We start from the raw sequence: 61,773 nt of genomic DNA, 5'->3' as shown, positions 1-61,773 counted from the left end.
GGAGATCGCTTTTGTTGATTGGTCGAGATAAAACCATGTCGATTAAATATTAGGGTTAGACAATAAAAGCCACAATCTACAAGGAGCTTTGGGAGAGAAGATCGAGGAGGTGGTGGGATCTTTATCTTCTCCTTGTTGTGATGTGGATTTCCGGGTGAACTAAGAGGGCGCGGATGGTTTATCCTCCGATACCGCGCACTACGGCAGTCAACATTGAGAGAGAGAGAGAGAGAAAGAGCATACCTCTTTTTTATTTTTATCTTTAATTTTGAATTATTGTAGACAAAGAGAATTTATAGTACACATGTCATTATGCATAATATTTTCATATCAAATTTCATTTCATAGATAATAAAAAAAAACATAAAAATTGTTAGGAACCCAAATATAAACAGCACTAATATCATTTGAAAACCAAAATAGAACTAATATTAGGATTTTTATTTTGAATTATATATATATACATATATATATATATGATATTCATTCGATATCTGAAGTCGACAACCGGTATCTCCGCAAAAATTTTATCGGTACGTTCGTAGCAATATTGGAAATATCTATAAAATCTCCGTCAACATCTCCATTGATAACCAATATCTCAATAAAACCAGACCATCGGTATTTGATCGATAACAATATTTGAATCTTTGGTACGAGGAGCTAAAAATTGAGAGAGAGAGAGAGAGAGAGAGAGGTGTGAGATCCATTTGTGCGAGATGAGGTGGCTAGTTGAGTGGTGAGCTCGCCTAGGCCAAGATGGCGGAGAGAATGGCTTTGTCCGGGTGTAGAGGGGACCTTGGCTAGATGGGATAGCATGAGTGCTCACATGGTCGAGCCATGGGCTCGCCCCGGGCGATGTTGGTCGAGCACGACTACTCACTTGGTCGAGGCCGACATAAGTGGTCGAGCAGGATGGCCTGATCGGCCAAGGTTGCCGAGCGAGCTACGTCATGTGGTTTGGCCGAGCAAGGCACGGCGTGTTGGCAAGCCATGGGGTTCAACTAGCGAGCGTTGACCGAGCAAATGGGCTCAACTCGTTCCCGAGGAGATATGGGCTTGGACCGAGCATGTGGATTTTTTTTGGCTTAGTGAGCTCGATGAGTTGGGCTTTTTGATAGTCGTTTTTTTTTTTCCTTGTGAGTGAAATCTTTGAACTAGTACAAAAAATGGGTTTCTTAAGTTCAACTCAATTCATTTAAGAGTCTCAATGGAATTTGAATTTGTCGAGAAAGCTAATTTAATTTATTAGTTAGATATTAATTTTGTAAATATTTGATATTATCTTATTAGTTAGCTGATTAGTTAGTTTCCCTATTTTCTCTCTAGTTAGCTACTGAGTTTTAGCTATTAGTTATTCTTTGTACTTATTTAAACCCGTGAATTGATGAAGTTTATTATTCCGGATTCAATTCTCTCAGCTTTTATGGTATCAGAGCCTTATGGCTAAATCAAACAATGATGCCTCTGGTATCGATTCAACGAGTTCTACTCGTTCATCCTCAATCACCCTAAACACTGAATCCTTCCAAAATATATCCATCACTTCTCACAAGTTGAATGGAAATAATTTTTTACAATGGTCTCAGTCTGTGAAGTTGTTTATCTGCGGACGAGGCAAATTTGGCTATCTATCTAGCTCCATTAGAAAATCAGTAAAGGAGGATGAAGAATCCGAAAGATGGGAGGCAAAGAACTCCATGATCATGTCCTGGTTGATCAATTCAATGGAACCGAGTGTAGGTAGAACCTACCTTTTCCTTCCTACTGCTCATGATATTTGGAATGATGTGGACGAGACCTATTCAGATCTCGAGAATGCAGGACAATGGTTTGAGCTAAAAACTCAATTGTGGAGACTGATGCAAGGAGACAAAACCGTCACTCAATACTACACGGATCTCAAGACCTTGTGGCAAGAGGTAGACATATTCAGGGACTATGAATGGAGATGTTCCAAAGACCGAGCTCTATTCCAGAAGATGGTGGAGAAGGAGCGCGTCTTCAAATTTCTTGTCGGTCTTAACAAGGAATTAGATGAGGTTAGAGAGCGTATTCTTGGTCGTGATCCATTACCGAGCATAAGGGAGGTCTTCTCCGAAATCAGAAGAGAGGAGAGTCGGAGGACAGTCATGGTTGGTGGACGATCATGCGATAATACTACACTAGCCACGATGAACCTTCAGCTTTATACTCCAGTCAGCCACCGCGCCGCAACGATCGTCGTAACGACCGAGATCGACCCATCTGCGAGCACTGCAACAAGCCCGGACACATTAAAGCCAAGTGCTGGAAGTTGCATGGAAAGCCGGCAGACTCCTCACCATCCAATCGGACTCCACGCGACGCAAAGGGATTCCATGTCTCCTCAGAAGAGCCAAGATCTTCTTCTGAAGAGCCGAAATCATCCTCAGAACAGTCTGCCTTCAGCAAAGAACAGCTAGAGCAATTGTATCAACTCATGAGTTCTCATTCAAAATCCTATACTCCTAACCCATCATCTTATGTCACTTCTTCATCACTAGCCTAGAAAGTTACATATCCCACAACTTCCATACCTGGTTCAAATTCAAACCCGTGGATAATATATTCAGGAGCAACCGATCACATGACCGGTAGTTCCTCCATATTCTCAACTTATTTTCCATTATCTGGTAATCTGAAAGTGAAAATTGCTGATGGTTCCCTAACCTCCATAGCTGGAAAAGGCTCTATTGTTATCTCACCATCTCTTACCTTGATAAATGTCCTACACGTCTCAAAACTCTCTTGTAATCTATCTTAGTTAGCCGTATTATTCATGATTGCAAATGCATCGCTACAATAACCTTTGCTGGATTTGAATTTCAGGATCCACGTTCGGGGAAGATGATTGGCAATGCTAAGGAGGTTAATGGACTCTATCACTTGGTCACAGAAAATCTTTCAGATAAACAAGTTCAGAAACCAAGTTTCTTTAATACCTTGTCTTGTGAGAATGAAATAATGTTGTGGCATTATAGGTTAGGTCATCCTAGTTTTAATTACTTGAAATATTTGTTTCCCAGTCTTTTAAAAAATAAATATGTGTATTCTTTTCAGTGTGAAGTTTGTGAACTTGCAAAACATCATAGAACTGTTTATCCATCTTTAAAGTACATGCCATCAAAACCTTTTTCTCTTGTGTATAGTGATATTTGGGGTCCTTCTCGAGTGAAAACAGCCTTAGGGTTTAGATGGTTCATCACATTTATTGATGATCACACTAGAGCCACATGGATCTATCTCATGAAAGAAAAATCCGAGGCATCACATATTTTTAAAAAATTTCAATCATTGATCAATACTCAGTAGTCGTCGTCGTCGTCGCTGCTGTCGTCCTGGTCGAGGATGTCCAGCTCGACGTGCCGGACTTGGATGGTCTCTCCGGCGGGCTTCGCCGGACGCGGCGGCGGCGGCGGCGAAGGAAGAAAAGACGGCATCGACCCCGCCGGCGGCAGCGGCACGGGATCCCCCGGCTTCCACCCGGGCGGCGGCAGCGGAAGCTCCACCGGCATCCCCGGCTTCCACCCCGCCGGCGGCAGCGAGATGTTCGCCGGAAACCGCCCGAACTCCGGCGCCGGAGGAGGCTGATCCACCATCGGCTCGAAGGAGCGGCTTTCAGGCTCGGCGGCCGGGAGGCCCACGTCGAGCCCCGCGCAGGCGTAGAGCTGCGAGGCCCGCATCTGCTCGTCCTGCGGCGCCGACGGGAGCGCTCCCCGGAGCGGGGCTTCTCCGGCGCCGAACTCCGGCGGAGCGAACGTGATGTAGCTTATCCGGTGCGCGTACGAAAGCACGTCCGATAGGCTCAGCCTCGACTTCACCGTCGTCGTGGCGGCCGCGGAATCTCCCTCGTCCTCGTCCTCGTCCTCGTCATCGTTCTCGTCTCGTCTGAGCTCGTCTTCGTCGGCGTCTTTGGGGGTTCTGCGATAGTGAGAGTAGTCGTCGAGGAGGGCGTCGAGGAGGCGCTCGGCGTCCTTGAGCCTCGAGGCGAAGGAGAGCGCGGCGCCGTCTCGGGACCGGAGATCCCGGGCCGCCTTCGCGTTCGAGTCTTGGAGGTCGAGGATCTCCTGGAGCTGAGCCACGGCCTCGAAGAGCTGCTTTTGGAGGGCCGCGAAGTTGGCGAGGACCTCCTTCGCGGTGGACCCCGCCGCCGCCGGCGGCGGCTGCGTGGGGCCCGCCAGGGGGGAGAGGAAGACGGGGAGGGCGGCGCCGCCGCGGAAGGCGGAGCGGTTCGGGGAGACCTCGAAGAGGCGGGCCGCGAGGGAGGCCATTTGGGCCAGCAGCGACTGGGCTCGCCGGAACGGATTTTCGGGTGAACTTAGAGGGCGCGGATGGTTTACGTCCGACGCACACTACGGCACTCAATATTAGTCTGCAGCAAAATTTTAAATATAGCAAGTATCTAGGTTTTTAAAGAATCTCGGCATGATACATGTAATATATCTTATAGTTTAAAATATCCTCCAATGTTTTTACAAAATTCGTGAGTCGAATAGTTAAAATTTGATAAAAATTTCGTTCAGTTATTACGAATCTTACTTTTTTTTAATAAAATAATTAAATTATTGCAAAAAATATCTACTGGTAGAGAGAGAGAGAGAGAGCATATCTCTTTTATTTTTATCTTTAATTTTTTGAATTATTGTAGACAGAGAATTTTTAGTACACATGTTATGCATAATATAAGATCAGATCTCATTTCATAGATAATAAAAAAAAACATAAAAACTGTTAGGAACCCAAATATAAACAACGTTAATATCATTTGAAAACAAAATAGAACTAATATATGCTAGGAATTTTATTTTGAATTATATGTATTTATAGGATATCCTTCGATATCTCAAGTCGACAACCGGTATCTCCGCAAAATTTTATCGATACGTCGATAGCGTTATTGGAAATATCTATAAAATCGTCAACATCTTCATCGGTAACCAATATCTCAGTAAAACTAGACTATCGATATTTGAGAGGAGCTAAATATTGAGAGAGAGAGAGAGAGGTGTGGGGTCCATTTGTGTGAGAGGAGGTGGCTAGTTGAGGGGGAAGCTCGCCTAGGCCGTGATGGCAGGGATTCTAGCTCGCCTAGGCCAAGATGGCAGAGAGAATGGCTTTGCCCAAGTGCAAGGGGGACCTTGGCTAGATGGGTTAGCACGACTGCTCACCTGGTCGAGGCGTGGGCTCGCCCAGGCGCTAGTGGTCGAGCACGACTACTCACTTGGTCGAGGACGGTGCAAGGAGGTCCATGTGGTCAAGGCGCGGCGTGCTGGCAAGCCATGGGGTTCAACTAGCGAGGAGTGGCCACGCCTCGCAATGGGGACCTGTTGGCCGACCAAATGGGCTCAGCTCGATCAGTTGGGCTTTTTGATAGTCGTCGTTTTTCTTGGGAGTGTCGTTTTCGCAAAGTAAAAACGATGCATAACACGTAGAATTCTCTCATCTATGGCAGTTAAAAATCTTTGAACGAGTACAGAATATGGGTTTCTTAAGTTTCTTAAGTTCAACTCAAGTCTCAGTGGAATTTGAATTTTTCCAAAAGACTTCAAAAAATCAAATAAAATTTGTAAGATAAGATAAGATCACTAAAAAGTAAAGAAAAGAAAAAAAAAAACGAAGCACCGACTGGCATATACATGTAAATGATCAACTCTGCAGACAAGGATAAAGAACCCAAATGTCCGCAAAACATTGACCCTAAATTCTTTTCTTGTACCACAAGGTTCTCCCAACTCTCTTTCTAAGTTCTAATGCTATCATTATGTCTTCTTGGCCTGTAATTAAATTAAACAAAACAGACATGAGCCTTACGATGTATTACCCCTGAATTTTAAAATTTCATCTTTATCTCTATTTTTATTTTTATTTTTTGGCTAAAATTATATGATCTTTTCATCTTCGGCCCTAAAAATTTTTTCTTAATTCTGGCTCCGCCACTACTACATACACCTACACACATAGCTCACTCATAAGTAAGAGTAGAATACACCTCATTTAGATTCTTCTTCTGAAGCTCTCACTGAATTAGGGCATGAAAAAAAAAAGCCTCAAAAATCTTTACGGTCGAGCATATCCACCAATGTCATCTTCCTCGGAAACCTCGCCGGAAGTCTGAGGTAAGCGGCGTCCTCGATCTGGATCGGGAGATGCGTGGCGACGATGGCGATCCCGCCGTTCCGTCTGTGCTCGGCGATCACGTACTCGAGAAGCTCGACCCCATCGTCGTCGAGCGCGACCGAGGGCTCGTCGAGGAGCCAGATCGGACGGTCCACGGCGAGCAGCCTCGCGATCTGGAGCCTCTTCCTCTGCCCCATCGAGAGGATCTTCGCCTTCTCTCCGGCGAGCCTCCCGAGACCCATGAGCTGCAACGCGGGCAGGGCTTTTCCCCGTTTTCCCTCGAGGACCTCGAACCACTCGACGTTGTGGCGGACCGTCAGGTTGTTCTTGATCGAGTCCTTCAGGGACAGCCAGTTCAGGCTGAGCTTGTACTGGTGGAACACGCCGGAGTTTGTGACGTCGTGGCCGTTCCAGAGGACTTCTCCGGCGGAGGGGCGAGAGAATCCGGCGAGCATTCGGAGGAAAGTTGTCTTTCCGGAGCCGTTGGTTCCGGTCAGGACTAGAGAGCCTCCGTCGTGGAGAGAGACGTTCACGTGTCGGAGGATCTGCTGGGCGTTTCTCATGCAAGAGACGTTGTTCAAGAGGAGCCTTGGAGTCGGCGGTTTTCTCACCGACATTTTTTGCTTCTTCTTTTCTATTTCCTTTCTCCTTTGGAACAAGTGCGCTGATCAAATGAACAAAACGAACCGGTGAGTTGTCTGATTCTAAGCTCAGATTTCTTTTTATATCAATGATTTATAACAACAACATCATCAAATCAACATAATTGACGATATCAATGTTAAATCAGCAATCAAATCCTCCACAATTCAGCAATCAACATTATAAAATCAACATGGAGCCTCGGAGTCGGTGGTTTTCTCACCGGCACTTTTTTTTTTTTTTTTTTTAAATTACCCCTAAGGTTTTGCAGTGGAAGAGACTGAGACTGAAACAAGAACACCGATCAAATGAAAATATAGCTTGTTTTGATTCGACAAAATACCATCAAGTCTCTCAATTCAGATCAAAATCTAATGCACAACACTATTGTGATCAAAACCACTTTGGAACGAACCAGTTAATAGTCTGATTCTTTCTAAGCTTAGATTTCTTGTATATCAATGATTTAGAACAACAAAATCATCAAATCAACAGCATAAAAATCAGCTTGATAATCAGTGTCACAATCAACAATAAACAACAAGAACAATGTCACAATCAGTTAGAATTTTCCACAATTCAACAATAAACAACATAAAAATCAGTCTAAAATTCTCCGGAATTCAGAAATCAATATTCTAAAATCAGTGTAAATCCTCCACAATTCAGCAATCAACAGCTTGATAATCAGTCTAAAATTCTCCAGAACTCTGCAATCAACGTGGAGCCTTGGAGTCGGTGGTTTTCTCACCGACATTACTTTTGTAATGGTCCATTAGGAAAATAGCCAACGTTTGGTAAATCTTAGGTAAATAGCTATTTTCATGTATTTACAGACGTAAATCTTAGATAAATAGCCACCTTCACATCATTATTTACGGCTATTTAACTAAAATTTACCAAACGTTGACTATTTAGCAATGTCAAACGTTTAAGTTTGTTATTTTTCTAATTTTCTATTTTTTTTTTAAATATTTTATTTTCCATAAGGTTTTGCAGTTAAAGAGACTGAGACTGAGACTGAAACAAGAAAACCGATCAAATAAAAATAAAGATTGTTTTGATTCAGTCACGAGACTCAAGCAACATCATTACAGTTCTTCATGGTGAAAATTTCAAATCATTTCAAAATCCTTCACAAATCAGCAATCAGCCTAGCTCAGCTAACCAGAGTCAGATTTTATACAAAAATGAAATAGGAAGTCGACCAAATTAACTAAATTTCGTAAAGTCACCTGCTTTGTGTTTCACTCGTCGCGCGTCACTGAAATAAAAAAATCCCCAAAATTTCATGTATGAACCCTAATCTCCAAAAATCCACTCGGGTTTGATTTTCTTACCTAATCTCCGTGAGATTCAGCCTCCTTGGCGTGTCTCCTCACTTTCCGGGCGGTTCTTTCTCGGGCGGCGGCCACGGAGAGCTCGCGGCGGTGGCGCTCTGCTCGGCTGGGATGCGCGCGGCGACGTGGCTCAGTGCTGCGTTTATTTTATTTTTTTTTTTTCTGTTCTTTTCTGTAGGTCGGGCGAGCGAGAGAAGAAGGAGGGGAAGAGAAGATTCGGGAGAAGAAAAGAAAAGAAAAGAAGAAGGAAAAAAAAAATGAGGAAAAGGTAATAAAAATTTTCTTTATATATGAAACGAAAATTTCATAATCGCTCATTAAAACCTTCAATTCTCTACGGCTTTTAAATTGACCCCGAGCTCAACATTTCATTTCAACTGAGCCCAGAAAACATGACAACCACGTCCTTGTCACAAAATTTTGTGACTTCAACCATAACTGATCGAACTTTTAATTAAATGATTCAAACCGAGAACTGTCTCATTCATTCTCGATTAATTCAAATATATTTAAGGTTTCTCGGAATTAATTCTCTTCCTTGAGAATTTATTTTCTTAAATTAAATTCCGGAATATCTCCTCGGAAAATAATTTATTATTCGAAACGAACTCGATAAATCCTTTATTTATTCCGAGATTTCTCCTTACCTTAATATAAAAATATATATCTAATGTTGAACTAGTTTTAAGAAGAAAAAAAAATTTATGTTTTCATCAAATCAGAGGGTGCCACAAGTTTTTCTTTCCAATTTGACGGGAGAAGTACTTACGGCACAATTAAAACATAACATCACGTAGTATTGCCAGTGTAATAAAAAGAATAGGAATGTAAGTATCATTTTGGGTAAACAATAAATATTTTTGCCGCCAACCCTAATCTAAATGGATAATATAGCTGTATCTCTACTTTGATAATTATACATTAGGCTAACATGTCATAAGATTATTTAGTGAGGTTTTAAGTGCAAGCAAGGATTAACATTTGGCGAGATAATTAAGAATTTGAGATGATGGAGGAGATTAAAGCTCTTGATCGAGAACTATAGCGGATTTTCAATCGTGGATTGAGACGTTTTTGAGGCAGCGAGCTTGTGCGACGGCGATCAAAACATGCATTTATACACTTATTTTTCTTATTCAATGAGGAGAGGGCTTTAATTATATCGGCTTTTTTCAAGACCTCTTCACTTTCTCTTCTCCATATAAGAGGGTTATCGAACGCAGATACTGTTACTCATTGTGGAGAATAATAAATGGATTGCCAACCCTTTAAACGTCGAGGAACTGAAGAAGGCACTCTTCGACATGGATCCAAACAAGGCGTCAGGGCGGACTAGTTCCAACCAATATTCTTAAAAAAAAAGAAAAAAAAAACCTAGGATATGTTGTGAGTCCGGCTCCAACATGTACATGCCTTGGTGTTTTTAATGAAGGGACGTCGATGACTGACCTAAATAAAACTCGTATTATCCTCATTCTTAAGGTGCGAGCACTGACACAACTTTCAGAATTTCGCCCAATCATCTTTTGCAACGTGAGCTACATAATTATCTAAGAACTTTTGATAAACACTTAAAATGTTTTATTAGGATCATTGATATCAAAATACCAAAGTGTTTTAGTTTCGGGCCGTTTGATCCAAATAACGTCATCGTGGCTTTTGAGTTGATGCACTAGATGGGTAAAAAAGGAAAAAAAAAAAAAAAGGAGAATAGAAAAAGAGCCCTTAAATTTGACACGAGCAACACAAATATGACCGAGTGGAGTGAACCTTCCTTCTAAAGATCTTGGAAAAGATAGGATTCATTATTAAATTTTGCAAGCTTGTCTACGATTGTGTTTTGACTCCGACCTTCTCTTTTATTCTCAATAGGCCGAAGTGGGGGATCATCTCTCTGTCAGGTCTTCGACAAGGGTGTTCGCTCTCGTTGTACCTATTTCTTCTTTGTTCCATGGGATTCTCTTCATTGATCGCACGACTCGGGGAGAAGGGGATTTCTCTTAACTGCCCAACTATATGATTTAAAAGTTTTGTCGTTTATACAAATATATGATTTAAATTTTGTTTATGTATCAATCACGGACACAGCTCCTTTTCAAATTTTTATGTATACTCGTACGGTAAGCAATTTATGAACATGTTATTAGTCAGTTATGGCAACTCAAAGTTTAAATACGTCAATTAATTCGAAAACCAAATGTAAGAAATTTATTTTTCTCTTAATTATTCTGTTTCTTTTCTTCGTCTCTCGGTCCTTTATATATCAATCATTATTCATTACAGGCCAACAAAAGCGTGTTGACGTAAAATGTAGGATTTGTATAAGGCTTTTCCATAAATAATAATAAAAAATGAATAAAAATAAAATGTCAATATACAAAATAAATGAGAATAAACTTTCCAAAAATATTTTGAGCCAGAATTTTCCTTGTACAAGAAGGCAAGGCTATATCTGTTATATCTTCTTGACTCTCTTGCTGAACCAAGTCAAAGTTCTTGAATTAGCCACAAATAGATTCAAGTGGCCACATAAGCTTTTCTATTGCTTTGTTCTTATGATAGCTATCATTGAGTCTTCTTGGCCTGCAATTAGTATTAATACATAAATCAGTCTCAATGACTCATATATATATATATATAAATAGTCTGAGAAGAAAATAACCTTCTTTAGATACTTCTTGTGAAGTTTCATTGCACCAGTGCATGCCTTTTTGGCATCCAAGTTTCCAGTCATATCATTCAATATCTGCCCATGAACAAATAAAGATTAATACATTAAGTTAAAAACCAAGGATCAAAGACTCACCGATTTATCCTTGGTCGTAGAAATTTCAGAGAAAACCAGCAAATTCTGCCACTGTTTTTTTTTTCCTTCTATGGAAATTCAAGTGGAAAAAAAAATAAAAATTCAGCAATGTAAAAAATTCATCGGCACTCCCATCGACCGCCGGTATTTCCATAAAATGAATCCATAACAGGCCAATCATCGGCAACCGGAAATTTAATCCTTTGGTAGAACAAAATTAGTCCATGATATATAACAAAAAATAATGATCACAAAAGAATTAAAGACCTTGACGACATCGTCTAGACCTCGAGCTTCTTGGAGGAGCTTGGAGCTTTTGTCTTTGAGGACACTGGCGACGAGGAAGATCGAGATCGGGAGCGGGGCTTCGGAGCTTTTCCCGGCCCCGTTCCTGAGATTCTCCCTCTCAAACTTCCCACACTGACGTATCGATTTCGACTTCCCTCTCGACCCCTCGCCCAGTCTGTCGTGGCCCGTGTTAGTCTCTTCGTATACAAAGAACAAGTCCGGGTCGTACTCCAAAGCCCACATCATCTGTCAATATCTCGCGAGGGTAAATTAGTACGATTTATTTATTCGACGATATTATTTTGGGTTTTATGATGTCCATAAGCTATTACGATAGTAGCTTTTTTAGTCCCTATTTTTCAACGAAACTTAAAAACCTATTTTCAACTTAAATAAGTTGCTGATTTCAAAAAAGAGACGAGAGTAATAATCTAATATTAAAATTAAAAAATAAAAGTTAAAATCAATTTAGATTGTATTTAGATTGCACTTTTTAAAATTGGAGAGAAAAATGAATTAAAGCTTGTAAATATCTGCCCATGATCAAATATCATTTCTAATACCAACCCAAAAAAGAAAAAGAAAAAGAAAAAGAAGGATAGATTTTATACCTCCCAAAGGTACAACGAGTCGCAAAACGAGAATTCTCGACGAAACAAGACCATAAGCATTCGAAACGCAAACAGATAGTCACCTCCGCCGAGAGTCTCTGCATTCCAAACAGAACAAAACTACATGTAAAATACGACTATATATATAGGATTAAAGAACCCAGGTGCCAAAAAGTGATGTACCTAAATGTTGATGCAGCTTTGGGTCGATGACTTGGGTGATCGCAGCCAAATTATGAAGTTGGGTCTCTACTCCGACGGAGCTATCGGTGCATCGAAAATTTCCTCGCTTAAAAAATAAGTAAAAACCATAGGATTTTAGAACACATAAAAAATAAAATATTAAATATATCTATCCAGTGACTAGTGGATAATAGAGCAGAAAAAAAAAATTGTGTACCAATCTTCGCATCAAGCGCTCGAAGCACCAAAACGCATCAGCTTCGTCTTCGAGAAGGATAATCATCGGAGAGCAAAGGTCACTCATCCCTGTCAAACGTTTCAAAACATCAAAACCGACCCCAGAGTTTCAATTAGTACACCCACATATATGTATACACGTATGACTGACCTTGGCAATAACCGATGTCTGTATCTATCCAAGCGTATACGGCGAGAATATCCCAGAGTTTCGACAGGTTGACTTGCTTCTCATAGAACACTAAGGTTCGGTCGGTACGGACCACATCGAGACCTGCCAATACACAAAATATATTTAGTCAAATCTCGAATGTGAAAGAATTAGAGTGTAATTGTTGAATGGATGATAAAAGATAGTTTCTTTACCCACGTTTCTATCATTTTCGATTCATAAGAACCTTCAAATTCCATTGATTGAATAAAATAAAATTAAAATAAAGACAACATAAGATAACCTAAACTAATTCCTACCCTTGATTACTTTGACCAATTTAATTGCCCCGAAAGTCCACTCATCAATCTCATTCGGTATCTAAGAACCACAACCCGTATTTTTCTTTTTCTTTAAGAGTGTGTTTGGAAATGAAAATGGAATCCCTACTATTTTTTTTTTTTGGTATGCAGTGAGGGAAAATAAAGTAGGAGAGAAAGTAAAAAAAAAAATGCATAACCAACAAGAAGATTTCATTTTCCATGGAAATTCGGGTGGAAAATGAAATCCATCAAAATTTCTACGAGTGAGAGGCCCGCGTTTGTCTCTTTTCTCAGTATCCCCTTCTTTTACTCTCATATTTTCCATGACTTCCAAACACAACATCGAATTCTAATTTACCCTTCCATTTTCTCTTTCCTCGTATTTTTCCGGGTTCCAAACAGAGTCTTATTCGTTGAGAGAAAGAAAGAAAAAAAAAAGAAAAAAAAAGAAGATGAACAGGACGAAACGGGGCGGACCTATTTGATGAAGGGTTAGCATCCATTGAATTACTTTCTTGTCCTTGACGGGTTCCAAAGTGCTGGCCGTGGCGTCGAGCATCGCGTTTTGTAGAGACGCTTCTTGGAGGACCAAGGGGTCTTGAATCGGCTGACCCTCTTCGGTTATCATCGGAGCCGTCACAAATCTTCCGCTTCCAACCACCGGAAACATTCCCCGACACTCTTCCTTCCACCGAGCATATTGCACCCTAAAAAATATATAAAAAAAATTAGGTAACTAGCCAACTAAAACGTTTGAGATTGCTATACAGCCAACGTTTCGTAAATCTTAAGTAAATAGCCATAAAGATGATAAGACATTCCTGGTTTGCCCTTTCATTGAAATAGATGGGCGGGTTATTTACGTCAATTTACACGGGTAAATACATGGACGTGACTATTTACCTAAGATTTACGAAACGTTGACTATACAGCAATGTGAAACTGTAAATATGGCTATATACCTAATGGACCCAAAAATAGAAACACACATTGATGAAATCCAACACTTAGTTATTATTATTATTATTATTATTATTATCGTTGTTATTATTATCACATATAATTATTATTTTAAAGAATTACCTTCGGCGTGCGCGTATATAGTCACGTTCGTCAAATGTGCTCTTGGGATCGTAGCAACCGAGTAGAAATTCCCATACTTCTCCTCTTATGGAGGGATGAATTCCCTATGGAGGAGAGAAATCAAAAGTCATGGTTAGTTTAGTCACTAATCAATAATACCAAGCGTTAACTCGGAACCGAAATTCGCAACCGTTACTAAGAAAAAAAAAGTTCGCATCGATATCATGGCTGAGTTTCGTATCGTGAATATTCATGAAGAAGAAAGAAAAAAGACGTAACGCTCGTGAAGCCCGAATAAGACAAGGGAATCATCATCAGTAATGAATTCGGATGCTCCGAAAAAAAGGAAGCTTATAAGATACGGTACTCTGTGGAATCTTTCGGCCGATGAACAGAGCTTATAGACTACACTAACATCCGTTTATTTCAATTCTGGTAACCCGATCAAGGTACCAAAACCGAGAAAAGAATCAGTATATATATATTAACTACAAAAAAAAGCACTTACTCCGCGTTGTATTCGGCTCAGCGTTTTCCCGATATCGAGACACCCTTCTGGTGTGAACGCGGCTTGCCATTTCCTCGCACTCAGAGTTTTACCTGCCTGCAAATACACAAACCATTTACAAGCATTTATTTGGGACCAAAAAGCGGATATAAAAATATAACGCTTTGAGCTTAAGAAAGAGCTTAAAAAGAGAAGATTCATCCAGTTTCAATTGAATTTGCTGAAAAGCGAACGTGCTTGAATTCTCATCGCTTAAAAAAATCTCGTGCCCTTAACATCACGAACCCAATTTCATGTCACATCACATCAATGATCTTATCTCATTGCAAATCAAAATCCGTGTTAAAAAAAAACAGCAGAATATATTTCCTGATCTAAGATAATCAAAGGTAATTTAATTCATATCTTTTGACAACCCAAAAAAACACGCTTTTTCTCGATGCAGCAAAAGAAAAAAAAAATAATAGGAATCAAAACAAGACACATGGAAATCATAAGAAGTTAAGAACCCAGTTTTTCTTTTCCAACCATAAAAAGAAAAATAACAAAAATAATATTTATAACAAAAAAAAAAGTACAAACCTTGATCTTGAAGCGAGTTTTGGGAACATCTGTGCACTCAGGACGAACCTGGTAGAATGAATCAGCAGGTGTCCCTGATTCCCTCCACATTACAAAAGAAAAACAAGACCCAATTTTTTTTTCTTTTTTTTTTCCAATCAAAACAAACAATTCGCACAGAAATAATCCACCTTCCGAAAGATCAACGAAAACCCAGATAGGACTTAGGAGGATTGAAAAAAGATGAAATCTTTAATCCCCTCTTTCACTGGATTTTATTTGTTTCCCTTTTTCCAGAGGGGATCCAGTTCAAGAGCTTGCCTAAAATACAGCTCCAACAGATTAATAATAATAAAATCCTCTGAACAATGAGCTTTATTTTTATTTTTTATTTTACTTTTCTTGTTGGGTTATTTTTATCTGTTCGTTTTGTATATCTTTTTTTTTTGCTGTTCTTGAATTTGGGGGTTTCTAGTGGTGGTGGTGGTGGGTATTGAAATGAAATTGCATTGATTGAGTTTACTCTGTCAAAGTCCTCAATGACAAATAAGCTATAATCATTCTTTTCTCCAACCACACCGAACCGTTTAATGCGTCAAAAACTATTAATATTCCTAAATTTCTTTGTTTAGGAATAAAAAAAAAAAAAAAAAAAAAAAAAAACTCGCATTTTTGTCTCGAATTTTATTTATTTTTGGACTTTTTTTTTTTTTTTCCTTTTTAGTTGTACTTAATAATGGAAAATTATCTATTCTGGGGCTTTACCTGTCTAATAAATTTTCCTTTGCATGTTCATTTTTTTTTTGGTAGGGTTAGAAGTTAAAACTTAAATTGGTGTTTTTTTTTTTTTTTAATATATAATTTGTGTATTCTTTGTTTTTTTTTTCGCCGGAAGAGGGACATCATGGAGTTGTAAATTTGTAATTGTTGTGAAAGGTATTAATATATACTTTTTGATGTGTATATATATAATTTTTTATACATATAAAGTTTTTTTTTTTACTTTTTCACTTGCTCCATAGTCAATGTGTACAAACAAATTGACTAGATTGTGTTCAGAGGCCAACTTGGGTTGCATTTTGTTTTATAGGCTAAAGTCACATGCATTGTTGTTGACTATGGCATTTTCTTTTGTTTTTATTTATTTACAAGAAATAGGTTCCGGCGTTGCCCGGGAGGCTTGATAAATTTTAATTTAGATAATAATGTGAACGGTTTGCAATTATTGATTATCACTTATCATACGTAAAAGTTAGCATTTCTTTTACTACTTTTTAATATATATTTAAATCATTTTAATTAAATAATAACTCAGATATAAAAAAAATAGAAATAGTAAGTTGTAATTATGAACACGATTTTTGTTAGCAACGCAAAAATTATGATTAATCAATATCATTATGTTCATTAGTTTTCAATAATTGTGCTGATCATAAGTAATTTGAATTATAAAACTATTAATCGGTTAAAGATTGTTATCGTTTTAAAGTTAGTTTAGGGAATTTTCATTTTTAGAGTTAATTTTGGAATTTTCGCTTTTTAGAGTTGTTTCTGGAATTTTCGTTTTTTAAAGTTGTTTTTGGAATTTTGTTATGCGATTACTTATGTAATTTTAAAAGTTAAATAGGTATTTTTGGAAAAAAAAATTTAAAAATTGGGAGTACTGTTGTAGCATGAATAGTAAAACTTGGGTTTTGCTTTATATATATATATATATATATATATATATATATATATATATATATATATAATTTGATTGTTTTGGTGCTAAAAGGCTAAAGGCTTGATAGTAAAAATAAATACATTGCATTAGCAATTCAAATTTGGTAGACCTAATATTAATGCTCATTTTCCCTGAACAAAATTAATGTTCATGATCTGAAGATAAGTTTTGTGTGTTTATAAGAGGGAGATATTTGGTCTCTCATTGTAGGTTGTTAAATGTCAATATCATATTGTTCTATACATATTAGATTTTTTATTGGTATTTTATTTTTATTTTGTGTTTCTCTCAATAGTGGCAATAGAACAAAATAAAAAATGGTAACCCAATCTGTTGACTATTAAGAAATTACTGCTAGTCCGAAATTCTCTGCCAAAATTGCCAGTCTTTCCCAAAAAAATAGGACCGTCTTTTTTACCTTTTGCATGAGAAAATAAGCCTATGAACAATGTTGATGATACATAGGGTCAAAAGATATAAGTAATGCATAAAAAAAAAAAGGTTCAAAAGGGGTACGCTAATGCTAGTTTCACTGCATGAAGAAAAAGAAAGCAAAGAAGGTCATGAAGAACACAAATTAACTAATAAATAATTGTTTATGAATGATTGATGATCTTATGGTTATTTAAATATTAGTTTGCCAAGAACACAAGACATTAATATTCTTGATATTGGTCAAGCAAAGTATAAAGTAGTAGAACAATTTGAAAAAGAAAATAAATGTAATCAAGTTGTGCCTTGTTATGAAACAAAATGCACATATGCTTTGCACTGGAAGCTAAGAAACCTAAAAATAAACACAAAGAATATAACCAAAAGCTTCACTGCCATAGAAATGTGAAGTAAAAGTTGCACGAAAACAAATCAGCCTACAAAAACCCTTCTCAGGACATTGTTCATGTCATCAATTATCTTTTTGTCCATCTATTCAAATTACAAACACTTTGGGTTATACAATTAATCACTATTTAAGTATCTCATGGCTAGTCACATATACATAGTTGGTCTGGTTTGCTTAGCAGTTTTTGTGCAGCGGAGCTGTGCCACGGAGTTCACAATCGGAGACTCAAAGGGTTGGACTGTTCCGACCGATAACACCGAGCCACACTACAATCAATGGGCCGAGAAGAAAAGATTTCAGATTGGAGACTCTCTAGGTAAGTGTTCATCTCAATTCATTTAAGATCACCATTTTGGTTTTCCGATTTCAAATAGTCAATTTGATACATTGTTTGAGATAAGCAAGTGTTTCGATTAGTCAAATAGTCAAAACTGAGTTGAAGGGTTTAAAAAGCATTTCAATTAAAACCGACAAAATAATTAATTTTGTTGTGTATCCGTGAATGTAGTCTTTGTCTACCCGCCCGGGAAAGACTCGGTGTTTCTTGTGAGCCAAGACGACTACGTCAACTGCAACGTCGACAGACCCCTGAAGAAGTTTGACGACGGGCACACCGTGTTCACGTTCGAGCAATCCGGGCCCCACCATTTCGTCAGTGGGAACAGGGATAACTGCCTAAAAAACGAGAAAGTCCTCGTGGTCGTCCTATCTGACCGGACCAACAGCACCAATGCGAGCCCGCCCCCGTCCCCGCCCCCAACTCAGACCGGAAGCTCTCCTCCGTCCCCGGCCCCGTCAGGCGAAGAGTCACCGCCCCCGCCCTCAGATGACAACTCGTCTCCAACCCCAGTTAGCGAGCCGCCACCGCCCCCGAGCGCTGCTTCTCGTGCCTACGTGATCAGCGCTCTCGGAGGCATTGGAGCTTCATTGGTTGCTCTTCTTCTAGCCCTCTAAAACGGATGATTTTTTTTTTTTTAACTTCATTATATTTTTATTTCTTTCTTTTGTTGTGTTTGCAACCTTTGAGCTCAAAAGATTCATTTGAGTTTTGAGGGTATATTTGTTGACTTGGTGTTTGGGGTATTTGTTTTCTAAAGTTGAATAAGCTTGTTGTATGTGAGTGTGTAAAGCAAAGTATATTCTTTCAAGAAATAAATTGGTTTTCCAATGTATGTTTATGAATTTTAAATCTTTGATTGTTTTGCATTTTAGGAATTGTTCAATGAGTTGTTAAGGTGTCATTATACACGTTGCTCTTGATGACAATTGAAGCCTTGAAGAGAGAGAAAAAAAATGAAATTGTTTCCAATCATTGTAGACTTGGTATTTTCAAAAGCATTTACAAAATAATTAGTTAAAATTCAAGGACCATTTAGTCAAACTAACACATCTTTTTCCTCCAAGGTTTTATTTATTTTTGTGCATACAGTACCACATGGTGGATAGTACATACCATAATACCGAATAAAAGAAACTAATTTCATGCAGTAGCACAGTCCTCAAGTGCTGCAATGCTTGATTAAGCATATACATCATGCAACTATTCGACATAAAAAATTAATTTAAAAAATAAAATACAAATACAAATAAAATCTCACTAAATTGGTATTGCTACAATAAGATCCTCTTATACAATGATAAAGCTACAAGTACCCATCAAAAATTCTTGCCAAGCTCAATTTTTTTCACCATTCTAAGAGTATTGTGCAGAATTGAATCCAATATTCCGGCCACCTGAAACCATAAAACCAAATTACCAGAATTTTCAGATACAATAGAAATATAGAATCGAAACGAATGAAAGCTGACGGTAATAAATAAAATAAATACCGACCGTGAAAACACCTCCGATGATGGCGCACACATTTGTGATAAAATGTGAGAAAGAATTTGCATGTTCTGTTATTAGAACCTGGATATATAGAATGCAAGGTCAGAGCAGGGTATTATCAAATCAATTTTTTCTTTGATCAAGGTGAGGAATTCATTATAGCCCGAATCATATAATTGTGGATTTCTACAATTAGTATAAAGACCCAGATTATTTAAGTAGAAGATTAAACCTTTATTTTCAGTGGTGTTGATTGAATCTTGAACACAAATTCTTCTACCAATTAGTATAAAGACACATATATCATGTGTAAAGATTAAACCTTATAGCAAAGAATTTTAGTTTCTTAAAATCACCTGCATCGGAGACAGCTCGAAATGGAATTTGGCTACGGGAATGTACACGCTCTGGACTACACTGCTATGGGCCGTGTACTCGTACTCCTCGACTAATCTGTGTGACCCTCTAGTATACACTTCTGTTTTGACAACTTGAAGATAATGCTCAATCTGCAAGAATAAAACCATAGCTATGAGAATAAGACCTGATTTCTACATTTCGTAAATTACCATTTTATTGGGTTCAAACAGACTTACTGTGACATTTGCATCTACTTCGCGGTAGTTTATGAACGACCTCCCATTCAATCGGTCATGACTTTTTCCGAGATAAGGGATTAATCGCTTCACGTCGCTCATCACCTTCGGAGATATCTTCTTGCCGAACGAAAGATGTGACACAACATGTGACATGTTCATGTGAGAAGTGTCGAAAGAGTGAGACCCTGAACTAGCCGAAACGATCAGACTCCCGGGAACCTGAAGACGATTCAAAATTCGAAAAGAAAAGGAAATGAAATCGACAAGTATAAATTAAATCATCAATTGTTCCAGGGTAAAATCGATATTTTCTCATTGAAGTGAAACGGACCTTTTTCACGCGAACATGTCCTTCGATTCTACAGCCTCCAGCCTTTGGAGCGGGTCTTTTCACGGTCTCTGTTGCATTTCCAGTCCCCTCGGGTAGTTGTAGTTGCTTCGGAGAATCCAATTTGATAGACGAAACAATTTCTTCAAACGCCTGCAATACGTGGAAAATTTGATCAATTCCTTTTCCCATCCCAACCGTACAGGATCTTTAACACTATCAACGACAGTCGTTGAAGTCGATGCTAACTACGTCGACAGTTAGAGCTTTAGAGTCATTGGCTAAAACTTGAAAATATCGGGGATAATGTAAAAGTATCTCCAAACAAATCTAGGATTTTGTGACTTACCTTCACCAGGCTATCTGTATCTCGGTCTCCGTGGTAAGATTCATGTTCATGGTGTCCGTGATCGTCCCTGAGACAGAATAAGTGGGTCTGTATGAAAAAGTGTCTTTTTTTAAGGCATCTATCATATACATCCAATTCTAAAGCAGTTAATCAAGTGACAGCATAGCACTTCATCCTTAACAATACACAGCGGTCTGGTGTATCTAGGATATGAGGAAGAAGTGTATTTAATAAGAAAAATAAAGCGGGCTCGAAGACCTACTCAAAAAAATTAACTATTTCACGGCCCTTAGGTTATTGACTTCCTCATCGAAGTTTAAGGACTCCAGTCTGGCTGATTTCATTTGGTCAAATGCTTTGCAGCCTCTTTATTTCCCAATTTTTCCCCAGATCCCCAAAAATATCTATAACGATCTGTGATTATGAGGCGGACCATGTACTAAAAGTTTCGGCACAAATACTACGTTTCTTGAATAATTAAATTAAAAAAATCAGACATTATGTATGTTAGGTTATGAGTTATATAATATATACAGCTAATAAATACCCCATTAGCTTGACAGTGAAAGAAGAAATATTATACTTACTTCAAGTCGCTTCCTTTACGGAAAATGCGAATGGAAGGATATCCCTGTATATGATGGCTGAAATTTTTCAAAAGACAAGGCCCCTCAGAAAAAGATCAAAGAAGATGCAAAACACTAAAATCAAAGAGGCGTTAAACACACAGAGAAAAACACGAAGTAAATGGTATAAGGAGCAAGCAATTCCTTGAATAAAATTAGCATTGGCACCAGAAGTGACCGAAGGAGATAAATCAAGTTGTCTTAGAATTTATTAAAAAAAAAAAAAAAAAGATGTGAAGCGATCCTAGAGATGACTTCAAATAAACCCTTATTATTGATATAATATCAGTGTTTTAAAAAATCCCAATTCTGTAAGCCTTAAGGATTGTTTCTATGTTGTCAAGCTAAATTGATACCCTAGAGTATCTTTAGTATAAGGAATTCACTGTTACATGGTACTTAAAGGACACAGTAGTAGAATACTAATGAGTGGGATATCTATAACAAACAGAATCAAGTTCCAGAAGACAATCAATAATCATAGCCAAAAACGAACCTTTTGCACAAGTTTTGTTCTACAGTACAATCAACCTTTCCCAAAATTACACGACCATCCATCTCAGGATCATATCTGGAACAAGATGAAAAGTAAGTGACCGTGAAGTTCTGGAAAATGAAATAAAATTTTGAAATCAAGTTTTAAATAATCATAGCCAAAAAAAAAAAAACCTTTCTCTCATTATTTTTGCTGCTTTCTCCCACGAAGGTTTCTGAAGCAAAACAGAAAAAAGAGCAATAAATAACGATTCAAGTTGTTGTCAAGTGAAACATACATATATACGTCAATAATTATGTGTGTGCATGTGTGAAGAGAGAAATAAAAAGAGATGACACACTGTTCATCCAAGAAGGAAGAGAATAGAAATGAAGGAGCGACGAAACCCAAGTGACTTTCAAGGAGTACCGGAGAACGAATATGGAAAAAAGGGGAACTTGTATTATCAGTCTTACAAATGACTAGGCACATACATATGATAATGGTCTTCCAAAAGGTCTACCCCCAGACCATGTTTTTCTGAACAATCTGGAACTTTTTGGATATGTAAGATAGTTTGGATTTAAGACTCCAATTTGAGTATCATACATTTCTAAACTAAATCAGTCAGGAGTCTAAACAGTTCGGTATCCCAGGCCGATGAGCGTTGGACTAGACTAATGTCCAAAAATGACTCAATACTAGACCACAAAAACCTGAATGACAATAATTTTTTGGGCAAAAAATGACAGGATCCGAAGATGGATTAAAAAAGATACAAGTGTTTTTATCAACTAAATCAAAAAAGGATATGAAGAATAATTACCAGGCGATTGCTCCAATAGCACCAAGGAGCATAAAAATTGACAATCAAAATTGAATACCTGCAAAAAATAGTAATATATATATATATATATATATATATATATATATATATATATATCAGCAGATATATTACATCATTGCAGTATGATCTATATCAAGGTAAATCCAACGCGTTAGTGGTTGATGGTCAAACTTGACACACTTACTGATGCGAATGATCGTCAAAACTTTTAGACGTTAGAGCGACGGAGCCTTCACCATCTTCTTCATCCACATCATCCCCGTGTTTGATGAAATCCGTGACTGGACCCGAGTGGAACTCAGCACCCATAGGTTTTAAACTCGCGTCAATAGAGAATTTTCGGACTGTCTTTGTTATATTTAACCTGTTCTGTGATGAATGAGAACAATTTTTCAACCCAAGTCACCCCAACACAGTTATTTTATTTAGCAGGTGGGAGTTAGGCCCTAGTTAGATTCACCAATGTAATACAACAGATAAGTACTTTTCATCAATAATAAAGCTTATTGTTCTTATTCCAGATTCATTTCTCTGTTTATCATAAGCTTGTCATAAGAAGTGTTGGTTATGACTATTAAGTATCGGATTCCTTCATTGGGTTGAAAAAAAATGCTTGATTTGAGCTTTATTGGTTAATCTGATTCTGAAACGATAATAATCTACCAACTCGAGACTATGCATCACATGCACTGCTAACTTTCTACATATCTCTTGTGTATGTTTTTGCGTCCATAGTTTTCAGAAGAGATACCACAAGGAAATGTTCATGAAGTACTCGATCAATAAACTTGACAACATTCATTTAACCGAAATAACTAACCAACTCCAAAAGAGGAAACTTACTGTTCCTAAGACATCGCTCACGTCAACCGATGCAAATTCACATGAGAGAGCAGGAAAGCTACAGAACAATTGAAAATTGGTATTAGTCTACGAGGCAAGAAACATAGAAAGATACTCAAAATATAGAAACTTTTGCAATTTGAACTTTTGATGCTTTACAGCTCATGAAGTTGTGTAAGTTTGATGTTTTTACAAGACTTATCAGCTATTCGTAGTTCTAATACCGAATCTCAAATCTAACTAACTAAAATCCCATTGCAAAAAGTATATAGAATATTCACCTTAGATCAAAATCAATACGTAAGAAGTCTCCATCAGTACTCTGGTCCACAATAACAGAAGTAGTGGTGCTGATTGTTAAATAATTATTGAGCTCCTGAAAAAACACACAAGTCAACAAAAATACTCTAAAAGAAAATGTAAATAAAATGCTATATAAAGCATCCTCAAAAATCACAGAGACATATCCACAGAAACATATAAATACAGATGTAAGAGCTAACTGATCTCTAAATTTAGACAGACTCGCTAAATTCAAAAGAATTGATCACTATAGACAGAATCAACAAAAACTTACGTAATTAGCCAATTAAAACATTTAGAATTGCTATATAGCCAACGTTTCGTAAGTCCTAGGTAAAAAGATGTGGTATTTACGTCAATTGAAATTCCTGGTTTGCCTTTTCATTGAAAAAAAAAGGTGTGGTATTTACGTCAATTTACGCGTGTAAATACATGGACGTGACTATTTACCTAAGATTTACGAAACGTTAGCTATATAGCAATGTGAAACTGTAAATATGGTTATATATCTAATGGACCCCAGAATCAAACGCTCTGATTACTATAACAACTTCTGGCACTCAAAGTTCAGCGTCTAAACTTAAACTATTGGAAGAAATTACGAAGGCAAAAAAATTGACCCACCATTCCAAACAAAAACATCATGGAAAGAGCTGCTATTATCGATAATCCAGCACCCGATAACGATGCCTCTGTCAAATCCCTGGGGATCTTCCTGCAAAAGAGAGGAATCACTTCGTCACGCATTTGATCCAATAATAGTAACGAAAACTCGAATCTTTGATACAAGTATATAACGTGACACACAAACACAACTTACCAGCAATAAAGTAGTAGTTTGTACGGCTCGTCTTAATTTAGCAATTTCATGGATCATTGTGAAATTTATAGAGTTTTAGATTACACAGCTTATATATACATATATATATATATATATATTATATAACTAATTAGTCTAATTCTCAGAATCAAAGGTTCAAGCGATTTTGTATATGCCAAAAACCTAATCATACAATGCCAAGAGCATAACGACGACACACACACACACACACACGAATACAGATATAAATATACATTAATGCAAGGATTAAATATAAAAACATGTCAACAATAAGATAGAGAGAGAGAGATCTGACCTGTAGAAATCGACCGATTTAAGCTTTCCGGTCGAAAACATGGTTGAATATGGCGAAGAACAATGAGAGAGAGGACGAAAAAGCGAAACGCAAAAGGTGAAGAGATATGTGATGATAGCTCAGAAACCAACAAAATCGGACATTTCGGATCTGACGAGTCAGAGAGTGAGTGGTTGAGTTGCAATGAATTATAAATGACTCGCCCGATTCAGGGACTCGGCTCGGACGAGTTCTAGATTTCGCTACCTTCGATAGTGTGATTTTATCGTTTATTTACTACACGCGTTTATCTCGTTTTCTCTTTATTTTTTTCTGCACAAAATAATGCCTTACTTTTATTAATTATTGAAACTGTACCCGCTTTTGTTTTGAAGAAATTTATCTTCAATAATACATTAATTCCACAAATATGTTGTTATCAATAATTAATTTTAAAAATACTGTTTTTATATGATTTATTTACTTTTTATTTATATTGTGAGTTGAATTTTTTATTTCACTAAAATATTTAATGTGTAAATTATTTATGGTAGCTGTTTTTTTATTATAATTTACCACAGAAAGTATATATTAATAGTATTTACTACGAAAACATAAGTTGTAAACATATATTTTTCTTAATGTTTCTTGATATTTATCATCTATTTAAACATATTTGTATGTTATTTTTGGACTCCACTTAACTTTATTTATTGTTTGCGATTTAATTTAAAAAAATTAATTATTTACCATTTTGAAAATTAATTTTGAAAGGATTTAAAACATTTATTTTTTAAATGTACTCTTAAAAACAATTACTTTTGTTATTTTCCCAAACTTTATTGAAATTCAAGTTTCTAGCTTTATTTATTTCCTTCGTTATTATGGTTTATCTAATGACAAATAAATTTAAGCTTAGTTGAGTTCATTAATAGTTTATAGATCCAAAAGCATTAATGACAAATTTTAAATCAAATAATACTTTTTGAAATTTCAAGAATTATAGTTATATTTGAGATTCTTATCCTTAACTTAAACCATCTCCTCCCTTATCTCCTACTATTGTGTATTGTCAATCTTTGAAATCCAATTAGAATGAAATGGATTTATTTTTTCCTTTTACATATTACTAGTTCTGAGGCCGTGCCCGTGGCACAGCATATATGCAATATGATCATTGAGCATTCTATTTTTTTTTTCTTTCTTCATGTATGTTATGTTATGAAATGAGACAGTAGTAGATAATTGGTTCAACAAAAAAAGTAACAGATAAGTTTCTCACACTGATGCATTAACTGTTTTAGCCCACTAAAAAAAACTTAGAATGTGCCACGTGGCGATTGAGGAGGGTGACGAAACATTTTTTGGCTTAAAATTTGTGGGTCTTTTTGAGAGTAAGTAGATATAGATATATATATATATATATATATATATATATATATATATATTTATTTATTTCGTTTTCTCAGATTTACGTAAAAAAAAACGTGGGGCAACTGTCTACTACAAAAGTAGATGTCGTTTTCGTTTTCTGTAAACGACAACAGACTCGATTCTCTGTGAGAATAAACGACAACTAAATTGCCGTTTCTCTACATGTCCTGCTCTTCGTCACCATTGCCCCCGAATCCAAAACAAAAATGGCGGCTTACGCTTTGCTTAGAGCTCTCAGGCAACGAAACGTCTCTTCTAAAGCATCTCAAATCATCTCGTTTTCGTATACCTCTCGATCTGTTAGTTCTCTGTCGAGCTTTCTATTTTTCTGTTTAATCAGAGACTTGTACTATCAATTTTTCTTTTTTCTTTTGGCAATTTAGGATTAAAGAAACTCAAAGAATCAGAAAAATACAGAAAAATGTCCATTTTCTCCACAAAAGTCTTCAAATTGATCATATGCTGAGGAAAAAAAATTATCTTTTCGTCTATGAATTTATACATAAGAAAACACTGAAATTTGTAAAACCGTCTGTGCTGTTATTGTACATTCGATAATGGCCGGTTTTAGTTTTACTTATTCGTAGAAGAATCGAAATCAAAACATGATCATTTCGTGCACTGAAGAAAAGAGCTTGAATTGGCTTTTCAGTTTAGAATTTGCTTGAATTCAAACTATACATTTGAAGAAGAAGAATTAGGGCTTTTTTGGAATTTGTTCTTGAACAGATTAGCACATTGGTGGTGGGTGAGATCGAAGGAGGCGCTTTGAAACCATCTTGCTTCAGCGCTCTCGAAGCTGCAAAGTCTTTAAGCAGAGAAAACTCGGTATCGTTGCTCTTAGCTGGTTCTGGTTCTTCCCTAAAAGACGCAGTCAAGACCGTCTCTTCAACCCTTCCCTCGGTTTCTCAGGTTCAAACTCTTAAAACCGTTTATAACGAGACTACGAGCTTTGGATTTGAGCCTTAAATCCGACCTAATCAGAAAACAATTAAATTTCAACGAATAAAAATAACACGCAGATTTATAGTGTTCACTCTCGATGTAGGAGCTACGTGCACTTTGCTGTTGCAGATTTCACTAATAACCCAAATCGGGAGTTGTGTTTACAATCTGTCTTGCGCTCTACAAAGAACACTGACGCACAAAGTATATATCGAGAAAAACTAGGGCTAACACATACAAACCTATTTTTTTTTATAATACTCTTACAATATCAACCGCGCATTATCGTCGTAAGGTCTTCATAGTCTTGACGATAAATTAGGCTCCACAACTCAACAACTACGAGTGTTGGATTTAGAGTTCCTCTTTTTTTTTTTTTTTTTTCATGGTTCATGGATTCAGATATGTGTTGTTATAGGTGCTCGTGGCTGATTCGGATGTGTTTGCGCAATCTCTAGCGGAGCCGTGGGCGAAGCTGATCCATTTGGTTCAGCAGAGCGGAAGATTCTCTCACGTGATCGCGTCTTCGGGATCGTTCGGGAAGAACGTGTTGCCACGCGCGGCTGCGCTTATAAACGTTTCTCCGATCACTGACGTGGTCGAGATTTTCGACTCCAATCTGTTTGTAAGGTATGCCCTTTGCTCTTTGAGTAATAATTTCACATGATATGGATAAGAGCCTTGGTTAATTCATCGCTAACGAAATAGGAATATTGAAAGATACTCACAAGCTTTCGAGAGGCTTGTTCTTCTCTCCTAGGGGAAAGAATTACTAATTACAGTATTGGGGCTTACAAGTAGGAAATAATTCTTTTGAGTATGAGAACATGAAAGGTGCGATTGATTTCACTTACTGGGTCGTGTTTGATTCTCATTAATCACCAAGCTAGCCCAATGCTATTAATAAAAATGTGAGTCCCGTAGTGTGAGATACTTGAAACAATAGGGTACGAGACGAATGATCATTTGGGATAAGTCCATTCTATTTTTCTACGAGGGAAGTTTTCTTTCTCGGACTATATTAAAGTACAGTTTTTTTTTAAAGCAAAGCATTTTTTTTATTTTTTATTTTTTTGCAAAATGAGTCTGTTTCATCAAGTGAATAGACGGAATTGTCTCGTGCCTGGCACGTGAGGGCTTGAACGCGGAATAGACTTTCGTGTGACTGTTTTTTTTATTGGCAAATGTCTCAAATACAGTTTTATTATTATTTGGCAGGCCGATCTACGCTGGGAATGCTCTTTGTAAAGTTAGATATGTGGGTAACGGCCCTTGCCTTCTGACCATCCGATCAACATCTTTTCCGGTAGCCCAAACCTCAGGCGATTCAAAGTCTAACGAAGCTCCGATCTCCCAGGTTGATCTCTCCACCTTCAGTGAAGGTCTGTTAATCTTTTTTTTTTCCCGAATTTAATTGCTTTGAAATATCACATATCCTCATTAAATACACGTCTTCTTCTCATATGCATTTGTTGATCGAGAGATAAATAGTGGATAAATAGCGATAATACAAATGGGACATTAACTATATGCCAGATTCTATTGGGAAATCAAGATTCATAAAGCTATCGTGTCAAGACACGGAACGACCCGATTTGGGGAACGCTCGCGTGGTAATAACCGGTGGCCGTGGGCTTAAAAGCGCCGAAAACTTCAAAATGATAGACAAACTTGCAGAGAAACTTGGTGCAGCTGGTAATGTACTGTTTGGTGTATTTTCTTATAAATTTTTTATTCCTTCTGAAAACTTCGAATATTTGCTTCCGGCGATCACCGTTGCTTGATGATCAAGTTTCTCATGCCGAGCATTTATATGGTGCTTCAAAACCTAATGTTCAGATTTATGAATCAAAGTAATTTTTATTCTTCTGTAGTCTATTTCTGCCTCTGCTTTGTGATCAACTCAATTTTTTTTATTTGCTTCACGCAAAACTTTTATATTTTCAAGTTATTAAAGCAGTTTTATCTTATTTGATAGATAATTTTTTTTCCCTTTGTTCTGATTAGTTGGAGCCACCCGAGCTGCCGTTGATGCCGGTTTTGTCCCGAACGATTTGCAGGTAAAAAGATTTGACTTAATTTTTTCGTTAATATTTTTATAAATCTTGAGAACTGCTGGATGGTCAACTTTTTTTTTTAATATCTACTCAAATATTTCGCCGATGCTTATAATTTTGCTGTAAAGATTTAAAAATTCAATGTTTATTTATGGATCTGAGCTCTTGATGCAGTTCTGAATGGTGATCCAATGATATTTTTATAGGTTGGTCAAACGGGAAAGATAGTCGCTCCCGAGCTATACATGGCGTTCGGTGTTTCCGGAGCCATCCAACACTTAGCGGGCATGAAAGATTCCAAGGTCATTGTTGCCGTGAACAAAGACGCTGATGCACCGATTTTTCAGGTTTCTTTGTTCTTTATTCTCCGATAGTTCAACCTCCCCGTGGAAAAAATTACTTCTTTTTTTTCACTTGGTGTATGTAATGATTTGTTATATTATGTTAACAGGTTGCGGATTATGGGCTCGTTGGTGATCTCTTTGAGATTGTACCTGAGTTGCTAGAGAAGCTTCCAGAGAAAAAATAACGACGATGTTCCTATGAGCACTTGAAGATGATAAAATGCAAAAGTATTTGTCGATGCATATAAGAAAGCTTTGATTCACAAGTTCATAATAAGAGTTGTTGAATTTTCATCTATAATAAATGAGAAGAAAATGTATGTTGCTCTGAGTAGTAGTTATCATATGATTCCAAAACAAGACATAGAAAATAATAAGGTTAATTTTTTTAGTGTCAGCATCACGGATTTTTCGTCACTGATCTTCCTTCTTTGCATATTCAAACGAACTAGTCATGTGGACGAGTTCAATACTTTTGTTTATCAACTCATTAATTAGGTAAATGTGCAATTTAAAAAAAATTAAATATTAATAATATAAGCCAAGATTGTGTAAGGTAATTTTTTACCCGAGAAGAACAATATAAATAATGTATTAATTTAGTTTATCAACTCTTAAATAAATCTGAAACATTTAACGTTATAGTTCTAGCGTCACACATAGTTTATTCTCCATGGGGGCTGTTAGCTCAGTTAGCAATTAGCCGAAGCCTTTGCTATATACTAGAGAATAAAGTTGGCTTTAGAGATGGGATGGAGATCGGCCGTGGTACAATCAGCTCGCAAGATAATAATGCCAGAGTGCAATCAAAGTCTTCGCACATGCACTGAACTTGCAACTATTATCGAAGACATCAAGGCTTTGGTGGCTTATTCCTCTTATCTAAGATTTGCTTTTGTTTCCACGAAATATAGCACAGACTTGCTAAATATGCCTTAGTTGTGGGATCTTCAATGTGTTGGCGGGAGTTTGTCCCGTCATGCACCCAAAAACGCGATACTTAAATACCGAATTGGTCAGATTGAATGAAGTAAATGCTTACCTGTTACATTTACAAATTTTAAAGTATATTTACCATAATAATTTATGTTGATTTCAAACCTTGTTTATAAACCTATTTAATTTTTATTGACTTCAGACTTAGAAGAGTATGAAATAACAATGTGAGATAATTTAGAAGATCAACAACTAGGTTTGTATGGACACCCTTCTCTACCTAATATAATGTCTTTTTGAAATCAAATGCTTGTATCATTTCCATGTGGGACTTATATAGAGAGGATGGGGATTACAAACCCTATTATTTTAATTTCTATCTAAAAAATTTCTCAGAACACACACATTTGTGCTTGTGTGGTCTAATATGAAGCCATCAAATGTTGCGGTGAGCAAGAAAACCGAGAAGTTCTAAACAAAAATATGAAACCGTAATTACATTATAATTAATTAAAGATGGATAAATTAGTATACTAAAAATTAGAAAACTGCCTAAAAAGGTGAGAATGAGTAGTTATTTAAACAGAATGAAACTTTAGCTTTTTTTTTTTTTAATAATAAAAATAGTTTCAAGCGGCCTAAATTGGTAATTTCTCCTTGTAATATATGGTGTAATACTTGCGCATATAAAAAAGATAGGGCTCTAAGGCATATGTAACTAATTGTGAAATTTTAATAAGTTTAAATAACCGTAAAGTCTTCTAAAATAAATAAATAGCAATAACCGGAAAGTCTCTCAAATAAAAAAAAAAAATCACAAAATCCTTGGCAAAAACTTTGATTTTGTTGGCCTAAGCAAGCCATGTTTTAATCAAGTTTCTATTCTCGCACAAGGAAGAAAGATTACTAGACGGTAAACGGACATAATGAGAGATATACGATTAACTAGAGTTTGCAACATAACTTTATTTACTTTTTAGGTACCATTTTATAAGGTTGGTGTGGGAGGCATGTTGGAATTTTAACGTATCAATAATAAAAAAAAAAAAAAAACATTAGATTGATATTACTCACAAATTTATGGTGAATAAAATCCGTTAATTAGTGTACTAATTAATAACAGAATAAAGTCACTTTTAATAACCATAACAGATCACATTTATGTTTCTCTTTGATTGATGGAGATTCTATTATATAGTGTGAGTGAATTTTTGGTCCCTAAGCCTATAATCTCCATAATAACACATACACTATGTCAAATTACTAAGGTTTAGAAGAACAAAATTCCGTGTTTTGTCTTTGTTTTGAGTCGTCGCCGATGTTCCGAGTCATTGTCAAAGCTCCTACGACGTTCTGTTCAGCAATGGCCGGAGGTAAACGCTTGATTCATTATGCTTCTGCTTTGGCTACTATTTCTAATCAATCGCGTTGAGATTAGAGACTATTAATTCTAATAATGCAGAGGGCCACTATTTCGGGTCCTCGTTACTTAAGACATTTGGTGAATATCTAGGAGTCAAGCAAGCAAAACAAACATATCGTGAGATTCGAGATCTTGAGAGAGATCTTTAGTGTAAGATCGAGTGAAATTCGACACATATTTAAGGTTGATTATGTTGGAGTATTAGAGAAGTAAATAGACAATGTTGAATATTTATTGTCTATTAAGCTGCTGACTTTAGGCAAAAGTTTGAGTGGGGTCCACTCAACGGAATTTGATTATTCTTTCGTATTATTCTTCCTTGCGGAATGGGGTATAATATCGATTATAATTTTTCCAAAATCGGAGCTAGAATGAATGAGAAATTGATGGTTAAAGTATGCTCAAAGAACACATTGGATATGTGTAATTGAAGTGGAAATCAAGAGTCCCACATGGGTTGGGAATGAGTGTTTTGGTAGTGTTTATATACTCTCCTCTTTATTTAGTGGTCAAGCAAGTACAAGAGAGGAGAGTGTGGGTGGGTTATCTCTTAACCCCTCGCGCGCACACACACACGCGCGCCGCCGCCGAGCCGGGCCGGGCCGGGCCGGGCCCGGGTTTCGGGAATGTCTCGGGCTTGGGCCTTGGGCCAATTCTATCTTAAATAGAGGCTTGCTCATTTCATTCGGAGATACACTTTTCCTGCTTCTCTCAGCTCCTCCTCTCTCCAGAAATTGTTCTTTCTTTTGTCGTCGGTGCTCAGCTCTGTTACAGGTTTAGTTCGCCGGAGAAGTCCGTTTTGGTGCAAACCTCTTCTCGCTTCCGCCGTTGTATCCTGGGAGGTAAATTGCTCGTCGTTTCCGGCACCCACGGGGAGGGCAATATTACTTTAAGGAGACCGTCGAACGGTCCTCGGCCTGTGCTTTCCAATCTTGTTTTATTTATTCCCCGCTCATAATATTGTTGTGTTGTAATTTTATGTTCCTTACATCTACGCTGTCTTTTTATTTTCCAGAAAATAAATATTCTGGAGTAATTTTGTCTAACAATCTTAAAGTAATATTCGTTCTTAGACAGCTTGCTCGTGGAAGGAGGTTTAATATATTTTTATTTTTTTTGTGTGTGTTGAGTTTATCAACAATTTTTTAACTTGGTTTGTTTTTCTTTGTAGTAATGGAAAACAACAACAACAACAACATTGTGAACGGAGTGGATGCGTCGGGGAATCCGATCATCCCGCTGCCTTCCAACATGGAGGTATTGACGACCAACGCCACGAACCCGAACATTGTCGTGCAAAATTCGGCGGAGGCTTCGGCCGGGAACGGACCCGCGGGTCTTGTTCAATCGATGGCGGCTATGGCCGTGAACGGACCCGCGGGTCATGTTCAAAATGCGGGCGCGGTCCGAGGGCCTCCCGTGATGATGCCGGCCGAGAAACCGGGGAAGTTCGATGGCTCGAACTTCAAAAGATGGCAACAAAAGATGCTCTTTTATTTGACCACCATAGGCCTTGTACGGTTTTTGACCGACGATCCTCCGATTCTCCAAGAGGACGAGACCGATCCGAAAGTGAGAATGGCGTTTCTCGCTTGGAAGGATTCCGACTATTTGTGTCGGAATTATGTGATGAATTGTCTAGCGGACTCCCTATACAACGTGTATAGTTCCAAGGCGTCTTCTAAAGAGCTTTGGGAATCACTCGATCGGAAATACAAGACCGAGGACGCGGGCTCGAAAAAATACATTGTGGGCCGCTTCCTCGAGTTCAAGATGGTGGACAATAAGACGGTCGTTAGTCAAGTGCAAGATTTGCAACTTATCTTTCACGAGATTCAAGCCGAGGGAATGACCATTAGCGAGTCTTTCCAAGTTGCCTCCGTCATCGAGAAGCTACCTTCGGGTTGGAAGGAATTCAAGAACTACCTGAAGCACAAGCGAAAGGAAATGAGTCTTGAAGATTTGGTGGTTCGCCTTCGCATAGAGGAAGACAACGGTGGCTCCGACAAGAGGTTCAAAACCACGTCCGAGAGAGCCAACATCGTCGAGCATGGTGAAGGTGTTGTCGCAGTTTTTCGGACAACGATTTAGGAGTCGTAGACGGTTAGACCCAAGGCCGGACCAAGTGGTCTCGTCTCGACTCGAGCGTGTCGGGCTTGGTATTCCAAGCCGTCCCTTAGCTGTAGATGATCTCTATCTCGTCCAAGCACCTGAAACGTGAACAGAAAGGTGTGAACTACAAAGGGGAAACAGAGGGGTTGCCTCTGTTTACCTCTCCGACGCTCAACATTAGTAGGATTGAGGTGGTTTGTAGAGGGTTTAGTGTTGAGAGGTCGAGATTTGAGAGAAACGAGCGAGGTATGAATTCGACAGCGTTTCAGTACTCAAATTCGGATTACCTGGGTCGAGGGAGAGACCCTCATATTTATAGGCGGCCAAGAGGTGTTTGAGGAACCCCTTCGCCGAGGGCCGGCCTTGGAGGGCCGGCCTTGGAGCGCCGGCCGTGGGGGGCCGGCCTTGGAGCGCCGGCCGTGGGGGGCCGGCCTTGGAGCGCCGGCCGTGGAGGGCCGGCCTTGGAGCGCCGGCCGTGGAGGGCCGGTCCTGGAGCGCCGGCCGTGGAGGGCCGGTCCTGGAGCGCCGGCCCTGGAGCGCTGGTCCTGGAGCGCCGGTCCTGGAGGGCCGGCCTTGGAGAGCCGGCCGTGGAGAGCCGGCCACGGCGAGTGCCGGCCCCGGACGAGCGCCGGGCTCAGGACGGCCGTCAGCGTGGCCGTCGTCGATCTACCGGACCGAGACGGACCGATAACATTAGCCCCCCGAGTTTATCATCGATTGTAAATCGCGTGGTAAACTCAGAGTCCGACGTTGGCCCATCGGAGAAGCCCGCCGTCAAGAGGTATGCTCCGACGTCCTTTCATGTTATTTTTATTTTTATATTTTTTGTCGATCGTGCTCGCTTCGTTATTCGCGCCCATGGACCCCATTGACCCGGGATGTGGGACCGTTGACGATGGCTTACACGACTTGTTTGAGGAAAACCACGTGGATTTGGATGCTTTTTGGGCTCAATTTTCGCCCCCATCAACACCACCCGATACACGACACTCATCGCATTCGTTCAACGCTATTGAGATGACCGGAGATGATCTTTCACTGGTTGAAGCGTGGCTGGCCGACGAGGGTGAGGGCGCGCGTGCCGGAGACGGCCAGCGCCGGCAGGAGAGCGCCGGCCTGATGGCACCAGCCGCCGGGGACAGCCGGGCCGACCAGCACGAGGCCGGCCTGGCCGAGGGACGCGCCATGGAGGCCGCGCGCGCGGGGCCGACCACCCAGGAGACCGGCGGCGCTGTGCAGGCCGCCGCCAACGCCGGGGGAGTCGCGCCTGGCTGGGTCGGCGCCGTCTGCGCTGGACCCAGCCCCGGGATCGCGCCAGAAGAGTCGCGCGCGACGATCCCGACCGGGGAGCACGCCGACCAGGCAGAGGAGGCTGACGCCGGCGTGGAGGAGGCCGAGCCCGGCCGAGTCGGCGCCGTCTGGGGCGAACCCAGACTTGGGGGAGACGTCCCTCGTCCCGGGGGGGCCGAGCCGGTCGTGGAGGACGCGGGCGACGCGTCTGGCGAGGCCGACGCCGGCGAGGACGCGCTGGCGCAGAGGAGCGCCGCCCGGGGCGGCGTTGGCATCAGGGGGGACCCCACCCCCTCGGGTGGGGCTGCGCTGCAGGTGGTCGGCGGCCGTGGGAGCCCAGGCGGGTCGGCCCCAGCCGGGCTGGAGCGCGTCTACGTCGGGGGAGCGCCGCCGGCGGCGGCCGACGCTGCAGGTGGGGTCGGCGGCGCCGGACAGGAGGAGTGCCGGCCGCCCAACGCCGGAGAGGGAGAGGCGGCCATCCTGGTGGCCCTGCAAACCCTAGGGCCCAATGGGCCGGGCCTAGGTGAGGAGATTGCAGCCGGCCGGGAGTCGGGCCGGGCCGACGTGCGCGAGGGGGGCCCAACCGGCCGAAGGCCGGACAGGGCCGTTGGGCGACAGGCGCGCGAGGAGGACCCAGCAACCCGCGAGCTGGGCCGGGCCGGCGGGCAGGACGCGCCTGGGCTGAACGCCGGGACGCCCGGGCAAGCCTCAAACGCCGGAGACTCGATTGGCCGACAGCCGGGCCGGGCCGACGGGCCTGGCGCGTGCGCCGAAGGCCGGAGGTCGCCGGGGCCGCGCGTGGAGGAGCCACCTAGCCAGGAGGCGGGCTGGGTCCTCGGGCTTGACGCGCACGCAGGAGAGGACGTTGCCGGCCACAGGACGAGCCGGCCCGATGACAGTGACCCGGCCGGCCGGCAGCCGGTCGAGCGCCCGGGCACCGCCCCGGACTCCGGGCACTCCGGCGACTCTTCGAGCCGTCGTGCAGCACCCGCGGCGAGGGGACTTTCCTCTACTGCGCAGGAGGAAACGCAGACCTCGTCCTTCCCGGTAGGAGAGTCAGCCGTGCGGGGTAACCTTGACTGCTCGGGCGTCGATGTCCCGAGCCTGATCTCCATCGTCAGCTTCAAGAGCCTCAGGAAGCGCTACAGCATCTCGGACTCCGTGTCAATCCTCAGACCGTTGCCTGACGATCTTCCGTCCCGCCCTCGAAGGGGGTACGCCGCGGTCCACGAGGCGAGCCTCCGCGGTGGGCTAAGGTTGCCTTTTCAGCCGGTTATCCAGGAGTTGCTAGTTCGACTGGGGGTGCACGCCTTACAGATGTCTCCGGCCTTCTATCGGGTAGTCGCAGCGTGCCACATGATGCTTTACCGGGCGAAGAATAGGGCTGTCACTGCCGACGACATCCAGGACCTCATGACGATACGAGGGGTGCCGGGGAAGCCGGGCTTCTACCTAGCGCTACACCGCAAGCGCTTCGTCATCGTCAGCAACGTTAATTCGAAGCACCGATATCCTTGGATATGGGTGTCCGAATCAGCCTTCGGGGTCGCGCCTCTCTTCTTTGGTCTTGCGGCTGATTTTCCACCTATGGGCGATATCGAAAGCTCTGAGCTTCACGCGGTGATCAGGGCGCTCCCGGAATCGAGGCGACAAGGACCGCACTTCGAGTCCCCAGACCTAATGGCAAGGACCGGGTGGTTCCCGCCTGGAGACGACGCCCTTCCGAGCTCGGGCCTCGTCGCGGAGGCTACGGAGGACCCCGAATCAGAGGCGGGGGGCTCGTCTGCTCCTCCCCCTGACGTGGGGGGTACCAACCGCACACAAGCTTCTAATTAATGTATATTCCATTGTATTGCACTCTAACCTGTCACCTCTTCATCTTTTTCAGATACGATGACCCGACGACACCGACCACGCACGCAGGCACCGAGGGTGGCACCCGACGCCGAGGCCGTGATCGCGGCTCAACCACAAGCTGAGGCCCACCATGGGGGGCTTCCAACGCGGGCGAGGACCGAGGCGAACTCCTCGAATAAGCGACCGTCGTCGACGATCCTTCCCGGCTCGTCCTCCGGCCACAAGCGCGCTCATACGTCGGCGACGCCAGATGGCATGGAGTCGATGCTCCTGGCGGAGGCGGCGGAGCTGAGGGACCGATGCTCTCAGGGGATCCTTGAAACCTCACTACGGGATTTCAAGAGTCTCCTGACGGTGAGCGACCTTGAGCATTTCCAGAGCGGGATCGGCGACGCCCGAAAGGTATGACTCGCTTGTTTTCCTCATTTGTGATTTGTTGTGCTTATTTCGATTGCATGTACGTTGTTTGTTTCCACAGATGCTCGCACGCCAAGAACGGAGCGACCGCATTCTCCGGGACTTGCTGCGTCGCATGCAGATCATGGAAAAAGACAAGGAGGATACAGCGGCCGCCCATGCCGCTGCCTTGGCGGGGGTCCGCCCCGTCCAAGAATTCCAAGCGCTTGAGGAGGAACTAAAGCGAGCTCGTGAGAAGGCGGCGGCCGAGAAGGCGTCTCGGGAGAAAGCTGAGCAGGCGGCCGACACTTTCCTAGGGGAGACCAAGAAACTCCAGGCGGCCCTCTCGAGCCGGGACGAAGAGCTGAACATTGTCCACGCCCGATTGTCGGCAAGCGAGATCTCCCGGGTCAGGGCCGAGAGGGAGAGGGAAACCCTGCGAGCGGAGGTGCAGACCCTCATCGAGGAGAAGGATGACGCCGTGCGATCGAAGACGGAGTTGGAGGAGGACTGGGATCTCTCGCTAGAGGTGGCCCGTTACGAGGTGGCCATGCGGGTCAAAGATGCGACTGCGGAGGAGAACGCGTCTCGAGGGATCACATTTTCCTTCTTCGACGCCATGTTTCCTCCCTTGGAAGACGAGCTGCCGGAGGACGACCTGCCTCCCGAAGTCCCTGCGGAGGCCGCCCAGTCGTCAAACTGTCGGTCCGGTGGAGGAGCCGTTGGCGGGTCGGGCGCCCCTCACCTTGAGGACGACGAAGAGCAGGTCGATTATGGCTCGGAGTGACCGAGTTCTCTTTGGTTTTTTCGCGCACTTGTTTAGCGCTTGCTTTATGCTTTTCTTTCGGATTCTTGCCATGTTTGCGTCGTACTTTCGTATTTTTCTTATTGGGTTGCTTATGCGATATCGTTTTGCTTTAATTGAAGCTTTCTTTTCATCGTGCGTCTTACTTTCTCGACTTGCTACACTTAGTGTAATCGATTTGCGCAATTTGAATAGTGCATGTCTTACGAGCCCGGCTTACTATGCTTAGCGTAACCGGTTGGCACGGCTTACTGCCGCATTTGGCGGCGAAGTTTCCCGCGGACCAGTTTTATCCGGCGGGTGTGATTAGTTTTATCCGGCGGGTGTGATTTCCGGCCATCCATTTGTGACTCGCTGCCTATCGGCGTGCGCGAGCTGGGTGGCCGTCGCGCTCATCCTCCGGCGAGTACGCTACCTATCGGCGTGCGTATCGGGATGGGTTTGCAGCTCCCAGCGAGCGTGGTACTCGTTGGTACGCGTGTCACGTTTTGGGTTTTGGCTGCCGAGATCGACAATCCGGTGCGCGGACGTGATCCGTCGATGCCTTGCCGCCTATCGGTGCGCAAGGTGCATCGGTGCACGAGAGGGTCGCAGCAAAAGACGTGCGGGTCGGAGGTCCGGTGCGCGGATCCAACTCATCGACGTTTCGCTATCTCTCGGCATACGGCCTCGACCCGTGCGAGAGCGTCGCACGAGGAGGGTACGAAGTTGGAGATCCGGTGCGCGGATCCGATTTACGGGTGTTTTGTTACCGCTTGGCGCGTGGGAAGTGGAGTAAGCGAGCTCGTTACTCTCGCCCTATCCCCCTTAGCCCCCCGAGTTTCTTGGGTGCTCGTAGAGGAGGCTAGAAACTAAGATACAATGTTTTGAAGTGAAATGTAATTCATTAAATTATCGAAATGGTTCAAAAATTACATCCCAGGCCTTTGGCCAAACTTGAAACTTAAAATTGACTTTGCTAGAATCGAAAGTGACATGAGATCAACAAAGCGTAAAAATGGACGAATGAACATTTATTGATAATATTGCCGGAGATGCTCCGCATTCCACGGGTGTGTGAACACGAGTCCCTCCATGTTTTCGAGCTCGTATGTGCCATTGTGGATGGCTCGGCGCACACGGTACGGGCCTTCCCAGGTGGGGCCTAGAACTCCCGCACCTTGCACTTTGGTGTTTTGGAACACCCTTCGGAGGACGAGGCTTCCGTCGGCGAACTCCCGCAGCTTGATCTTCGAGTTGTAGTACTTCTCGACCTTCCTCTTCTGCGCAGCAAGCCGGGTAAGTGCGTCCGCCCTCCTTTCGTCTATGAGGTCTAGCTCGAGCCTAATTGCGTCATCGTTGGCGGCTTCGTCGTACTCCTCGACGCGCAAGGTTGGCAACTTGATCTCGACGGGTACCACAGCCTCGACGCCGAACGCGAGAGCAAAAGGGGTTTCGCCGGTCGCATTTCGGGCGGTGGTGCGGTATGCCCATAAGACCATGGGGAGTTCATTAGCACAAGCCCCTTTTCTTGCCTCCAGCTTCTTCTTCAGGTTCTCCTTGATCGTCTTATTCACCGCCTCGACCTGACCGTTGGCTTGGGGATGGCGGGGAGAGGAGAAAGTCTTGCTAATGCCAAGCTGTTCGCACATTTCTCGGAGGCGCGCATTGTCGAATTGTTTTCCGTTGTCGGTTACAATTGACGCAGGGATCCCGAAGCGGCAGATGATGTTTCTCCAAATGAAGCTTGTCGTGTTCGCCTCGGTGATTTTTGCTAGCGGTTCAGCCTCTACCCACTTCGTGAAGTAATCGATAGCCACGATCGCGTGCTTGTATTGTCTCGGGGCCGTAGGTAGCTCGCCGATGAGGTCGATTCCCCACTTCGCGAAAGGTCGCGGCACGATAATCGGACACAAAGGGGCCGGTGCTTGGCGCGGAATGTGGGCGAACCTTTGGCACTTGTCACACTTCTTGGCCCACTCGTGGGAGTCCTTTTTCAAGGTTGGCCAGAAATATCCAAGTCTTAGCAACTTCAATGCCAAAGATTGTCCGGCGGCGTGGTTACCGCACACCCCCTCGTGCACCTCGTGGAGTGCTTTCCTCGCCTCCACCTCGGTCAGGCAACGGAGAAGGGGCATGGAGTAGCCTCTCTTGAACAAACTATTCTCCCTCATCGTGTACTTTGGGGCTAGGCTTCTCAGCTTTCTAGCTTCTTCTTTATCCTCGGGGACGACTCCTCGTTTAAGGAATTCCACGAGCGGGGTCATCAATGAGGGAGGCGGAGTCTCGTCAATGACCCCTACGTCGCCTCTCGAGACGTAGGGTCGGGTCAACACTTCGATTGGGACGCTGCCCTCGCCTTCCTCGTCTATCCCAGACGCGAGGCGAGCTAGGGCGTCGGCGTCAACGTTCGCCTCTCGAGGGACCTGGACGATCTCGAACCACGACAGGGCCTCCAAGTTCTTTTGGGCCTTGGACAAGTAGGCGATCATGTGTGGCTCCTTTGCGGCGTAGTCGCCCTTAACCTGATTCACGATCAATTGCGAGTCGCAATGGATGCGCAGGTTTTGGGCGCCCAACTTGTTCGCTAGCTCCAAGCCAACAATCAGAGCCTCGTACTCTGCCTCGTTGTTGGAAGCCTTGAACTCGAACCGCAGGGCGTACCTCAGCTTTTCCCTATCGGGATTTGTGAGCACAACGCCGGCGCCAGCCCCCCGGGCGTTTGACGCGCCATCCACGTGTAAGTCCCAGACCGGCCCTATCGGGTCGTTGGTTCTCTTCCTTGACGACTCGCTATGGTCGTCCTCCTTGTCTTCCGTGGTCTTACTTCTTTCGTCGCCCTCGTCGGTTGGGGGCGTGCTTGTGAATTCGGCGATGAAGTCGGCGAGGGCCTGACCCTTAATGGCGGTTCTTGGTTGGAACTCGATCCCGTACTCGCCCAACTCCTGAGACCATATCGCCATTCGAGAGGAGGTCCCTTTTTGAAGGGCCTTCTCGATGGGATGCCCCGAGCGGACCACGATGGGGTACGCTTGGAAGTAGGGCCGGAGTTTTCTCGCGCTCATGACGAGGGCGAGGGACAGTCTCTCGATCTCGGGGTATCGGGTTTCGGCGTCGAGGAGCGCCTTGCTAACGTAGTAGACTGGCCATTGCACCTTGTCTTCTTCGCGTATGAGAACCGCGCTCACGGCCCTATCGGAAACCGCGAGGTGGAGGAACAAGGTTTCGCCATTCTTCGGCTTTGCGAGGAACGGGGGGGAGGTGAAATAGGCTTTCATATCGCGGAATGCTTCCTCGCACTCCTCCGTCCACACGAACCCGTCGGTCTTCTTCAGTGCCTTGAAGAACGGTTGGCACCTGTCAGTGGCTTTGGAAACAAATCGTGTCAGGGCGGCGATCCTTCCCGTCAAGCTTTGAACTTCTTTGACCTTTCGTGGCGACCTCATCTCTAAGATCGCCTTAATCTTCTCAGGATTGGCCTCGATCCCGCGGCGGCTCACCATGTAGCCCAGAAACTTTCCAGACTCGACCCCGAAAGCGCACTTGTTGGGGTTAAGCTTCATCTTGTAGCGCCGCAGGATCGTGAACATTTCCCTAAGGTCTCGAACGTGGTCGTGGGCTTTGAGGCTTTTGACAAGCATGTCATCCACGTAGACCTCCATAGTTTTGCCAATTTGATTGGCGAACATGCGGTTCACCAGCCTCTGATACGTTGCTCCCGCGTTTTTGAGGCCAAAGGGCATGACCTTGTAACAGTAAAGTCCGCGGTTCGTAACAAAGGTGGTTTTAATTTGATCCGGCTCGTGCATGCGGATCTGGTTGTAGCCTGAGTAGGCGTCCATGAAGCTTAGCAATTCGTGGCCCGCAGTGGCGTCCACGAGCTGCTCGATCCTCGGGAGAGGGAAGCTGTCTTTCGGGCAGGCTTTGTTGAGATCTTTGTAGTCGATACAGATCCGCCACTTCCCGTTTGGCTTCTTGACCATTACCACATTGGACACCCACTTGGGGTGTTCTGCCTCCCTGATGAAGTCGGCGGCGAGAAGTTTGTCAACTTCTTCACCAATGGCTTGGTACCTCTCCCCACTGAACGTCCGTCGCGGTTGAACGCGCTCGGCCACTCTCTTGTCGTCGTTGAGACGATGAACCATGATCTCGGGGTCGATCCCCGGCATGTCGGCGTGTGTCCACGCAAAGACATCTTTGTGCTCTCGGAGGAAAGCGGCGAGCTCGATTCGGGTCTCAAACGGGAGTTGGGCGCCTACCTTGACTACTTGGTCAGGTTTGGCGTCGTCCAACACGACGGGAACGAGGTCGTCCGGTGTCTCCACCTTTCGACGCTCAACTTCGTCCCTTTGGTCTAGCTCTCCGAAGGTGCCTCCTTCATCTAACTTGCACGGGAATTTGTCTCCGAGTTGGAAGACGGTGCTCACCACCTTCCCTTTTCCCTTTTCCGTCCACGCCCTGGATGTAGCACATCCTCGCCATGGATTGGTCTCCCAACATCACGGCGATCCCTTTATCGGTCGGGAACTTCATCATCAGGTGGTACGTGGACGTTATGGCCTTCAACCGATTGAGAGTCGGGCGGCCGACGATGATGTTGTAAGCCGAGGGCTGATCCACCACCAGGAACGACACGATGTGGGTAACCTCGAGCCCCCCCGGCGTACCGAAGGTAACCGGGAGGTCGATGGTTCCCTCCGTCATAACCCTCTCCCCAGAGAAGCCGAAGAGCGGGGTTGAGATCGGGGTCGGTCTTACCCCGGATAGCTTCATCCTGTCCAATGCAGATTTGAAGATTATGTCGGCGGAGCTCCCATTGTCGATCAGGATTCTCCGGACGAGGTTGTTGGCGACCGGGGCAGAGACGACTATCGCGTCGTTGTGTGGATGGAGAACTCGCGTTGCTTCTTGTCCGGTGAAGAACATGGACTCGAAGGGGGCCGGAGGAGGGACCTCGTACGTGTGGTTGATGTAGTGCGCTATTTTCCCTTGGGAAACTTCGCGCACGTACTTCTTCCTTTGCGTAGCCGAGTCTCCGAACTCCGGGCCACCCAAGATTGCACCCACGACGTGAAGTTGCGAGCTCTCCGGCTCTTCGTTTGTCGCGCGGTCCGTGACAGTCACCGTCGCCGGACCTTTCTTCCCTTGCCGCGGACGACCTCCGTGCGCCGCGGCCGTCCCGATAGTTCTCAGGACGTACTCTTTCAGCTTCCCATCTTGAATCAGGGCCTCAATCTGGCGCTTGAGTTGATAGCATTCGGATGTCAGGTGCCCGTGATCTTGATGGTAGTCACAGTACTTGCTTTGATCCCTCTTGGCGGGATCCTTCGTGAGCGGGGTTGGGCTCCCCAACTTGTCACGGTGCAGAGCCAGGATTTGCTCCGGCGGAGTGTTCAGAGGAGTGAATGGCGAGAACCTCCGGAAGCTGTCGACATGCGACGGCTTCGGCCCGGGGAGGGAACGGCCGTTAGGGGCATGGCTTCCCTTATTCCTCCTCTTTCGGGGGTCGGGACGATCTTCATCTCGATCGTCGCGGCGGCGACTCCCCTGTCCTCCTGCCTTTCGGCCATCTCGGCCATCGAGATAGTCCTCGACTCCCATGTATGTGCGGGCTCTTGTCATCAGCTCCGCCATGTCACGCGGGACTTGACCAACAATAGACTTGAGGAAGTCGCTTGTGCGCACTCCCTCGGTGATCGCCGTGATGGCGTCCCTGTCGTCGAACCCTTCGACCTTGTGAGACTCCTCGGTGAAGCGAGCGAGGTATTGTCTCAACGTCTCGTCTCTTCCTTGTCGGATAGAGAGGAGGTGGGTCTTCGGCTTCTTTTGTGCCACGAGGGTGGCGAATCGGGCGAGGAAAGCCTCTCGCAAGGCCCGGAAAGACGGGATGCTTCCCGGCCTCAAGCTTCGGAACCATTCAAACCCCGAGCCTGTGAGGGTCAGGCTGAAGGCTTGACAGAGGGTGGTGTCCGCCTGCCCTTCCATAGTCATCCACGTCTCATAGTGTTGGACGTGGAAGTGGGGGTCCGTACGTCCATCGTAGGGGGGAATGGACGGTAGCTTGAAGTTCCCCACGCATGGTTGCGCGAGGATTTGCGCGGCGAAGGGAGAGTATGATTCCTCGATCCCTCCGTACGGCCTTTGCCTCCCCGACTCCCTCATTTCGATGATTTGATTCTGGAGGCTTTGAATCATCGTGACCATGTCGAGCCCGTTAGCGGGGCCGACCGTCGGGGCCACGGGAGTCACCGGTTGGCGTTCGTTGGACGCTTGGTCCACGACATTGGCCTGCGGCCGGCCGAGAGTTGCGGCGGGGAGCGCGTCCCTTCGAGAGTTTAGCCTTTGGCGGAGATCCTCCCCTCGGGAGTTTCTCTGCGCCGTCAAGCGCTCTCTAAGGTCCGCACTCGGTGCGGGGCGAGGTGAGGTCGCCCTTGGGCGGACCGTCCGGCGGGCGCTTCGGCTGTCGGCCCCATCGTCTACCAGAGTCGCTCTCTCCTCGGCGAGGGGCCGTGTCCGGCCGCCTCTTGAAACCGAGGGGGCGTGTCCCCGGGAATGTGACTGTGCCTGCTGCCGTGCTAGGTGCGACGGTCCGGCCAAAGCGTCGTTGGGCCTCTCGGGCCGCGGAGGGGCGAGGCTAGGCGTTGCCTCGTTGGTCCTCGACTCCCCCACATATTCGGAGTCGGAGTAGTCTTTGGCGGACCTATCTTCAACGTCATAGCCGAGGAGGTCGGCTATGAGCGAACCGTCGACGCCGGGGCGGTCAAGGAGCTCCGCAAGCCGCCGGGCCGTGTCCTCTCGGAGTACGGCCTCGGGGTCAATCATCGGATCTTGGGGCTGGCTCTCGCTATCGCGAGGTTGCCCTTCAAGACGATGTGCGAGGCGTCGAAGACCGTACCTCGAGCTCGTCGCTCGGGTACCCGCGGAGGTAGTGGGAATGTGACTCATCTCTCGAGAGTCGTGAGAACAAAGGGAGAAAACCGGTAGAGGGAATTCGTCGTCAAGGTCGAGAGATGCCCTCCTTCTAGCGCCAAAATGTTGTCGCAGTTTTTCGGACAACGATTTAGGAGTCGTAGACGGTTAGACCCAAGGCCGGACCAAGTGGTCTCGTCTCGACTCGAGCGTGTCGGGCTTGGTATCCCAAGCCGTCCCTTAGCTGTAGATGATCTCTATCTCGTCCAAGCACCTGAAACGTGAACAGAAAGGTGTGAACTACAAAGGGGAAACAGAGGGGTTGCCTCTGTTTACCTCTCCGACGCTCAACATTAGTAGGATTGAGGTGGTTTGTAGAGGGTTTAGTGTTGAGAGGTCGAGACTTGAGAGAAACGAGCGAGGTATGAATTCGACAGCGTTTCAGTACTCAAATTCGGATTACCTGGGTCGAGGGAGAGACCCTCATATTTATAGGCGGCCAAGAGGTGTTTGAGGAACCCCTTGGCCGAGGGCCGGCCTTGGAGCGCCGGCCGTGGAGAGCCGGCCTTGGAGCGCCGGCCGTGGGGGGCCGGCCTTGGAGCGCCGGCCGTGGAGGGCCGGCCTTGGAGCGCCGGCCGTGGGGGGCCGGCCTTGGAGCGCCGGCCGTGGAGGGCCGGCCTTGCGCCGGCCGTGGAGGGCCGGCCTTGGAGCGCCGGCCGTGGAGGGCCGGCCTTGGAGCGCCGGCCCTGGAGCGCTGGTCCTGGAGCGCCGGTCCTGGAGGGCCGGCCTTGGAGAGCCGGCCGTGGAGAGCCGGCCACGGCGAGTGCCGGCCCCGGACGAGCGCCGGGCTCAGGACGGCCGCCAGCGTGGCCGTCGTCGATCTACCGGACCGAGACGGACCGGTAACAGAAGGCTCGAGAGGCAAGAAGCCCGCCAACAAGCTTGGGGCTAAAGGGGCTGCTTTCAAGAAGAAGAACCAACAAAAGTTTGTTGGAAAGTGCTTCAACTGCGACAAAGAAGGTCACCGCGCCGCGGATTGCCGAAAGCCGCAAAAGAAGAAGAAGAGTGAGGCCAATGCCGTCGAGACCGAGGGAGATGACGAATTTCTCGTCGCCGTAGTCTCCGAAGTAAACATGGTAGACTCAAACCCGAAGGAGTGGTGGTTAGATACTGGTGCCACTCGCCATATTTGCTCCGACAAGAACGCGTTTTGCTCGCTCGACATGCGCCCGACTGGGGAGAAGCTATTCATGGGAAATTTGGCCACCTCCGACGTCATGGGGATTGGCCACGTCATCCTCAAAATGACCTCTGGGAAAGAAATGAAGCTCACCAACGTTCTCTACGTGCCCGACATTAGGAAGAATCTTATTTCTGGAACTCTTCTTTGTAACCATGGGTTTAAAATGGTTTTTGAGTCTCAAAGGATTGTTAGTAAAAATGGGATGTATGTGGGTAAAGGCTATATCAAAGATAATATGTGGAAGATGAATGTAATCGCCATTACTGGCAAGAATAATAATGAGAATGCTTCCTCTTCTGCTTATATGCTTGAGTCATCTAATTTGTGGCATGGTAGACTTGGTCATGTGAATTATGATACTTTGCGCAAATTAATTAATTTGGATTGTATACCAAAATTTAATATTGATTCTAAACACAAATGTGAGATATGTGTTGAAGCCAAATTAACGAGAACATCTTTTCATAGTGTTGAAAGGAAAAGTGAGTCACTTGAATTAATCCATACCGATCTATGCGATTTGAAATTCATGCCTACGATGGGTGGTAACAAATACTTTGTGACTTTTATTGATGATAGTACGAAGTATTGTTATGTGTATTTGCTTAAGAGCAAAGATGAGGCAATTGAGAAATTTACCATGTACAAATTGGAAGTTGAGAATCAACTTGGGAAAAAGATTAAAATGGTGCGTAGTGATCGTGGAGGTGAATATGTGGAACCATTTGGTGCGTTTTGTGCTCAACATGGAATTATTCATGAAGTCACTCCACCATATTCACCTCAATCGAATGGCGTTGCCGAACGAAAGAACCGTACTCTCAAAGAAATGATGAATGCAATGTTGCTAAGCTCGGGGCTACCACAAGAAATGTGGGGGGAAGCCATTTTGGCTGCGAATTATCTTTTGAATAAGATACCTCGGAAGAAAGAGGATAAATCCCCGTCTGAATTATTTAGAGGAACGAAGCCTTCCTATAAATACTTGCGAATGTGGGGGTGCTTGGCCAAGGTTTTGGCTCCCGCACCTAAAAGGATGAAGATCGGTCCGAAGACCGTAGATTGTGTATTCATTGGTTATGCACATCATAGCAATGCTTATCGCTTTATTGTGCACGAATCTAAGAATCCTGATATACACAAAGGTTCTATTATTGAGTCTAAAAATGCATCGTTTTTTGAACATGTATTTCCGTATAAGACTAAGGAAGATGAACCGAGTTCTTCAAATCAACAATTTGAGAATATAGAAGAAATATCTCAAGAGTTCGATGAGGAATCCGAGGATGAGATAGAATCTGAACAACCTCGAAGAAGTAAGCGAGCTAGGGTGGAGAAGTCATTTGGATCTGATTTCCTTACCTATATGTTAGAGGCAGAACCTCTAAGTTATAAAGAGGCTGTAAATTCAGTCGAGGGTCACTTATGGAAGGATGCCATAAGAAGTGAAATTGACTCGATAATGCATAACCACACGTGGGAACTAGTTGACCTTCCTCCTGGAAGTAAAACTCTTGGTTCTAAGTGGATATTCACAAGGAAGATGAAAGTGGATGGCTCAATTGATAAATACAAGGCGAGACTTGTAATTAAGGGTTATAGACAAAAAGAAGGTCTTGACTATTTTGATACTTATTCTCCCGTGACGAGAATAACATCTATAAGATTGATTATAGCCATTGCCACTTTGCGCAATCTTGAAATCCATCAAATGGATGTGAAAACTGCTTTCCTAAATGGTGATCTCGAAGAAGAGATCTACATGGACCAACCCGAGGGTTGTGTTGCACATGGGCAAGAGAGGAAAGTATGTAAACTGATTAAGTCATTGTATGGACTTAAACAAGCCCCAAAACAATGGCATGAAAAATTTGACAAGGTCATGATGTCAAATGGCTTCAAGATCAACGAGTGTGACAAATGTGTCTACATCAAAACGACCGAATGCGGTTATGTGATTTTGTGTTTATATGTGGATGATATGCTTATTGTTGGAAGTAATGAAAGCATGATTAAATCCACAAAAGATATATTGAACTCGAGATTTGACATGAAAGATTTGGGATTGGCCGATGTTATCTTGGGGATCAAGATTAAAAGAACATCTAATGGACTTGTTTTGAGTCAATCACACTATGTTGATAAAATTCTAGATAAATTTGCAAAGAACGATAGTGGAGTCTCTAGAACTCCAATCGACACTAGTCACCATTTGTCTAAGAATAAAGGAGATAGCGAGTCTCAAAACGAGTATGCTAGAATAATAGGAAGTCTAATGTACTTGATGAATTGTACGAGACCTGACTTAGCTTACTCTGTAAGTAGACTTGCGAGATACACGAGTAATCCAAGTTCTGAACACTGGAAAGCAATCGTGAAAGTACTGAGGTATTTACGATTCACTCGTGATTATGGTCTACACTATACTAGACATCCCGAAGTCATTGAAGGTTTCACTGACGCGAGTTGGATATCTGATATACAAGACTCTAAAGCCACAAGTGGATATGTATTCACTTTAGGTGGTGCGGCTGTGTCTTGGAAATCCTCAAAACAAACCGTGATAACTAGATCCACGATGGAATCTGAGTTTGTTGCGTTGGATAAGTGTGGTGAAGAAGCTGAGTGGCTAAGAAACTTCGTAGAGGATATTCCAAATTGGACAACACCTGTGCCTGCAATATGTATATATTGTGATAACCAATCTGCAATTGGTAGAGCACAAAGTGTTATGTATAATGGTAAGTCTAGACATATTCGTCGACGACATAATACCATAAGACAACTTCTCTCGTCTGGAGTCATAAGTGTTGACTATGTAAGGTCCAAAGACAATATTGCGGATCCGCTAACCAAGGGGTTAAATAGGGACCAAGTAGAGAAGATGTCAATAGGAATGGGACTAAAGCCCATGATATAAAAAAAAAAAAAAATTTAGCAAAGGAAACCTAACCATGATGACTGGAGATCCCAAGAACTTGGTTCAAAGGGACAACCTAACTGCTAAAACAAAGTGAGGTCACTGTGGGGGGGAAAACCCCGGTCCTATTCCTATGATAAAAACGGTGACACCCGTACGAGGCTAAGCATTGTGCTTTTAATGATTCTTTGAAATCGGATCTTTGAGATTCCGAACGAGTAATGCGGGATTACTCTTTGGCGTAAGGATCACCTATGTGAGAGAGAAGTGAGGCCGCTTCGAAAGAGAATTAAAGGGGCGTAATTCTTTAGAAACTCTTGCAGAACCAGGCGCATGTTCAGGGCCGAAATGAACATAACCATGAGAACTAAAACCTGTGGCAGGAAAATATCAGCGAGATATATGCTCATCGTTTATATACAAACGACTAACAGTTCAAGGACATCGTGTCTACTGAGTAGTCCGTAAACATGACATACTTCTACAAGGGAAGGTTCAAGGACTTTGTCTACCTATCCTATACTGGTATTGACCGTAGAACTGATCACCATATTGAGTCGTGTCGAGTCTTTTTGTTGTCGTCATGCAATTTCATTCATGTGGGGGATTGTTGGAGTATTAGAGAAGTAAATAGACAATGTTGAATATTTATTGTCTATTAAGCTGCTGACTTTAGGCAAAAGTTTGAGTGGGGTCCACTCAACGGAATTTGATAATTCTTTCGTATTATTCTTCCTTGCGAAATGGGGTATAATATCGATTATAATTTTGCCAAAATCGGAGCTAGAATGAATGAGAAATTGATGGTTAAAGTATGCTCAAAGAACACATTGGATATGTGTAATTGAAGTGGAAATCAAGAGTCCCACATGGGTTGGGAATGAGTGTTTTGGTAGTGTTTATATACTCTCCTCTTTATTTAGTGGTCAAGCAAGTACAAGAGAGGAGAGTGTGGGTGGGTTATCTCTTAACCCCTCGCGCGCACACACACACGCGCGCCGCCGCCGAGCCGGGCCGGGCCGGACCCGGGCCCGGGTTTCGGGTTTCGGGAATGTCTCGGGCTTGGGCCTTGGGCCAATTCTATCTTTTTATTGAAATTTCCACTTCATTAATTTGTTAATTCCACAAATAACTTGTGTTATTATGGTCGGAATTAACTTTACCATGCATGAATGCATGCAATAATTCTGAGCGCATGCAATAATACTGAGTGGGTATTAACGTAGCAACCATTCGTATCCCTGCGTTTAGTGGCCGGACTGTTTGTGTGAGGCTAAAGGATGTAACCTCTGAGATAGTAGCCTATAAATAGAGGCTTGCTCATTTCATTCGGAGATACACTTTCCCTGCTTCTCTCAACTCCTCCTCTCTCCAGAAATTGTTCTTTCTTTTGTCGTCGGTGCTCAGCTCTGTTACAGGTTTAGTTCGCCGGAGAAGTCCGTTTTGGTGCAAACCTCTTCTCGCTTCCGCCGTTGTATCCTGGGAGGTAAATTGCTCGTCGTTTCCGGCACCCACGGGGAGGGCAATATTACTTTAAGGAGACCGTCGAACGATCCTCGGCCTGTGCTTTCCAATCTTGTTTTATTTATTCCCCGCTCATAATATTGTTGTGTTGTAATTTTATTTTCCTTACATCTAAGCTGTCTTTTTATTTTCCAGAAAATAAATATTCTGGAGTAATTTTGTCTAACAGATTAATCAAGGCTCTCGACTTCTCAACCTTGACTTGATGATATGAGAACTCTCGACCTTGATTCTTGAGAATGATTAGTTCCAAGGAAATAATTCTCCGAGTTTTCTTAGTTATCTTATCTAGTCAACGCGGTGAACGTCGGGATTGTATCCCAAAATACACATGTTTAACATTTTATGAAACTTTATAATTAAACACAGATCTCTACCTCAATCATTTTTCTTTATCATTCCGTCTAACATAGGGGCTTTAGACGCGACACCTTGTTGCGTCTAAAGCCAGTTTTTGACCTACTGAAATTTGAGGAAATAATTCTCCGAATTTTCTCAGTTATATCTAGTAGGGATTTTATCCCAGAATACCCATGTTGAACATTATAGGAAAATTTATAATTATACACAGATCTCTACCTCTCCATTTTTTTTTCTTTTTCGAGTGCTATGATCAATCCTTTTATTGATCATTCATCATTCCATTTTACATAGCAATCTACCGAACTATTTGATTTAGTATATTGTGAATTGAACATAAAAGAAAAAAAAAAGATTAATGATCAAATTATTCGTGCTGTGTTAGAAAACCAATAACGACGATACAATAATCTAATTGATATTCAAATGATCAATTCGTTTGACATTAACTTAAAACTGTAAATATTTTGCTAATCTATTCGTTTGGAATGTCGAGTAGTCGTCAAATTTTTCCTACGAATTATAAATTAGATATAGGCGCCAAAAAAAGTTTTATATTATAAAAAATTTAGGTAAATAGCAAACTAAAACGTTTGGAATTGCTATATAGTCAATGTTTCGTAAATCTTAGATAAATAGCCATAAAGACGATGTGTCATTCCTTATTTACACTTTCGTTGAAATAAAAAGGGGATATTTATGTCAATTTACACGTATAAATATATGAACGTGGCTATTTGCCTAATATTTAAAAAACGTTGACTATATAACAATGTAAAACTGTAAATATAACTATATACCTAATGAACTCGTAGATTATTCTACTGTGTATATACACTGAAGCCTGGTCGATTATCATAAATACTTGCATTGATTATTTACATCATAACTTTGTGCAAGTTCTCATGGGATACGAGAAAAAGAGAAAGAGATAGACATATATGTATTTGTTGAGAGAACTTTGTTCACCCAATATAGTTAACCAACACAGATAAAGGAACTAAGCAAAGACCTCTTTTCTTAAGTGCTGTGCAGTCACTTTCTCTTCCTGTATCAAATTTATCATGGCTCATTATTTGATCATCTTTTTTGCCAGAATTAATGATCCCCTTGTCCTACCAAAAAAAAAAAAATCAATTGAAATAAATTTATAGCCATATATCATAAACATAACATAAAGATAAATGCCTGATAATTAACCTAAAAAAATAAATTTAAATACCTCAAACATGTTACGATGATAATCTTCTTTTTCTTTAGGTTTCACTCCCATCTGGCTCAAGTTAAAAACCTATTAAAATACACAACTACTCGTATATCTAATACGATCGAAACCCAGAGAGAGCTTCAAGAAGAAGATGAACGAAGTTTGAAAAGAAAAGTAATACTGAAAACTTCATTAATTCGAATTGGGGACGAAGACCCAATTTATACATACAGACAAGACAAAAGTACCAAAATACCCTTACTGAACAGAGTAAGTCAAGGACAAAAAAGGAAAACAACAGACTCGCTTTAATCATTACTTAGAACTAAAGAATAAAGAAAAGCTATTAAAGCCTAAACCAACTCAGCGATGCCTCAAATCCAATACTCCCCCTCAAGCTGGACGAAATATATCTGTGAGAGTCAGCTTGGACGTAATAGACTTCAACGCCGGAGCTGGAAGAGGCTTCGTAAAAATATCAGCAAGCTGGTGTTGAGAACGAACTGGTAAAAGCTTCACAGTACCGCGCTGCACATGATCCCGGACAAAATAAAGATCTATCTCTATATGTTTTGTCCTTTCATGAAATGCAGGGTTCGAAGCAATATACACAGCTGCTTGGCTGTCGCAGAACAAAATTGTCGGACTAGTCATTGTGACCTGAAAATCCTTCAACAGTTGTTGCAACCACACAAGCTCACTGGTCGCCGCCGCCAAGGCTCTGTATTCCGCTTCTGCTGAAGACCTGGAAGCCGTGCTTTGCTTCTTAGACTTCCACGAAACCAAAGACTCTCCTATGAACACGCAATAGCCAGACACCGATCTTCTTGTATCCAAGCATCCACCCCAGTCAGCATCGGAGAAACCTCTTATCTGTGTAGATGACTTAGCAGGAAACAGCAACCCTTGTCCTGGACTTCCTTTAATATACCTCAAAAGATGATGCACAGCCTGCAAGTGCAAATCACGTGGAGGCTGTAAAAATTGACTCAAAGCATTCACAGAGAACGTAATATCAGGTCTCGAGATAGTCAAATATAAAAGCCTTCCAATCAAACTCCTATAATGAGTAACATCATCTAATAAGACACCCTTATCTGAGTTCAAAGAAACTCTCGGGTTCATAGGAGTAGAGACAGGCTTAGAATCTAGAAAACCATAATCATCCAATATTTGTAAAGCATATTGACGTTGACTTAACACAATGCCAAGCTCTGACTTAAGCAACTTCCATTCCAAGAAAAAACTTAAGAGGTCCTAAATCCCTCAGTTTAAATCTTGAATGTAGAAAAGCTTTAGTCTCATCTATAGCAACCACACTTGGTCCTGCAATGATAATATCATCAACGTATAAAAGTATAACAACCAAGCTGTCTTTAGATCCACATGTAAATAAGGAGTAATCACACCTGGACTGAGTGAAACCAAAAGAAATGATGGCCTCCGTGAAAGTGATATTCCACTGCCGCGAAGCCTGCTTAAGTCCATATATCGACTTATGAAGCTTACAAACCTTCTTGGCAAAACCTTTCCTTTGCTCCCCCTGTTTATCATACCCCAAAGGCAAATCCATATACACTTCTTCAAATAATTCTCCATTGAGAAAAGCATTATTTATGTCTAATTGTGCAAGGAACCAATTATGTGAAGCAGATAAAGCCAATAAAACTTTGACGGTGGTCAACTTTGCAACCGGAGAAAAGGTGTCGATATAATCTACACCTTCTACCTGGTTATAGCCCTTTGCCACTAAACGTGCTTTGTTACGAGCAAGAGAACCGTCTGCGTTAAATTTGTTGGTAAAAACCCATCTGCAACCAATAGGCTTTTTACCACTTGGTAGATCAACAATGGACCAAGTTCTATTTTCTTCCATAGCTTCAAATTCTGCCTTCATAGCTTATCTCCAATTAGCATGTTGACATGCTTGATGATAGTATTGAGGCTGGTAATGACCAGAAACAGACAGGACAAAATTTTGAAAATTGGCAGACAAATTATGATATGCACAATACTTAGAAATATGATGTGGAGATGGAGCTTGAACACCTGATTTCCCACACGTAATGTTGCAATGGTAGTCGCTTAGTCGTGTTGGAGGTGCTCTTGGTCTGCTTGAACGTCTGGAAGGTATGATAACATCATGAGGTCTATCAGAGGCAACCTGAGTAGGATCAGATTGTTGATCTGTAGTTCTTGAGTCCATGTTTGTGTTGGGGCCTCTATCATTACTTGTGAGAGACTCATCTCTAGTGTCCTGAACCTGATCTGGTGACATAGTATCTGACAGATGAAGGTTAGGCAAAGGAAAAACTATGTCTGGGAAAGGATCAATAGGAGTAAAGTTAGATTTAATGTTGTGAAAAGGAAAAATCTTTTCATGAAAGACCACATCTCGAGATATAAAAACATCCCGGGTGGTCAAATCAAGAAACTTATATCCCTTAACCCCGGGTGTGTATCCAATAAAAACACATCTCCTTGCCCTTGGTTGGAACTTAGTACGATGAGCCTGTAAAGTAGAAGCAAAGGTTAAACATCCAAAAACTCTCAAAAAATTGTAATCAACTTCCTTTTTGAACAAAATTTCATAAGGACATTTATGAGATAAAAGAGGGGTAAGTGTTCTATTAATAAGATACACTGCTGTCATGACACAATCAGACCAATAAGCAATAGGAATTTGTGATTGAAAGAAAAGAGATCTACCTACATTCAATAAGTGTTGGTGTTTTCGCTCCACAACTGAATTTTGTTGTGGAGTCTCCACACACGAGAATTGATGTAGAATCCCCATTTTAGAGAAAAAAAATCAGAAAAGATAAGTTCCTTGGCGTTATCAGATCTGAAATGCTTGATAGAACAAGAGAAATGGTTAGTGATCATAGAGCAAAAACGAGGGATGATTTTGTGTACATCAGACTTGTTTTTCATGAGATAAATCCAGCAAAATCTGCTACAATCATCAACAAGGGTAAGGAAAAAACGAAAACCATTATACGAGGTGACTGAATATGGTCCCCAAATATCACAATGGACAAGATCAAAGATGCTTTCAGACAATCTATTGTTATTCTGAAAAGGCAATCTCCTTTGTTTAGCAAGAGGACATATGTAACAAAGATCAGTCTTATTGCTAGGAATGTAAGAAAGTTTATGTTTAATGGACTCTAGACGCTTAAAAGACAAGTGGCCGAGCCTGTGGTGCCATGTGTGGGCAGATATGACATTGATAGGGCATGAAGATTCATCTGCGACCACATATAGCCCCTCTTGTGCTCTACCCTTGCCAATCATCTTCCCATTCTTCATATCCTGTATATCAGCACATTCTTGTGTAAAGGAAACAGTAATAGATGGATTCTGCGTCAAGCAATATATTGACATTAAATTGAATTTAAAATCAGGGAGATATAAGGCATTCTTGAGCACCAGATCATTGCTAATAAAGATATCACCACAATAAAAAAACCGGTATCACGGAATGGTTAGGTAGGGTAACAGTAGAATTATACAACTTCTTCATATCAAGAAAAAGAGATTTGTTAGTGCAGATATGCCTTGAGGCTCCAGAATCAAGAATCCAACGAGTTCTAAAATTAGAGACACAACCTGAATCTGTATTTAAACAGCATAAACCTGGGTTGGCAGATGTCAGGTTGATGTTGGTATGACCTTCAGGATTCATTGGACTCATGAGCTGGTTGGAGAGCATGCTGATGATCTGATGAATCTGGTCATTGGTCAAATTCTGTGTAGGGTTGGTCTTGGCCTCTGGTTTGTCTTCTTGAACGCCGAGAGTTCCTTCTGCCAGATTAGCCTGATTTCTTGGCTTCGGTTTGTAACCAGGAGGGAATCCATGGAGCTTGTAGCACTTGTCAATGGTGTGCCCCGTCATCTTGCAGTGTGTGCACACGAGCTTCTCTCTCTTGTTGGATTTCCTTTGATCATTGACCGTCATTGCCATCGGATTTGACTGTTCTGGTGCAGAGTTGTCAGAACTCACGGATCGTTGCTTTTCCTCTTGGCACACCATAGAGAAAACTTTGTTGATAGGTGGAAGAGGATCCATAAGAAGAATTTGGCCACGAACAGTGTTGAAGGCGTCACTCAGCCCCATGAGAAATTTCATGACATGTTCTCCATTGATGAAATTGACCAATTCCTTTGATCCTCCACATGTGCAGGTACACGCTGGTTTGTAATTGCTCAATTCTTCCCAAAGAATCTTGAGTTTTGTGTAGTAAACACCAACAGTCATCTGATCCTGTGTGAGACTCATAATTTCGTGCCTAAGTTCAAAGATCCTAGGGCCATTGCTCTGCTCGTACCTCTCCTGAAGATCCTTCCAGATGTCCATTGCTGAGTCGCCATAGGTAACGCTAGAAGCGATTTCTTTAGAGCAGGAATTGAGAATCCACGCGATGACGATGTTGTTGTTGCGCATCCAGGAATTCAGATGATTGAGGTTCGAACCGTCAGGCTTCGAAATCGATCCATCGATGAACCCTAGCTTGTTCTTGATTTGGAGAGCCATCCTCATCGATCGACTCCAAGATTGGTAGTTCTCGCCATTCATTTGCTGTGTGACCAAGACCATTCTTGGTGAATCAGTATGATGCAAGAAGAAAGGATCGACGACATCGTCGATCGAGGTTTTCCGAGATGTAACTCCACTCGCAGAGAGACCTCCGGTCAAGGCTTCATCGGCCGACATTTTGTCGAGAGGATGAAAGAGAAAAGACGGAGAAGAAGAGATTTAGGTAATCACAGAGTTTCGATCAGGATTGATTCGCGGAGAATCGCTCTGATACCATAATACGATCGAAACCCAGAGAGAGCTTCAAGAAGAAGATGAACGAAGTTTGAAAAGAAAAGTAATACTGAAAACTTCATTAATTCGAATTGGGGACGAAGACCCAATTTAAACATACAGACAAGACAAAAGTACCAAAATACCCTTACTGAACAGAGTAAGTCAAGGACAAAAAAGGAAAACAACAGACTCGCTTTAATCATTACTTAGAACTAAAGAATAAAGAAAAGCTATTAAAGCCTAAACCAACTCAGCGATGCCTCAAATCCAATAATATCAGAACAAAACAAAAAAATGTATTTATGAAACACATATACATATAATTAATAAAAGCAACATATTGTTTCCACAATTAAGAGTACTATCGATACGAGTAGACAAATTCATGTATTGAACAAAAGAAAGAAAGAAAAAAATAGCCAGTTCTCAAAATTTATAAAGCTGCCCTTTGAAAGTGAACAGAGTAAAATACAAAAAATACTAATTAATACATTAATAAAATTGTAGTGGTATACTAAAAGATTTTTTTTTTTTTTTTTATCCGAATAATAATAATCTGACCTTTGGGCTCTGTACTGGAGAGCTAGCAGTGTCTTCCAAGGCATCATCATAATCATCATCAACCAAAACAACTTTGAGAATTGTCTTTCTCTTTTTAAAACTCGACATCTCATTATAACACCCTCTTTTGATCTTCGCGGTAGAACCTGCGTCTGAGATCAGAGAGGTCTCGTAGCTGAAACAGCTCTGCTCGTAGTTTTTATCAATCCTGAAATCTTCCAAGTACATGGTCCAACCACTCTCTTCGGGTTCATGACAATCGTCGGTATTTTTATCAGAGGAATAATATTGTTTAGGAGCTTTGTTCATGGAATTATTGCTTGACTTTTCCATAGCTTTGATGACGATGAGAGGGGTAACAGCTAAGTGATTAGTCTCTAATAGCTTTTTTTTTTTTTTTGGGTGGATTCAAATGATCAAAGGAATTGCTTTATGTATAGTGAAAGTTTGAGAGACGACGTTATATATAGTGGAATATTTGGAATATAAAGATGATGCGAAGCTTGTAAAATAAGTTGGAACAAGGTCTATGATACTAGGGTATGATTTGTGGGACATGGAGGGATGACAAAAATAATTGAGAGAGAGAGAGAGATTTGACATTTTCGTGCAGCATGAATTATGAGCACCAACATAGATATTTTTTTGCCAATTAATTTTTCTTGGGGTGCACTTACTTTTACTTTTTTATTAAAAAATTGGTTGAATCAGTCACTTAAGTCCATCATCAAAGAGACTTTTGGAAGTTTATTATATTTATTTTTTGATACTTTTGTTTATCTTAATTAAGATGGGGGTGTCCCTTAAACTTTCGCCATGTTCTACAAACTTAGACGACTAATTTCCAATTAATATATACACACTCAGATATATATATATATATATATATATATATATATATATACATATATATATATATATATATATTTATATTATATAATGAATGACACTTGCTTCACATTTAATACTTTTTAAAAAAAAAAAAAAGCTTAGGATGTATGCAAAAATGACAAATATAAGATAAAAATATTTTTGCAACTAGCTATTTCACTAGCTTCTTTTAAGATTTTAGCTTTTCATTTTATTAAAAAAAATAGTCCACTAGTCTGCACTCAATTAAATTGACTCTTGTCCAACAAAATTACCTAATTTACCTAGCCTCGACAGCTCGAACTCTGGTATAGTTTTTGTGGTCATTCCGAACAATTAAAAGTTTGGGCAATATCTTGTATCGACAATTAGGCCACTACCCCAATAACCCATGCTCCTTTTAAAAAGGTGACTCAAATTTCATTTTACTTTACTGGTGGATTATTATTTTTTTAATAGAATGAAACTTGAGTCACTTTTTAAAAGGAGCATGAGTTATTGGGGTAGTGGCCTAATTGTCCATATATGATATTACTCAAAACTTTTAATTGTTCGGAATGACCACAAAAGCTATACTAGAGTTCAAGCTGATAGAAGCTTTTAAAAACAAAATTCAATGGTCGAAAATAAAAAAACTGACTGAGGACGCGTAATGGTTATTACTAAAAAAAATAACTGACAATGCTGGGTCTAAACAATCCGCAGTAAAAAAATAGTAGCGAGGTTAGAAAAAACGGATGCTCTCAAGCACACAGTTGAATGTTGTTAATGGTGCCCACAAGAAGAGTAGTAGTCTTTATCTATGTACATTTGATGTAATATAGTCTCACGAAGACTCTTGCTTGTAACTGCTGAATAATTAATAAAAATGAAGCTTTATGATAAACTATAGTCTTTAGTCCTTAAACAAACCTAACAACAAATGAAGAGTCAAATATAGATTTGCATGAACAAACTCTTCATGGTTCGCTTAAAACAGTTTATTCGCAATCTAAGGGTCAAATGGCTATTGATCTCAGTATGATTGAGAGGAGAATCTATGATGTCTGGTTATGGGACATTGAGAGTTGGAGACTCTATAGTTCTTCTAGGTATCTTCTGAAGGTACTGAATTGACCAGTGCACTTCTAGAGACAGAATAAGAAAAAACAATTTAACCTCTTATGTCTCGAAGTCACTACGTATGGATTGCATCGTACTTATCTCAATCCTAAAATGAGACATGTCATTTCATAGCTTACGTATTCTCATTTGAGAAAGTCAAAGTTCTAGATTCACTATGTGATATAGACAAGACCTATTGGTGAAGTACTAAGTTATGAAGATGTCATGAGTAACTTTGTGAAGATCTCATAGATATGGAATTCATGTACAAGATTGCTGAAATGCAGTGTATATCACCTCATGCTTTGTTCCTTGGAATATGTGAATAAATGAACTGACCAGTGTCCAAATTGAGTCATGACTCTTTTGGATGAATCAATGTGAATTGTTAGCTTCTCGTCAATACATTGTTTCTAATTTATTCACAAGCGACAGAGGAGTTGAGGAAATAACAACTAGAAGGGTAAAATGGTAATTTTGTAAATCCTATCTAGTTGATGATATCCATGAAGGGTAAACATAGATAATATTCAATGGATCCACTCATTACAATTAAGTAGAATTCTTGAGTAGAAAATATATTCATTTGAACCGAGAGATTTCAGTGCCAACTTTTTAGTGGAGTCAGTTGACATTAAGCTAGAACTTGGAAAAAGGTTTATGAACTTTTGAGTCCAAGTATGCTAGCTCAAGCTTTGCTCATTTGGATCCATGAAGTCACTACCACAAGTCTTTAGAGTAGGATTAGTTAAACATGAAAGCTAAGTCAAAATAAGTTCAAATGTTGAACTAGACAAGTTTCACGAAAATTGTCTAAAGGGTAATTTTGTCATTTTGGACATGAGACGGTATGAATGTCAATAAATAAGTTTTTTGACATTGTCATATGATGACACTGAATTTGATCACTCGGCCACACTAAGAAATCGGGCCTTGAGTACTGAATTTCATTTCATGGAATTTTATGTAAAAATTCTTAATGGACCTTTCTTATGTTGTCATGAACAAATAAAGAATCATCTAGAAGCATGTTCTAGAAGCTCCAAACCGTCCAACATAGAGAGGAAAGAGATATTATTTTGTGCATTGATGTATGAAGTTACTTGCCAAAAGAAAACGAGGAAACAAATTTCCTCTAGAAGGAAAACAAAGGGGACGGCCAAGAGGGAAGCAAATAAATGAGGAAACAAATCCAAGGACTTGGTGCATCATGTTGCACGTCCAAGGTAAGAAAGAGGAAACCAAGGATTTGCTCATGAATATGTGATATTCAATAGAAAGGAGGAAACTACATTTTCAAGGCAAACCTCCTCCTATAAATACCTCACGTCATTCACAATTCACAACACACAATTTTAGAGATTGAGAGCTTCTCTCTCTAACCTTGTAGCCGCCCACCCCCTCTCTCTCTCTCTCTCTCTCTATATCTCTTCTAGTCCTTTTTGTTTTGGCACCTAGGTCCTCATTAGACCTAGCATTTTGTTTTAGCTCTTTGGCTCAAAGACTTGTTCTTGTATCATAGTGTTTAAAAGTGTCCACACACTATATCCTAACAATACTCAAAGACTCTAGTAGTAGAAACTTTCGTGGTTACTCACAGGTTAGTGGGAGAGGCGAGCTGCGTGGGGAGACGAGCGTTTCAACCTTCATAAGGCTTCTCAACGTTCAAGCTCCATTCAAGGTTGGTACCGAGTAAAAACTAAATGTAGTTTTAAATTTTAAATTATATGTTCATGCACTTTGTCTAGGTTGTAAAAACGTTTTACGAGGTTTATAGAATTTTTTTATATTCCGCCGCTTGCAAAAAACAATTTTTTTTCTTAATCCTAGATCTATTCCAACATTAAACTCATCAACAATCTTCGTCATCACATCACCATCAACACAAAATTATTTTTCTCCTTTTTTTAGTAGTTTCACATGTAAA

General features: G+C 42.1%; 7 protein-coding genes across 9 annotated transcripts; 2 read left to right on the top strand and 5 right to left on the bottom strand.

Annotated features, from left to right (window-relative positions):
* Positions 1 to 3,326: 3,326 nt before the first annotated feature.
* Positions 3,327 to 4,313, bottom strand: LOC149398425 (mediator of RNA polymerase II transcription subunit 4-like). Its single transcript, XM_089614588.1, has one exon. The coding sequence runs from the start codon at positions 4,290 to 4,292 to the stop codon at positions 3,327 to 3,329; it is 966 nt and encodes a 321-aa protein (XP_089470714.1). The 5' UTR covers positions 4,293 to 4,313.
* Positions 4,314 to 5,320: 1,007 nt separating this feature from the next.
* On the bottom strand, positions 5,321 to 8,361 carry ABCI1 (non-intrinsic ABC protein 10). 2 transcript variants are annotated; one of them, XM_089613955.1, is made up of 3 exons: positions 8,121 to 8,361; positions 8,016 to 8,044; positions 5,323 to 6,802 (listed from the first exon to the last, which is right to left on the bottom strand). In XM_089613955.1, exon 3 carries the CDS (start codon positions 6,753 to 6,755, stop codon positions 6,069 to 6,071), a length of 687 nt encoding a protein of 228 aa, XP_089470081.1. In that variant the 5' UTR covers positions 6,756 to 6,802; positions 8,016 to 8,044; positions 8,121 to 8,361; the 3' UTR covers positions 5,323 to 6,068. The 2 variants fall into 2 exon arrangements, with proteins under 2 accessions (XP_089470082.1, XP_089470081.1); XM_089613956.1 differs by lacking the exon at positions 8,016 to 8,044 and having other exon boundaries at positions 5,321 to 6,802.
* A 2,087-nt stretch (positions 8,362 to 10,448) lies between these two features.
* LOC149398423 (rab GTPase-activating protein 22-like) lies at positions 10,449 to 15,453 on the bottom strand. The gene is made up of 11 exons (XM_089615175.1): positions 14,893 to 15,453; positions 14,311 to 14,406; positions 13,803 to 13,906; positions 13,197 to 13,426; positions 12,397 to 12,519; positions 12,226 to 12,314; positions 12,009 to 12,114; positions 11,826 to 11,923; positions 11,194 to 11,460; positions 10,783 to 10,866; positions 10,449 to 10,703 (listed from the first exon to the last, which is right to left on the bottom strand). Exons 1-11 carry the CDS (start codon positions 14,980 to 14,982, stop codon positions 10,686 to 10,688), a joined length of 1,305 nt encoding a protein of 434 aa, XP_089471301.1. The 5' UTR covers positions 14,983 to 15,453; the 3' UTR covers positions 10,449 to 10,685.
* A 2,016-nt stretch (positions 15,454 to 17,469) lies between these two features.
* ENODL9 (early nodulin-like protein 9) lies at positions 17,470 to 18,624 on the top strand. Its single transcript, XM_089614954.1, has 2 exons — positions 17,470 to 17,751; positions 17,944 to 18,624. Exons 1-2 carry the CDS (start codon positions 17,574 to 17,576, stop codon positions 18,387 to 18,389), a joined length of 624 nt encoding a protein of 207 aa, XP_089471080.1. The 5' UTR covers positions 17,470 to 17,573; the 3' UTR covers positions 18,390 to 18,624.
* Positions 18,625 to 18,806: 182 nt separating this feature from the next.
* LOC149398421 (protein disulfide-isomerase 5-4-like) lies at positions 18,807 to 25,029 on the bottom strand. Its single transcript, XM_089614953.1, has 15 exons — positions 24,773 to 25,029; positions 24,261 to 24,351; positions 23,615 to 23,709; positions 23,334 to 23,391; positions 22,675 to 22,859; positions 22,470 to 22,527; positions 21,838 to 21,878; positions 21,665 to 21,739; positions 21,130 to 21,186; positions 20,543 to 20,609; positions 20,197 to 20,346; positions 19,863 to 20,084; positions 19,623 to 19,775; positions 19,270 to 19,347; positions 18,807 to 19,169 (listed from the first exon to the last, which is right to left on the bottom strand). Exons 1-15 carry the CDS (start codon positions 24,811 to 24,813, stop codon positions 19,092 to 19,094), a joined length of 1,449 nt encoding a protein of 482 aa, XP_089471079.1. The 5' UTR covers positions 24,814 to 25,029; the 3' UTR covers positions 18,807 to 19,091.
* Positions 25,030 to 26,342: 1,313 nt separating this feature from the next.
* Positions 26,343 to 29,872, top strand: ETFALPHA (electron transfer flavoprotein alpha). The gene is made up of 8 exons (XM_089614049.1): positions 26,343 to 26,484; positions 26,915 to 27,097; positions 27,549 to 27,760; positions 28,349 to 28,512; positions 28,667 to 28,825; positions 29,138 to 29,190; positions 29,394 to 29,534; positions 29,639 to 29,872. The coding sequence occupies exons 1-8, from the start codon at positions 26,392 to 26,394 to the stop codon at positions 29,714 to 29,716; spliced, it is 1,083 nt and encodes a 360-aa protein (XP_089470175.1). The 5' UTR covers positions 26,343 to 26,391; the 3' UTR covers positions 29,717 to 29,872.
* A 22,142-nt stretch (positions 29,873 to 52,014) lies between these two features.
* LOC149398419 (vascular-related unknown protein 4-like) lies at positions 52,015 to 58,268 on the bottom strand. 2 transcript variants are annotated; one of them, XM_089615975.1, is made up of 3 exons: positions 57,873 to 58,268; positions 52,511 to 52,579; positions 52,015 to 52,403 (listed from the first exon to the last, which is right to left on the bottom strand). In XM_089615975.1, the coding sequence occupies exons 1-3, from the start codon at positions 58,203 to 58,205 to the stop codon at positions 52,254 to 52,256; spliced, it is 552 nt and encodes a 183-aa protein (XP_089472101.1). In that variant the 5' UTR covers positions 58,206 to 58,268; the 3' UTR covers positions 52,015 to 52,253. The 2 variants fall into 2 exon arrangements, with proteins under 2 accessions (XP_089472101.1, XP_089472102.1); XM_089615976.1 differs by lacking the exon at positions 52,511 to 52,579.
* Between the last annotated feature and the right edge of the window lie 3,505 nt (positions 58,269 to 61,773).

This window comes from Urtica dioica, chromosome 5, assembly GCF_054948205.1.
Source record: "Urtica dioica subsp. dioica isolate 48M chromosome 5, U.dioica_male_clone48M_v1_H2, whole genome shotgun sequence".
Lineage (NCBI taxonomy): Eukaryota > Viridiplantae > Streptophyta > Magnoliopsida > Rosales > Urticaceae > Urtica > Urtica dioica.
The sequence above is the reverse complement of the archived record's forward strand: the minus strand, read 5'-3'. Positions and strand labels throughout refer to the sequence as shown.

What these genes read in the sequence shown, in the direction of transcription:
- LOC149398425 (XM_089614588.1), bottom strand. Translation starts at nt 4,292, where the DNA reads ATGGCCTCCCTCGCGGCCCGCCTCTTCGAGGTCTCCCCGAACCGCTCC.
- ABCI1 (XM_089613956.1), bottom strand. Translation starts at nt 6,755, where the DNA reads ATGTCGGTGAGAAAACCGCCGACTCCAAGGCTCCTCTTGAACAACGTC.
- LOC149398423 (XM_089615175.1), bottom strand. Translation starts at nt 14,982, where the DNA reads ATGTGGAGGGAATCAGGGACACCTGCTGATTCATTCTACCAGGTTCGT. An exon ending in AAACTCGCTTCAAGATCAAG is followed by an intron (nt 14,407 to 14,892) that starts GTTTGTACTTTT and finishes GTGTATTTGCAG; the next exon opens with GCAGGTAAAACTCTGAGTGC. An exon ending in AGCGCTTGATGCGAAGATTG is followed by an intron (nt 12,115 to 12,225) that starts GTACACAATTTT and finishes TTATTTTTTAAG; the next exon opens with CGAGGAAATTTTCGATGCAC.
- ENODL9 (XM_089614954.1), top strand. Translation starts at nt 17,574, where the DNA reads ATGGCTAGTCACATATACATAGTTGGTCTGGTTTGCTTAGCAGTTTTT. An exon ending in TCAGATTGGAGACTCTCTAG is followed by an intron (nt 17,752 to 17,943) that starts GTAAGTGTTCAT and finishes CCGTGAATGTAG; the next exon opens with TCTTTGTCTACCCGCCCGGG.
- LOC149398421 (XM_089614953.1), bottom strand. Translation starts at nt 24,813, where the DNA reads ATGTTTTCGACCGGAAAGCTTAAATCGGTCGATTTCTACAG. An exon ending in AAATCGGTCGATTTCTACAG is followed by an intron (nt 24,352 to 24,772) that starts GTCAGATCTCTC and finishes TCTCTTTTGCAG; the next exon opens with GAAGATCCCCAGGGATTTGA. An exon ending in AAGTAGATGCAAATGTCACA is followed by an intron (nt 19,776 to 19,862) that starts GTAAGTCTGTTT and finishes TTATTCTTGCAG; the next exon opens with ATTGAGCATTATCTTCAAGT.
- ETFALPHA (XM_089614049.1), top strand. Translation starts at nt 26,392, where the DNA reads ATGGCGGCTTACGCTTTGCTTAGAGCTCTCAGGCAACGAAACGTCTCT. An exon ending in TTGTCCCGAACGATTTGCAG is followed by an intron (nt 29,191 to 29,393) that starts GTAAAAAGATTT and finishes ATATTTTTATAG; the next exon opens with GTTGGTCAAACGGGAAAGAT. An exon ending in CTGATGCACCGATTTTTCAG is followed by an intron (nt 29,535 to 29,638) that starts GTTTCTTTGTTC and finishes TTATGTTAACAG; the next exon opens with GTTGCGGATTATGGGCTCGT.
- LOC149398419 (XM_089615975.1), bottom strand. Translation starts at nt 58,205, where the DNA reads ATGGAAAAGTCAAGCAATAATTCCATGAACAAAGCTCCTAAACAATAT. An exon ending in CTCCAGTACAGAGCCCAAAG is followed by an intron (nt 52,580 to 57,872) that starts GTCAGATTATTA and finishes GTATTTTAATAG; the next exon opens with GTTTTTAACTTGAGCCAGAT. An exon ending in ATCATCGTAACATGTTTGAG is followed by an intron (nt 52,404 to 52,510) that starts GTATTTAAATTT and finishes TTTTTTTGGTAG; the next exon opens with GACAAGGGGATCATTAATTC.